Source organism: Pelodiscus sinensis, chromosome 32 (genome assembly GCF_049634645.1).
Source record: "Pelodiscus sinensis isolate JC-2024 chromosome 32, ASM4963464v1, whole genome shotgun sequence".
NCBI classification, from domain to species: Eukaryota; Metazoa; Chordata; order Testudines; family Trionychidae; genus Pelodiscus; species Pelodiscus sinensis.
In genome coordinates, this window is record NC_134742.1 from 2,818,151 (window position 1) to 2,879,922 (window position 61,772).

Here is a 61,772-nt window from a genome sequence, read left to right on the forward strand (position 1 = left end):
GGGCCATTGTGAATGTGCTGGCCTGGGCATCTTCCCTCAGTGAGTCACCCCCAAATTCCCATCTACATAGTGGTGCAGTGCCCAGGAACACTGAGACACAAACACAGGGTTACTACAGGACAATAGAAATCACATGCAACATAACAAAATGAACAGAGTGAATACAATCCTGACTTTGTCAAATTTCCTACCCCATTCTGCCCCAGAAGTCTATTGCTCTCAAGATGTCTGAATTACCACAGTCCTATGCAAGATGAGATGGAGCTCAGGAAATGTTCCTTGTGATACATACTCTGCCCAGACTCCATGTGCCTTCACTTTGCTTGATTTCATCCCTGTGCAGGATTCTCCATTCCCAAACCTGACCTGATTCCCTGGCTGGAACAAGGGGAAGAGTCATGGGCCCCAGATCTCCAGGCTGCCAAAGAAACAGAGATCCTGAGAGGTGAGGAGTCAGGGAAACTGACACACAGAAACCCTCTGAGTGCAGGAAAAAGTTAGGATTCCCCAAAGTGAATAGTGAGTGAGAGTCCTTACTTCTGCCCAGGTAGGGCTGCAGATGTTGTCCTGGCAAATACCTATCACAACTCCCTAGCCTTCTTGTTAGGAGTTTCTTCCCTACGTTTCCTTCCCTGAGAGTGTTTGGGTTGGGTGTGGAAGCAGAATCCAATGTCGCAGTCTCCCCAACTATTATTGTGTTGTGCTTTCTGTCTCTGCCATTGTTGGTCCTTTCTCTAGCACAGACAGTGGTGACTCCTTGGATTCTCTCTCTCAGCAGGTGCTAGGACGTTGAGGGAGAACAAGGAGGAGAATCTACAGCAAGAAGGGCCTGGAACCATAGAACCACAGAGAATATTTCTGGCAGGAGCTGAACAGGATTTTTTCCAGTCTGTGGAACAGGGGGAACCATGGGGAAATCGACATAGGGCAGACAGGCAGCTGGAGAACAATACAAGCAGGCAAGTGGAGGGATCCAAGGATATCAAGGAAACTCCACACCAGCAGACACATCACAATGGAAAGAGACCCTGTGAAGGCTCAGACTGTGGGAACAGATTGAGTGAGAAGTCAGGCCTTATTCTGCCCCGGAGAGGGCACACAGGAAAGAGACTCTGCACGTGCTGGGAATGTGGAAAAAGTTTGAGTGAACTGTCATCCCATCTTGAACATGAGAGTATCTCCATGGGAGATAAATCCCATAAATGCTTTGAGTGTGGGAAAAGTTTCACTTGGAGATCTCACCTTACTGGACATCAGCAAACCCACACGGGTGAGCGGCCGTATAGATGCTTGGAATGTGGGAAGAGCTTCAAGCAGAGGTCGAACCTTATTAAACACCAGAGAATCCATACGGGAGAGAGACCATATAAATGCCAAGAGTGTGGGAAAGGTTTCACAGAGCGATCAGACCTTATTAAACATGAGAGAACCCACACAGGAGAAAAACCATATAAGTGCTTCCATTGTGGGAAAAGCTTCAGTCTGAGTTCACATCTTTTCATCCACCAGAGAGTGCACACAGGAGAGAGGCCATATAAATGCCATGAGTGTGGGAAAGGTTTCACAGTACGATCAGCTCTTATTGTCCACGAGAGAACCCACACGGGAGAGAGACCATATAAATGCCAAGAGTGTGGGAAATGTTTCACTGACCGATCGGTCCTCATTAGACATGAGAGAACCCACACAGGAGAGAAACCATATAAATGCTTTGACTGTGGGAAAAGCTTCAGACAGAGGTCAAACCTTCTTATCCATCAGAGAGTGCACACAGGGGAGAGACCATATAGATGCCATGAGTGTGGGAAAGGTTTCACTGACCAATCAGCACTTACTGCCCATGAGAGAAGCCACACAAGAGAGAGACCCTATAAATGCCATGAGTGTGGGAAAGGTTTCACTGACCAATCAGCACTTACTGTCCACGAGAGAACCCACACAGGGGAGAGACCATATAAATGTCTTGACTGTGGGAAAGGCTTCAGACGCACCTCACACCTTAGTAGGCATCAGAGAATCCACACAACTCCTGCATCAGCAAATCCCCCAGGGAGGAAACCTTAGATTTCATTAGCTAGTATGTAAAACACTTTTATTAGAGCCTGGGCACCAGAGACTGCCTCCTGTTCCCCTTCCTTTCTGCCCCAGCTGGGATCCCCTTTCCATGGACATTATGAAAAGGACATTTGGGCCAGGCCCCACTTTCTCTCTAGACACCTGTCTCCACCCCCACCACATTCTATCACCCTTTGGCTGGGCTTCCCCACTATCCTGAAAGGGCATATGCAGAAAGGCTACTAAATCCTCCCCTCGCCAGATCCTACAGGAACGCTGGGACCCCCCGGTAGCATAGTGATTGCTAGTCCCTGAGTTTCCATGTGTGGTCGGATTGGCTTGTTCCCAGACATGCACACTCATGTGACTCTAGGCTGTGCTGAAAAGCATTTATTATTTGTCCATATCCTGCCTAATGAGCCAGAATTCACTAGATGCTAAAACAGTGGGGCAGTGAAACGTTCTTTTACAAGTAATTTCCCCGTGGTGTTCCACTCTTGATGATGGGTTACCCTGGAGCTGCAGATGTGAGCTTTTTTTACAGCAGTTGTCAGTTGGGCTGCACATGCAGGATAGGTGCCTGGCGCTGTTCACTCCTTGTGCACATATAGCCTGACACCCCTTCCCCTCCCCCGAGTTCCTCGCTTACCATCCTCGGTCACAGACAGAGCTCCACTCTCTCCTCCGTGTATTTACTTAGAATTTTCCTAGTTTGTATTGTAGTTATTCTTCATTAGTTATACCCCTTGTTCTGGTTACCAAGAAAAGAAAAAGGAAGCTTCTTTGTTTGAGAGGGTTGTAGGACAGCAGCAGCACTTGCCTGAGGCAAACCTCCTAGAATTTGTTACCTCCCTCCTCCATCCTGTTTCTCCATTCCCTGTTTTAAAACAAATACAAAAATTAAAACACATGGTAGGAAAGGATATAAGAAATGTGATGCAGGTGGAGATCCCATGCCTGACTCTAACGGACACTCATCATGCATTCACTGCTTAGGCAAAGCTCACTTACCAAAAAAAAATGAGCAGTGACGTAGCCTGAAAGGACAGGGAGCTTTGGCTCTGCATGATTTTGTTTGAAAAAGTTATGCAGCCTTTGGAAGACCCAGAGCCCTCCGGACCCCCTGTGGGGGCTACCAAGAAAAAGGTTACTTCATCACCACTCTAGAATCACTCGAAGAGAGCCTCCTGGGTGAGGACTCTTCCTCCTACACCATCTCCTAGGGTGAGCAATGGAGATGAACCCAGCACCTCTGGTACATCACTGTGGAGACCGTCCACCGGCAATGCCTCTGTTACCACCTGTACTGCCTCATTGCCAACTTGCTCATCCTCAGTACCAGAGAGACACCTCATAAACCTCCAGCACAAATGCTGGCATGAGACCTGGTGCTGATCAAGACCAAGGCAGTTAAACCGGTGCACTGCAAGCCATTGGTGCCAACTTCCATAGCATCAACATAGAGTCCCTCCCTTAGGAGTCTTGGCACTGGTGGAAGACATGCTGCATGATCACAGCCAGATCCCTTTTATGCCTCATTAGTGCAGGATGGGGCAGTGGATGACACACTTCTCTCCCTCCATCTAGAGAGCCATCTCCAGCATAATTTCCCCCTTGCACTCCCCACGTTGTGAGCTCTCCCATGCACTCCAGTCAGAGGAGTGTCTTCTCGTCCCAACATTCCTCTCCCAGTGCATCCCAGCACTATTGCTATCATCATGACAGATGTCACCCTTCATGGTTCTGGGACTGCCATGCCCTCCTTCACACTACCCACTCCATTGTCCACCATGGGAACACTGGTGCTCCTGCAAGTGCCTCTCCACAGCTCCTTCTACCCCTGCGAGGAGAGCTTCACCACCCTTGCTTCCCTTCCCCCTCACCCTCATCCCCGAACCCTCCTGACCACTGTCATTTCGGAGGAGGAGGCGGGTCGTATCCCAGATGAGCAGACTGACACAAGCTTCTGACAATTCATCATTGCTACTCTGTTATGCCAGAGAATATGTACCCAACGGACAACGTCAATTCCAAGAACTTTTGAAAAGAGTGGCCACCAGCCAAGAAATCCAACTACAGGAGGTAAAGGAAAAATACTGCTTCCTTAAAAATATCCATTCCACTTCTCAGGTAATGTCACACTATCTATCAATGAGGCTATTATGGAGGTGTCAGACAAGATATGGCAAACTGCAGCTTCCATCCAACTAACCTGTAAAAGAGCCATTAGGAAGTACTTAGTTCCTCCTAAGGATCTTAATTTCCTCTTCTTTCATCCGCAGCCCAACTCACTGGTAATGCAAGCCATCAATAACCTCTCCAAACTTCCACAATTCAGATCCACACCTATAGAAAGCACAAAAAAGTTAATGTTTGGTAGGAAAGTATACTCCTCTGCCACACTGCAGCTTAGAATTGCAAACTGTTCTGCACTCTTAGCGAACCATGATTTCGATTATTATTCCTGGACTCCAAGGCTACTTCTACACTGGCCCCTTTTTCGGAAGGGGCATGCTAATTTTCAACTTCAGAATAGGGAAATCCGTGGGGGATTTAAATATCCCCCGCGGGATTTAAATAAAGATGTCTGCCGCTTTTTTTCCGGCTTGGGGAAAAGCCGGAAAAAAGCGTCTAGACTGGCCCGATCCTCCGAAATAAAGCCCTAATCCGGAGGATCTCTTATTCCTACTTTAAGCCGTGGTGGCACTTTTATAGTTCTCTTACTGTGTTTTTTTTAATTTGAGGTAGGTCTCAATGACCTCCTGAGGTCTCTTCTAGCCCTATGATTCTCTGGTTCAAGTTGGGCCTCTATTACGGTGTCTTTGAAAAGTCTCCATGCAGCTGCAGGGATTTTACTTTTGGCATTGTACCTTTTAATTTCTGTTTAACTCATTTTTGTGTAGTTCCCCTTTCTGAAATTAAATGCCACAGTGTTGGGCTGCTGAAATATTTTTCCCATTACAGGGATGTTAAAATTGTATTATGGTTGCTATTTCCAAACAGAGCAGTTGTATTTGCCTCTTGGACCTGATCCTGTGCTCTGCTTAGGACTAAATTAAGAATTGCCTCTCCTTGTCTGTTCCAGAACCAACTGCTGCAAGAAGCAGTCACTTAAAGTTTCTTGATACCTTATCTCTGCATTGCATCCTGAGGTGGCAAATACCCAGTCAATATGGGGACAGTGGAAATCCTCCATTATTATTGAGGGTTTTTTTTAAATTTTTGTATCCTCTTTAATCTCCTTTAGTATTTCATAGTCACTATCACTATATTCTTCTTATTGCTGTCCATAGAGATTCTATGGGGCATGAGACAATGTGGAGATCACTGGATACATGGAGCATGAATGTCTGGATGAGGAAATCAAAATGGCCAAGAAGCAATGTTTAGCCCCCTGCATAATTTCAGTTTAAACATTCTGCTTTTCAGGGATGAAGAGTTATCACCTTCCCATAAAATCACAAGGAGGGAAGGGAGGCCTTGCTGGAGCCCTCAGCATAACACTGTTAACCAATGGCTGGGAACCAGAATAAACCATGCCTTAGCAGAATGGTAGCTCCCTAGATACCAGCTGACTGTCAGCACATTCTAGAGCAGGGGCGGCTAACCCGTTAGAGACGCAGAGCCAAAATAGCGGTGGATAGAGTGTGAAGAATGGCCGGGGGTGGGGGGGATTGTTGAGCAACAACAACAACCAAAAAAAACCACACCACGCTGGGGGAAAATAGCTGCTGGTACACCATCCTGGGGCATACCATCACAAAAAAAGCACTGGCAAGGGGTGAGAGTTGCAAACTCTGGGAGGGGATTTGGGTGCAGGAGGAAATAGAGAAGAGGATGCTGGCTCAGGGAGGGGGCTCCAGACTGGATAGTGTTGAGTTGCTGAGCAGGCTGCAGGTTTGTGGCTGTGAGGGTATAGGAGTTTGGGCTGGGGTGCATGAGGAGCTCAGGGCAGGGTGGCTGGGAACATGATGGGCTCAGGACACAGATTTGCAGTGTGTGGATAGTGCAGGACTGTTGTGGCAGAAGACTGGGGCTATGGGGATGCAGAAGTTTGGGGATGAGAGAGGCTCAGGACAGGGGGTTCCAGTATATGATAGGCTCAGATTTGAGGTTGGGGGAGGGGGATGCAGGAGTATTATGATTCTATGGCCAGATGGGGGCTCTTTGGCCAGGCTTCATTTTTAAATATATGTCAAACACAAAATGCTTCAGTGTTGTCTTTATGAGAGGGACAGGGAACCTGTTTTGAGTCGGAACACTGAACCACAGAAAAGTCAGTCAAGGTCACACAAGTGATGCAAAAAACCATCTGCTCCAAAATCCCCCAGGCCTCACTAATGTGGGCCCAACTGTGCTGGTGGGAGCAGGGGACTCGTGGGAGGGGAGGGGGGCTGACCAGGGGGAGGGAACAGACAACTGGGACCAGTACATAGGGATCCTGGGTCTCAGGAAGCGTGCTAGCTGTTCTTCCCCTCCACCAGGCACCCCCCCTCCTCCCCACTCTAACCCGATCCCCTTCCCCAGAGCCAGGCACACACCCCTAACCCAATCTCCTTCCCCAAAGCCAAGTGTGCGCACACGCGCACACACACCCAACTCAATGCCCCCTTCCAACCTAATTCTCATAGCATGGAGCTACTGCTACATCCATGTGCATCTCCCTCCAGCTGCTGGGGTGCATGCACTGAGCGGCCAGCCTTGAGACGTGCTGGGTGGGATGCCATGCACAGCACACCCCAACCCAATCCCCCTTCCCTTCCCCAGACTAGAGCCAGGCACACCTCCTGCCCAGCCCTGCTCCCACCTAATTCTTGAGTCCCAGAGCTGCTGCCGTTACAGCCACGCATCTCCCTCCAGGTGCTGGGGCACGTATGCAGAGTGGCTGGTATATTGTGTGCACCCCCCCCCAACCAATCCTCCTCCCCTCCTCTTCCCCACAGCCAGACACCTCCCCTCCCTCCCCCAACCTTATACTTGGGTCTCAGAGCCATGTTGCCGCCACTGCTACTGCCACGTGCATCCAGGAAGCCATGTGCCACCCCCCCCACACGCACCTGATCCCCCTCTTCTCCCCTCCCCTTCTCCAGAACCAGGCATCTCTGCCCCCCCAACCCAATTTCCCTCCCCCATTAACCTTATGGCCAGGTTCCAGAGCTGATGCTGGAGCCACTGCCGCACCCAGAGCCCTTGCCACTGCTGCTGCTTGTGTTCAGGAAACTGGATGCTAGCGCGCGTGACCTGGCCTGTGTATGCAGGATATGATGCAGTGCACTGGCGGTCATGAGCGGAACAGCGTGGGCTGTGAGCATACATGCACCTCACAGCAACCCAATCATGAGAGCAGCTGACCTGAGCAGTTCTGGGTTCTATCAGGAGCCCTGCTCTAGGTGCAGGGGATAGCAGGGTGGTAGGTTCTAATCCTGCACCCCCAACCATCACCTGTTGCCCCCAGGATGGATCTGGATCAGGCACTGGGAAGGCAGGCTAAGGGATGTCCTCAAGGTAGTGTGGTGGGGTGGGTTCTGCTGTGGCCTAGGGGCTCTGCCTGCGGAGTGCAGGGTGGTGGATTCAAATCCTGCACCCCTGCCAGCACCAGCCATACCAGGGATGGATCTGGCTTAGGCACTAGGACAGCAGGATAAGGGATGTCCTCAAGGTGGGATGGGTTCTGGAGTGGCCTAATCTAAAGGAGTGAGGAAAGCACACCCATCTCTGCATTAACTGCAAATATACTCCTGTGGGATGGCAGAGGAACATGCTGAGCCTCGTGCAAATCTGAGGGGATAATGGATATGGATGTTTTGTTACAATGTGCAAGTACAAGGATGAGAGGGTAGCAACACATGGAGTGCAATGTGCACCTTATTTGTGTCAGTGTATGAAAGGGGAAGTCACAAGAGGGGCATCTTGGTGCTCAGGGGCAGTGTTCCAGTAGCTGACTGAGCTGATACCATTGTTGAGGTGGGGCAAGTCTCACTGTACCTGTGCCCAGACAGCTGGGACACTAGCACCCTGCTCCTTCGACAATAAATCTGGCCAAGCGCCTTAGCCCCCAAATAGAGTCTATGTTTTTCTTTAGTGACAACTCTGAGATGTGTTGTTTGGGAAAGCCGCACACTGTCAGAAATCCAGAAAGAGCTGCCCTGAGCAGCCGTAATGACACACTGTGGTGCTATTAGCAATTCACAGAGCAGATGCTACAAGTAGCAAAAATTATGAGTCACAGCAGCACCTGGGATATCTAGTGTCAGTTAGGACCCCACTTGCTATCAGGGTGCTTAGATTTAGCTGAGCATCTCCCATATGTAATGTATTTATCCTTCCCTAGCCCCATGAAATGCCTTTTGCAGAGAGAGGGACTTGACAAAGAACACACAGGAAGCCTGTGTCAGGGCAGGAAATTGAACACAGGTCTCCTGACTTTGAAGCCAGACATTCCCATAGGAAGAAAAAGTCCCTGCCCAAAGATATTTTGCTCTAAAATGACAAGACAGATGAAGTGATTATTTCCATATTTCCATTGCACAGACAGGCAAGAGAGCCCCAGCAAGAACAAAGCCAAACTTGTCAAAGGAAACCCAGACCCTGTGCCTGCAATACAAGAACTCTCCTCACATTTATCTACTACCCCCACAGATCACTCGCAGTATCTGAACTGCCTCATCCATCCGCCCTCAGCCCCTATCACTGGCAGGAACCAGCATGTCACAGAGATCAGTTGCAGCCAGGAAAGGACTCTAGGAACACCACCATCCTTCCAGGGGCTCAGCACATGGGCACAAAGGGGACCCTACAGGCACTAACAGCAGCCACACCCATCATGGGCAAGACGGTGGGGTAGCACATTGAGACCTTGGGTGTGGGCTCTATGTGCAAGCAGTTGAGTCTGTTCGCTCAGTGTCTCTACCGAGAGCAACATGATGGGGCCGTAATTCTCCACAAGGAAGCGAGGCAGGGGAAGGTTGGCTTCACCAGCCAGATGCAGAAGACTCAGACACTTAAACCACTTTCTCATCTTCGATCCCTTCTAGGCACCTTTGAACTTTCTCAGAGCCACTGGCAGCGCCATCGATTTCTGGGACTCTGTCCCACAGTCTGCACCCCAACTTCCTCCCACACTCACATTCCCTTCCAGCGCTCAGCCCCGCCCCCTTCTGCCCCCAAACCCCTCCCAGCGCCTGCCCCCAGCCCCCTCCTACCCCCAAACCCCTCCCAGCGCCTGCCCCCAGCCCCCTCCTGCCCCCAAACCCCTCCCAGCGCCTGCCCCCAGCCGCCTCCTGCCCCCCCCATCTCTGCCCCTCTGGGGGGCTCAGGGCTGGTGCAGAACATAAGGGAGTCTCGGCCTGGGGCTCCGCCCATCCAGGCCTGCAAGCCCCGCCCCTGGCCCCGCCGCCAGCTGTGTGACCCGACCCCCTTTGTCCAGGGCGCGCTCCGCACGGGCAGCCAGCCGGGCTGGGGCGTGGCCAGGCAGCTCCCGGTCTGAGCTAAGCCCTGGCGCTGGCCAACAACCGGAGTCATTGACCCGCTGCGCACGCGCAGTCTGACCCTCCCCCCATTCCGTACCGTCCAGGCCGAGTTTTCAGTGCGTCTCCCTTCTCACCAGCCAGTCACTCCCCGCCCCCGCTCTGAGGCGGGAATTCTGACGGAGCCGTTGCTGCAGTTATTCGCCGCGCGCTTGCTTCCGCTTCCGGGCCGCGCCGAGAGCGGGGCAGGAGGACTCGTGGAGCTGAGGTGAGGGGCCGCCTGCCTCTCGGGGGGCAGCGGGGGGGGGCGATTCGGGGCAGATCAGTCGCTGGGGGGAGGGGGTCTGTCGGGGGTTGGGTTCATCCCGTTGCGCACCGCCCCCCCCCCGTACAAGTCGCTAGCGCGTGGGGGGGGGTCCCCCGCAGGTTAGGGCAGGAGGAACTAAAACGCGGGGCCGGTAGCGGGGGCCGGGGCCAGACTCGGACTCGCTCGTTTCCCGGGGAACCGGACACGCGGAGACTCGCTGCGGCGGGAATTGTCCGGGGCCGTCGCGGAGCCTGCTGGTGCCTCCGCCCCCCCCCCCCCCCCCCCCCCGCCTCTGCCCGGCTCCCGCCCGCTGCAGGGACCCCGCGGCTGCTCCCGCCCGCGGAGCGTGACCCCGCGCACACGGGCCGGGATCTGCCGCCTCCTCCTTATGGGGCAGGATACCCCCCCCCCACCCACACCCGCGATCCCGTCCAGCCCTGCGAGTTTGAGGGATTCGTACAACCGGTATTTCGTCTGCAGCGTTCTTGGCAAATTCTAACGGATAAACGTTCAGTGCGGGGCGCAAGGGCGGAAAGGGGACCAGAGGGGCGGGGGGGGGGGGGTGATGTTGCTTGTCCACAGCGCAGAGAAAGTCAGAATTTGGAACAGAAGGAAGAATTCGTGACTCTCGGGTTTATACTCCCCTTACTGGAGCACACCCCCATCTAGGTGCTGGAATATTTTCTTACTAAATTTTCGGCATTTGGTAGCATCTTGGCTGCTCGAGAGACCTTTTCAACAGATTTTTGGACCTCGCTGTTATACCAAGAAAAAGCGGTTGTGTTTCTGTTGCATCTATTCTCCTGTAAGTATTTACAAAAAGAAACACACACACAACACATTAAAAACAAAACAATCAGTGAAATGTATTTGTGAGCTTTACATGCTCCAATGAGAAGCCCAAAGATTTTTTTCTGGGGGAGGGGTGGTAAGGTGGAGAAATCTTGGGAGGAGTCTCCAAAATGCATGAAAATCTGAGTTATCTTGTGTTGATTGTGTAATGGCAGTAAAATAAAACAAAAATGCACTTATTTTTAAAGAAGTTGCTATGTAGACTCTTCTCTTACATGTCCTTATTTCCACACTTGTCATACAAGTCTTGTGGAAGAGGGGGTGACAAAGTCAGACTGAAAATAGAGCAGCGTCTTCAGCAAGAGTTTAACTAGAGCTGTGGCTAGAGTGGGCCCTGTGGTGTCTGCTGGAGTTGGAGCTCTGGCACATGGGCAGCACCTGTAACGTGGCCCCATCCCAGTAGCTTCGGGGCAGCCAGCACAGGTGAGAGAGCAGGGATGGGACATGTCTGTGCAGTGGCAAAATGGACCATAGGAGCGGATCAAACAGCTGGCTGCAGGGCCAGGAGAGGGGCCAAGGGGCAAAATGAGGGCAGGCAGAGAGGGTTTAGAACAGGATCCAGGCCCTTCCAGCCAGTGGCAGAGGGAAAATCCCAGGATAGCAAGGACAAATGGGATGGCAGTGAAGGGGGCGAGGACAGGTGCCCTCTACAGTGCTTGCAAAAATGAAGTGTGGGGACAGATGTGGTATGTTTCCCATTTCCAGGATGGGGCTTCTCAGGGCCACTTCCCACAGCTGAGATCTCAACATCTTTCAGGGACTGGACAAGATAGCTCTTCCCTACCTGATAAGATGTAGTTTCCTACTAAATGGGACTCATTACAGTGAAATATTTTAGATACAGCCCCTTCCACGCACTATAATGGTCAGGCCTGGCCTTGGGTTCTAAAAGAGTCCTTGATTGTTTTCTGTGTGGGCTTTAAAGCAGAGGTGGGGAATCATTTTTGTGTTGGGGACTGCTGATCCGCAGAAAAATCTGTCGGGGCTGCACACAAATGAGAAGCAAAAAACCAAGCAAACAAACCCTCTGTGACGTAGCCCCCAGTTGAGAAGGAGAAAGATAACTCCCCATATCCTCTGCACACAGCAGATCTTTGGGGGGTACAGACTAGTAGATTTTGTGTGTTCCAGCCCCAGGAGGAGATGGGGTAGGGTGAGCTGGGCTGGGCTAAAGCACTATTGCGGTCTTCCCAGTACTGGGAGGGAGCCATGAAGCTTGGGGGCCAGATCCAGCCTCCACGCCTGAGGTTCCCCATCTCTGGCTTAGAGCTTCAAAGGAGTTTGCAAATGTGTTCCACTTGGGGGTTGTAGGAGAATAGCTACTTTAAAATCCATTACTGAATGTCCCGGAGTAACATGCACAAACCCATTAGGGAATATTTTAACCTCCCTGGACATTCAATAATGGATTTATAAGTAGCCGTCCTTCTACAAAAGAATTTTATCACCGGATTACAGAGGGAAACAGCTGAATTGGAGTTTGTTTACAAGTTCAATACTATAACCAGGGCTCGCCGAACCGCAGCGAGCCCCGCTTGCTAGCCGTGCTGTCCAGTGATCTGCGCATGCGCAGATCGCCCAAACCTAGCTCTTCCAGCTTGCAATCTACTCGCCGAGTCCTGACTATAACCCTGTCTCTGATATGGCATTAAAGATTGTTAATAATATCAGAGCTCTGATAATGATTGTGGCCTAACCATACTATTTTGCTAGTGTGGGCATTTGCATCTGAATGTCTGCAGTCCCTCCCCCGTATATGTAGCTATTATGGAAGAAGAGTTAAAACATTTCACACTAAAGGAATTAACAGGTTTTTTTACCCCCATTTTCAATGATTCCATTACCTTATGAAAGGCTTGTCTCCATGACATGATGCTAAAGTTTTGAAATTAAAGCTCAGAAGCTACAGCATCTTAAATCTGAGAGATTTCAATGTACACACTCAGTTCAGATTAAATATACTGTTTTGTTTTTGTTTTCATTTTTTTTTAATAGCTGAAAGGCTGAAAGTTGACTGGCTTCCACTGTACAAGTCTTTCCATTGAGAGAAACTGCTAAATTCCTGAGGGCTCTTCAGTCTAGTGGATATGACTCAGTGAGAACCAATAGCTGAAAGCTGAAGCCAAATTCAAGCAAGAAAGGAGGCACAACTGTTTGACAAGGAAGCCTTTGAATGCAATGACTGAAGAACTAGTGGATTCTCCATGTCTTGATATTTTCAAATGAAAACTTGATGACTTTCTAGAAAAAAATGCTTTGGGGAAATAAAGGTTTGTCCTGGGATAACGGGATTAAATACAACAACTTGTGACAGATGAGAGAATAATATGTCATCTAATCCTGTGACTATAAATCTTAGAATCTTATCCTGTAAACATTAGAAAGGTGTATTTTAAGATATCTGAATGGTTCCCTTGACTTCAGTTAATCTCTGCTCTGAAGTGGATTTATGTGTTTATCCTGATAAGGGCCTAGGTCTGTGCTACAGATGTACTGAGGAAGACCAGGGCTTGAAATACAGGAGCCTAAATTTAGACACATCCATATTCGGACAGGTGAACGTGTGTCCTGTTTATCAGAAACACTGTGCACTCAGAACAGAGTCCCATTGTTGCAGGCGCAGTAATGTTGTTACTCAAGTCAGGTATTGAGAGAAATGAATACGGATTTGGGATCTAACTTGTATGTACTGTTCATGGAATATCTAGATTCAAGCCTTTGCCCAAAGGAAAAGAATCTATGGAGATATGGAAAGGATTAAAGCTCCTTCTGAAATGTCTCCAATTCCCCCTCTTATCCTGACAGGCTGCAGAACACCAATGTCTTATTCCAGCTCGGCCCATGGCCTACAAAGCCAGAGAAAGGAAATGGCTGTGGTGGAGCCGGTGACATTTGCAGAAGTGGCTGTGTATTTCTCTGTGGAGGAGTGGGTTCTACTGGACCCGGGCCAGAGAGCCCTCTACTGGGATGTGATGCAGGAGAATTATGAGGCTGTGAGCTGGCTGGGTAAGGATTCCTGTCCCCTCAGATATCTGAATCTGGTTGGGCTCTAGAGGAGCTGGGTTGGGTTTGGTTCAGCATCCCTGTTTGCTCCCTCAGCCCAATCAGTCTCAGTAATCCCTGCTCTTGTGTGAGAGACTGTCCCCTCCATGCCCACTCCCAGGGGAAGTAGGTCCGGGGACATAATGGTTCTGCTCTTCCCACAGCCAAGATCTCAGTGTGCTTCCCCACCATGTTTTGCCTTGGCCAGAGGTGTCAGTGGAAGAGCCCAGACAGTATCAGTACCTGCATAGTAGCCTTTATGCCAGGGTGCTGAACTGCTAGAACAAGGGTATGGTTTCGAGAGTCCTTTCCTGCCTGTGGCTGATGCTGATTTCTGCTAGTGAGAATGAGGCAGTTCATGCTCTGAGTATTCTGTGGGGGGTGGCTGCACAGTACATAAATGTGAGGAGAGCTCTTCTTGCATTCCAAGTGTAGTGCTTGAAATGCCCGTGTTCAATACCCTGCCCTGACACAGTCTTCCAGTGAGACCTTGGGCAAGTCACTTATGTTAATCCAAACATTTGGACCCAAGGTTCTCTAGTAGTTGCTTGTCTATAAATTGATTATCAGTGTAGCTGGTGCACATGATGAGTAAAAGGTGATGGTTCATCCTATAGGGATTGCCCAGATCATTCCAGAGGGTTGTCTCTGACTAAACACATAAATAACATAAATACAACAAAGTGAATTATGAGACACAGGATACATGTAACTGCAATAGATGATAAACAGAGATCTTTCATCTGCTTTATATTTGAGAGACTTTGTCTGTGTGCCTGTCGGTCTGTCCAAGAACTTTTAAACTAGGTAAGAGCTAGGAACACCTAATTTGATATGCAGCTTCCTTTTAACTACCTTAAAGCAAGGTCAGGCTTTAGTTGTGCCAGGGAAATGGGATGTGCCTGGACCGTGATTGTATCTCGGCAAACAATACAGAAAAAGAGACAGTCATGAAGCGGGTGAAGGGAGCTGGCATGAGTCAGGAGCATAGGTTGGGTGTGCTACCAGGGATTCCTCTAGCTCAGGGATGGGCAGAGCTTGACAATCTATGTAATTTACTTGCCCGTGGTGAGTAGATTACAACCCGGAAGAGCCGGGTTTGGGTGATCTGTGCATGTTCAGATCGCCGGACTGCACGGCTGGCGAGCAGGGCTCGGTGAGCCCTGGGGAGGGGAACCTAAAACCAGGGGCCTGGATGCTCCCAGCATTGAGGTACCTGCACTGGCACTCCCATTTCCTGCTGGAGCACACGAAATCTAATAGCTTGGTCACTCCAGGCTCTGGTGTGTTTGGTGTGTCAGGGGCCACATCCATGAGGATTTGGTTGATTGGTTTTTGTTTTTTTGCATCTCATTGTGTGGCCCTGACTGATTTTTCTGAGTCATTGCTCCCCAGCCTAAAAAGGTTCCCCACCCCACCCTAGCTGCTCAGACAACTTCCTTTTCCTGCAGATTCAAGTAGAGCATCTGAGCCCAAGAACAGGGGGAGTTGAGCCTGCCAGCCAGGAGCTTTGTGGACACAGCTATCGGGGAGCTAGAGCTTTCCTGGGTCCTTTCTCTCCCAAGTCCTAATGACCTGCTAAGTGGCAGTTGCAATCTGAGCCCTGCCTGTGGGCCTTGGTGTCAAACCTGGAAGCCCTTACTAGAGCTTAGCTTCTGAGCACTGTGCTCTGTCTTGCCCTGGGATGAGGGGATGGAACAGATCATGAGGGAGACTTAGTTCCCTAGAGAGTGCAGCAGAACACTCAGCTACCCCAGAGAATAAAATGGGCCATTCCAAAGTCAGGGGGGATGCACCTTTACTGCAGGTGAGTGTGTCCTGGGATCTTGTACCAGCCACAGCCCAGTCTGTGAAAGGTGGGGAAGGATCCTCTTTGGATGGGTCTGGAAACAGTAATGGCATGGACCTTAATGAACAAGATCAGCATTTGGTTAATTGCTTCTCGAACAGGATTTCAAGTCTCCAAAGTTCATATCTCCTGGGAGGAGCTGCAGATCCCAGATCTCCAGGGCTCTAAGGAAGGAGAGATCATCCATGATACACACTCAGGTGAACAATCAACACAACAAGCTCAAAACCAATTTCTGTGTCTTCATAGCAAATGTTACTGGTGCATTTTCATCAAGTCTGACTAACACTTCATCCTGTGTTCAACTCCAGTCAGAGGGTGGGAGGAAAAGTTGCTCTGGGGAATGGTTGTGAGGAAGGAGGATGAACTCAGCTTATCCTACTTTTCCAGCCATTAGCTGAGTGTGTTTCCCCTTTTTCTATTCCCCTTTCAGAGTATTCCTTTCAGCTCAGCACAGAGACTAACTCTTTTGTGGACTCTCTCTCTCTGTCCCAGCAGGCGATGGGATGACGAGCGAGAATGAGAAAAGTCTTCACCAAGAAGGACTGAAGCAAGTGGCTCCACGTGACATGTTTTTGGGAAGATGTGAATGGCATGTTCCCCAGAGTCCTGAGCAGAGAGAGACCTGTGCAAGTCAGAGTAACCCAGAAAGGCATCAAGGAAACCATTCAGTGGAGGGACAGGTTAAATCCAGTCACAGGAGCAGAGGAGTGAAAAGAAATAAAGAAACTGTTCAACAGAAAATCCCCCATCAAGAGGCAATCTACACTTGCAGGAAAATATTCCAACGGCGAAAGAGCCTAAATGTACCCCAAAGAACCCACAGAAGGGATAAATCCTTCAGCTGCTCTGAGTGTGGGAAAAACTTCAGTCATAGGTCAGATCTTGTTAAACATAGGAGAACCCACACAGGGGAGAAACCCTTTCACTGCTCAGACTGTGGGAAAAGCTTTCGTGTGAGCTCACACCTTGTTGTACATAGGAGAACCCATACAGGGGAGAAACCATTTGGTTGCCCTCACTGTGGGAAAAGCTTCAGTCAGAGCATAGACCTTGTTAGACATAGGAGAATCCACACAGGGGAGAAACCTTTCTACTGCTCTGACTGTGGGAAAAGCTTCAGTCATCGCTCAAGTCTTATTATTCATCAGAGAATCCACACAGGAGAAAAACCCTTTTACTGCTGTGATTGTGGGAAAAGCTTTAATCAGAACATGCAACTTACTCAACACAAGAGAATCCACACAGGAGAGAAACCCTTCAGTTGCTCTGACTGTGGGAAAAGCTTCAGTCAGAGCTCAGACCTTGTTAGACATAGGAGAATCCATACAGGAGAGAAACCTTTTAACTGCTCTGACTGTGGGAAAATGTTCAATAGGCGATCAAATCTTATTACACATCAGCAAACTCACACAGGAGAGAAACCCTTCAACTGTTCTGAGTGTGGGAAAAACTTCAGTCGTAGCCCAGATCTTGTTAGACATAGGAGAATCCACACAGGAGAGAGACCCTTCAGCTGCTCTGACTGTGGGAAAAGCTTCAGTCAGAGCTCAGACCTTGTTACACATAGGAGAATCCATACAGGAGAGAAACCTTTTAACTGCTCTGACTGTGGGAAAATGTTCAGTCAGCGATCAAGTCTCATTACACATCAGAAAACCCATGGAGGAGAGAAACCCATGAGTGAGTATGGGAAAAGCTTCAAGTGACATTCAAGTCTTATTATACATTATAGAACCCACATAGTAGAGAAACGGTTGAACTGTTCTGTAGAGAAAGCTTCAGTCTGTGCTCAAGCCTTAAACATCAGAGAATACATGTAAGAGAAACACCATATAACTACTCTGACGGTCAGTGCAGTCCTTGTTAGATATAGGAAAATCGCCTTCAGAAAAAACCTTCAACTGCTCTGACTTGCAAAAGCTTCAGTTAGAACACAAACCTCATTGAATACTGAAGATTCAACAGAGGCAACAAACCTTATAACCTAAGTCCCCTTTAAGTTGCATGGCCCTGTGACTGTGCAGCAATCTATTAAGTGCCATGCAAGTGTTTAGGGCTGTGATGGGTAGAGATGCCTCTACCCACTGGTCTCAGTCCTGGCCCAGATCTATTGTGTGTCTGTGGGGGGGGAAGGGAGGGCAGTTGGCTATCCCAAGGCTCTGGCCCCAGAGCCGCTATGGCAAAGAGAGGTGCTTCTCTCCCTTTTTTAGAACAGCACCTGAACTTGGGGAGAGCTGGTGGGAGTCTTCTCTCCCCATTATAGCCCTTCAGTAGACTGCACCTCAAACCCCTCATCCTTGGAGCACTACAAAATCCACCCTCCCAGCTGGAGCCCTCACACCCCTGCTCTCCCATTCTTTCTCAGTCCTGCACCCCCTTTCCAGAATCCAACCACATGAATGTTTGGTCTGTGCACCGATATGATGTGTAATTCTTTCCCTTCATTCTGGTGTCCATAACAAATTCATTCTGCACATGTGTGGGGAAAAAATTAGATGGAACAGTTTATAACTGCCCTGAGTGTGAGAGAAGTGGCGGTGAACACTCACACTCTATTGCACATCAGACATTTCACACAAGACAACCTCTATAACTGCTCTTACTGTAAGCAGAGATTCAATTAGAGGTCATACCTCCTTGAACATCTGGCAGGAGAGAAGTGTGATGTGTAAACAGAAAAGCTTGAGTAGTATTCATATGTTCTATCACATTAGAGAAACCAAAGATGATAGAGACTATTGTAATATAACGTGGCTTCTGGGGGTACTGGTGAGAGTGTCAAATCAGAGACCCTCTTAGAGATGGGTCTACTTCTAGCCCAAGACTGGGGCCCTCCAGTATAAGGCACCAAACCAGACAGCAATTCTGTGTGCCACACTGACCACTAAGAAGATGCACAAGAGATTCCCTTAGAAATGCCAGGTTTTCCTGTGCCATAAGCAGCACCATATCTTACACAGAGCAGAGGTTATGAAAACTAATCTCTCCAAATCCAGACGTGTTCTTCGGACCCCAAAGGAGCAGCCCTGTTCCTGTGTCAATTTAGTTCTTACCCAAAATGGCAAACTGCCAGTCCTTTTAGACACTAAAATCTAAAGGTTCATTAATGAAAGAAAGGAAGGGTTTAGGTTTAGAATAAAATTTTTAAAGGAAGCAAATTACATACACCAATTACAATGTTTTTGATGCAGACTTGTAGCAGAGATTAAATAAACTGCTATCTTAAGTCTGTGGAACACATCCTGTATTAGGGTGGGTCATCAGTTTCTTTGAGGCTCAATTCATAACAAAGATGTTCCTGAAGTGGGTGGGTGGATACCTAAATCTTACTCTGCCTAAGGCGCTGCTTCCAACTCCAGGGCTGTGTCTACACTAGCCACCTATTCCGGAAAATCAGCCGCTTTTCCGGAATAACTTGCCAGCTGTCTACATTGGCCCCTTGAATTTCCGGAAAAGTACTGACGATCTAATGTAAAATCATCACTGCTTTTCTGGAAAAACTATGCTGTTCCCGTTTGGGCAAAAGTCCTTTTCTGGAAAACTGTTCTGGAAAAGGGCCAGTGTAGACAGCACAGTAGTCTTTTCCGCAAAAAAGTCCCGATTGTGAAAATGACGATCAGGGCTTTTTTTGCAGAAAAGCGCGTCTAGATTGGCCACAGACGCTTTTCCGCAAAAAGTGCTTTTCCGGAAAAGCATCCTGCCTATAGACGCGCTTTTTCCGAAAATGCTTATAACGGAAAAGTTTTCTGTTATAAGCATTTCTGGAAAATCATGCCAGTGTAGACGTAGCCCAGCTGTTACTCCAAAGACCCACCTCACCTCTTCCAACCCCCATACTCCTCTCCTCCACCACACACCTCTAAGTTGGGAAACATGCAGTTGAGTCCTGAAACATTCAAAACTAGTGCCATTGAAATATGGTAATGTAGGCTTTTGTGGGATTGATGATCCAATTGATCACCTAGAAAAAGAGAAGGGACTAAAAGGATATAAAGAAAACTTAGTCTGATACCTTTGTCCAGCAGGGACCCTCTTACCAATAGTTGGGATTATGCGATTCTAATGTATACCTAATTTTGCTGGGTGCAAACTAATTAAGGTGGTGGGACAGAAATGATTAGATAATTGTACATCAGTATCTTAGGGTTTGCTAATTAAATGGCAATAGAATGATTAGTTAAGATATAGCTGAGAATAGCACTACAGGCAACCACTGTACTTATGACCTAATTGCTTCCTGGAGAACCATCATAAATTAAGCCATTGTAAGTTGGACCCTTAATTCCCATAGGCACAGTGTTATAAATAGTGGTTCTGTTCCTGGAAATCCATTTTATACCCTAAAAATACCAAAATTGACTACGGAAATGGAGGAAAACTAAACTAAATAGTTCAAATAATGCATAAACATAACTAAAAAATGAAGACCGATATGGTGGAGACGCCTGCAGTTTAAGCAGCAGCTGCAAACTGACAAGTCTGACTGACTACGTTTCCTGTTTTGGGATGATGCGGGTAGTCTGCATTATACACTGTCATAAATGCGAGCTGCAGACGTAAATTGGTGGTTTTTAGGAGCTATCTTGCATTTAAAAAATGGTTATAAATGCGGGGGGTTGTACATCAGGTGGTTGTAAGTCAGAGGATGCCTGTACATACATTGGGGCAAACAGGAAGTGGAGGGGGGGAAAACTGGATTGATGCTTGCTGGAAGTTAACCTCAATAAACATCAAAGTGTTTGCATCTCTGGACTTCAGGTGTTGCTGTTTTCCGCTCATATGAGAAGGACCAGGGAAGTGGGGGAGTGAAGGGAAAAGCCCTCTGACAGATTCCTTGGGACTCAATCCCTATCTTGTTATCTCTTAATAAAGGAGCAAAGGTGCCCCTATTGCAGGTGTTCTCTCCTCACTGGATGCTTCCCTGAGCCACTGGATTTCTCAAGAACAATCATATGAAACCAACCTCACATCCAACAGGGTAAGAAGTCCTGTGGACAGAGGAGAAGTGGTAGACGTGGTATATCTAGATTTAAGGTGTTATACCTCAGTGTTCTGTACCTCAGTACCTTCGGTGGTCTGAACTGTCAGTGTCAGCATCAGCGTCGTATGGTCAGGGTCGTCCCGGTGTGCTCCTGACAGGATCTGTACTCCGTCGGGGATGTTAAACAGGAAGGCTGTGTCTAGACTGCATCCCTTTTCCATAAAAGGGATGCAAATTAGACATCGCAATTGCAAATGAAGCAGGGATTTAAACCCCCCCCCCCCCGCTTCATTAGCATAAAAATGGTGGCTTCTTTTTTCCAGCTCGGAGCTTTGCCGGAAAAAAGCGCCAGTCTAGATGCGGATCTTTTGGAAAATAAAGCCTTTTCCAAAAGATCCCTTATCCCTCACCTTCTACTAGCCTCTGTTTTCCATTATTGATCGATAAGAACTGCAGCCCAGGACAGCATATGGAGACCCCCTGCTCTGCCTTTCTCAGGGGCTGCAGGGACATGCCAGCCACTTCCAGGAGCACAATTACCACAGGGATAATTGCTCTAGCCATGACAGGTTCAGAATTTTAGAACTCACTCCTCAAAGAATTCAATTTAAGCATATGAAAGAAATAAAAATTATGAAGTGCACAGACCAGTCAAAACCAAAAATAACCCACTTTACAAGCAGTAAAAGTAGAAACAGCTCCTCCCCATATGTATGTGTTGGGTCAGGAGATGAGAGGGAAGGACAGTGTGGCTATAGCTAGACCACACTTTTTTCAAAAGATTTTTTTGAAAGATTTTTTTTGAAAAAGCTTTCGAAAAACATCTAGCTTGCATTATGCGGACAGAAAAAAAAAGGCACCCGGGACCACTTCTGGCAGGGCATGGGGGAAGCATTTACTTCCTGGTGCTGCTGCATGCCCTTTGCAGAGATGTGTGCTTAAAGGGACCTCCCTTCCCCCCGGACAGCTGTTTCTCTACTGCTGCTTCTAGAGCAGTGGTCTCCAACCTTTTTACACTCAAGATCACTTTTTAAATCTCAGAACAGGTGAAGATCTACCATTCCGCCCCTTCCTTGAAGCCCCACCCATTCCTTGAAGCCCTGCCCTCACTATTCTCCTGTCCATCACTTGCTATCCCCAGCCCTTATTTACACACTGATAAACAGTTTATTTTTAAATTATGCGATATATAAAATTAAAATAATGTGTTTATAGTTATGAAATAAATGGTCTGGTTTTTTATTCATGCTATTTAAATCTAAAATGAAGCATTTATAATTATACATTTTGTGGGGACAGTTCTGCGGCTGGAGGCAGGGGAGAGGGAACAGGGTGCCAGTGGGGACAGAGTTCAGGGAGTGGGGACGGGAGTGGGGACAGAGTTCTGTAGCTGGGGACAGGGAAGTGGGGACAGAGTTTGCGGAATGGGGACAGAGTTCTGTAGCTGGGGACAGGGGAGTGGAGTCTGGGAAGCGGGGAGTGCGGACAGGAGACGGGGTGCCAGTGGCAGCAGTAAGTCCCTTCCTCCTTCCAGGATTCCCCTCCCCCCCGAGGGAAGCCAGCACGTGCTTCCTCCAGGCCCGATTTCCCCCCCCCCCCCGCCCCGCGGTGCAGGGAACCCCCGTGCGTGCCTGCCCCGGGGCCAAATCCCCCTCCCACAGCGCAGCGTGGCCTGGCCAACCCCCGCAGGTGCCTTCCCCGGGGCCAAACCCCCCTCCTACTGTGTGGACAAACCCCCACGGGAGCCTCCTCAGGCCAAACCCCAGGGCCGACCCCTGCTCCCGCAGCACAGGGAAATCCCTGCACTTAACTCACCCCTCCCAGGGAAGCCACCAGACTCCTCCCCTAGAGCCAACGCCCCCTCCCCCAGCACATGACAGAGTTGTGGGAGGGGAGCAGCCTGTGCACTTCTGGAGCCCCTCCTCTCAGGGTACGGCTACTCTACTGCTTTTTTTCAATCCTTCTGTTGGAAGAAATTTTTCTGATATTTGGCCCATCTACACTGGGCCAACTGTTGGAAACCCCCCTTCTTTTGGACATCTCCTCATTCCTTGTGGAACGAGGAATATAGGGGCTGCCAAAAAAGTGTGTTTGCAGGAAAAACTCCTGGGGTGCATCTAGACTGGTAAGATTTTGCACAAAAGCAGCTGATTACACTGGCTGCTTGACTTTGTGCAAGAGCACTGACTTTGTAACATACAAAATCAGTGCTTCTTGCGCAAATACTTTCACGCTGCGGCTCGGGAAAAAGCCCTTTTGCACAAGAATACTTGCTCAGGAGGGCCAATATAGCCAGGGAAGAATTGTTTTGCACAAAAAAGCCCCGATGGCTAAAATGGCGATCGGTGCTTTCTTGCGCAAAATCGTGTCTAGACTGGCCACGGATGCTTTTGCGCAAAGGCACTTTTTTCCATTAAAAGTATTTCTGCAAAATCATGCCAGTCTAGATGCAGCCCTGCAGTCTAGCCACACCTTCACTGGGTTGAGACAGGTGGTGTGGGCTTTGGGGTGGGAATGAGGGATTTACGTGTAGGAAAGGGTGAGTGGTGCAAGCTCTGGAAGGGAATTGGGATGCAGGAGGAGGTGGAGAAGGGAATGCTGGATTGGGAAAGGGGCTCCAGGCTGCAGAGTGCTGGGGTCAGGTGGAAGGTTGGGGTGCTGAACAAGCCAGTCTTGTGGATGTGAAGGTGCAGGAGTTTGGATTGGAGTGTGAGGGGCTCAGAGCAGGGAGGTTGGGCGTATGACGGGCTCAGAGCACAGAGATTTGCATGGGCACCATACCACAGAGTGTGAATGGTGCAAGAGCGTTGTGGCAGAAGACTGAGGATGTGGGGGTACAGGAGTTTGGGGATGAGAGGCTCAGGATAGGGGGTTCCAGTGTATGATAGGCTCAGATTTGGGGTTGGGGTGCAGGGTACAGGAATGCTGTGGGGTGAGGGTTTGGCCTGTCCACAACCTGACAATTGTAGACAGACCAAGCTGAACAGCTCACTAGTCCCTTGATGGCTCCAAAGGCTGTCAAAGGAGCCACCAAAGAGTCTCTTGCTGATTGCTTGCTACAGACTTCCACTCAGCCTTCAAAGCAATCAAGGGACTAGTGGTCTGTTCAGCTTGGCCTGTCCACAACTGTCAGGGTATGTGTCATCCAAGTGGTTGGCATCCCAGAGGAGGAGCAGAAGAATCCACCAGCACAGTGGGTATGCTTTGCATGCAAATGGACCTCTGATTAAAATGGGCAGAAATGTGGCATTTTGCTCTTTGTGGCTCCCCTTTCTGCCCTGGTAGGGGCTCCTCCTTTTGCCATTGGCATATACCTGACATTCCCTTTATCCCCCAGCATGACAGAATGCCCACTGGAGTAAGCCTGGGCAAACTGGAGGTTTCAGGCCTGTCACCTCATGAGGCTCGTGCCTTGGCCTCCTCTGCCCTTGGAGGCCAGCTCTTCCAGCTTCCTGTGTGCTGTTTGGCAAAGGAAGGAGTAAGGCAGGAATGGGGGGAAAGAAGCAAGTTACGCTGAGGCAGTCATCTCAGGCTTAAGCCCCAGCTCCAGCACAAAACCTTCAGCCAGTCACGTGCCTCCCACCGCACAAGCTCAAAGGGAGAAACATTCCCATGTTCCATCCCCCAACCCAGAGGCCAATGAAATGCTGCTAGGTGGTCTCAGGAATAAATCAAAGGACTGATAAAACAAGAGATTTTTTTTTTAAATTAAATTTTAAGGAAACACACACACGACTCAGTGATGCCTAGTAGATCACCATAGGAACTGGTAGTAGGTCACTAATTCAGTTTGTTTTAGAAATTATTTTTATCAATAAATCATTTTAGTTATAAGAACGTTTAGGCAGTGTCTAGACTGGCTAGTTTTTCCGCAAAATCAGCTGCTTTTGTGGAAAAACTTGCCAGCTGTCTACACTGGCCGCTTGAATTTCCGCAAGAACACTGACGATCTCATGTAAGATCGTCAAGTGTTTTTGTGGAAATACTATGCTGCTCCCATTTAGGCAAAAGTCCGTTTGTGCAAAAGGGCCAGTGTAGACAGCCCAGATTTGTTTTCCGCAAAAAAGCCCGGATCACGAAAGTGATTTTGCGGAAAAGCGTCTATGCCAATCTAGATGCTCTTTTCCGAAAATGCTTTTAACAGAAAACTTTTTTGTTAAAATCATTTCTGGAAAATCATGCCAGTCTAGACGTAGCCTTATACATTAGAGACACTTAAAACCAAGGTGAGCTGTCTAAACATTCTTATGGTATATTAATGTTTTGCTCCATTGTGATTAGCAAAACTGGAAAAATGTAGTTATTTGGCCAAAATAAGTCTGCTTCAGAGATAAAATGTGCTATTTATTATGTATTTTGATGTGCTGAATTCAAATATGACAATTAAAACAACTGATTGGCTACTGTTTCAAAGATATTTAAGTTTTTACATTTTATGTCTATGTATATTGTGTAGATAGAGTTTTAATCATAAATTGTAAACCTAGGTCTTTTCATGTGTTTATGGTTGCTTTACATGATAATATTTCACCCGGCCTGTTTATGTAGCACTTTAAAAATCAGCAAAAGGGTTATATAAATAAAATTTATTATGAAACAAAAGGCAAAAAACTATTATGTACATAGTTTAGTCCTATTCAGCGTCTACTCGGCACTTCTCGGCTTGTCTCTTGTATTCATTAAATGGAGCATCTCTTGTTACTGTCCAGCAATAGTCTGCAAGCATTGATGGGCTCCATTTGCCCTGATAGCGTTTCTCCATTGTTGCAATGTCCTGGTGAAATCGCTTGCCGTGCTCGTCGCTCACTGCTCCGCAGTTCGGTGGAAAAAAATCTAGATGAGAGTGCAAAAAATGTATCTTCAGTGACATGTTGCAACCAAGGCTTTTATATGCCTTGAGGAGGTTTTCCACCAACAACCTGTAGTTGTCTGCCCTGTTGTTTCCGAGAAAATGTATTGCCACTAACTGGAAGGCTTTCCATGCTGTCTTTTCCTTGCCACGCAGCACATGGTCAAATGCATCATCTTGGAGAAGTTCACGAATCTGAGGACCAACAAAGACACGTTCCTTTATCTCAGCTTCGCTTAACCTTGGAAATTTTCCATGGAGGTACTTGAAAGCTGCTTGTGTTTTGTCCATGGCCTTGACAAAGTTCTTCATCAGACCCAGCTTGATGTGTAAGGGTGGTAACAAAATCTTCCTTGATTCAACAAGTGGTGGATGCTGAACACTTTTCCTCCCAGGCTCCAATGACTGTCGGAGTGGCCAATCTATCTTGATGTAGTGGGAATCTCTTGCACGACTATCCCATTCATAGAGAAAACAGCAGTACTTTGTGTATCCAGTCTGCAGACCAACCAAGAGAGCAACAACCTTCAAATCGCCACAAAGCTGCCACTGATGTTGGTCATAGTTAATGCACCTCAAAAGTTGTTTCATGTTGTCATAGGTTTCTTTCATATGGACTGCATGACCAACTGGAATTGATGGCAAAACATTGCCATTATGCAGCAAAACAGCTTTAAGACTCGTCTTCGGTGAATCAATGAACAGTCTCCACTCATCTAGATCGTGAACGACGTTGCGGGCTGCCATCACACCATCGACGTTGTTGCAGGCTACAACATCACCTTCCAAGAAGAAGAATAGGACAAGATCCTTTTGACGGTCACAGAACATGGAAACCCTAACATCTCCTGCTAGGAGATTCCACTGCTGTAGTCTGGAGCCCAACAGCTCTGCCTTACTCTTGGGTAGTTCAAAATCCCTGACAAGGTCATTCAGTTCACCTTGTGTTATGAGGTGTGGTTCAGAGGAAGCGGATGGGAGAAAATGTGGGTCCTGTGACATTGATGGTTCAGGACCAGAAGTTTCATCCTCTTCCTTGTCTGACTCAAGTGAGAATGATTCTGGTGCATCAGGAACCAGTAGTCCTTCTCCATGGGGTACTGGGCGTATAGCTGATGGAATGTTTGAACAATGCACAGTCCACTTTTTCTTCTTTGACACCTTTCCCAACTGGAGGCACCATGCAGAAGTAACAATTGCTGGTATGATCTGTTGGCTCTCTCCAAATCATTGGCACTGCAAAAAGCATAGATTTCCTTTTCCTGTTCAACCACTGGCGAAGATTTGTTGCACAAGTGTTGCAGCATATGTGTGGGGCCCACCTCTTGTCCTGATCTCCAATTTTGCAGCCAAAATAAAGGTGATAGGCTTTCTTAACCATAGTGGTTATATTGCTCTTTTGTGATGCAAAAGTCACTTCACCACAAACATAGAAGTTATCTGTACTGTTCACACAAGTACGAGGCATCTCTGCTCACTTTGGCTAAACAGAAACGTGTCCCTTTGCAAAATCAAACACTGACAAATAAGAGAGCACGACACTGTATGATTTCTAGAGCTGATATAGGGCAATTTGTTCAGCAGAGTGATGTAAGCTTCATTATGATTGCATGATCCATGACTTCTAGGAATAACATGATGCAATTCATATCATGTATGATGAAATACCAGCTTCAGATTGCATCATTCATTGTTTTGCCTAAAAAGCAAGTACTGTCCAAACCCAGTCATAGATTTATTCATAGATCCAGTCAAAGATGTATTTTAGTCATTTCTGGTTTAAATTGAAATCCCTTCCCTTTATAACTCACTTATCCTCCACCATTCGCAAGTCAAGGCTTATATATACTGACCCAATTGCATATCTTGAAAACTAGAGCCAATCAACAATTTTAAGCATCATTTTCGTTCTCAGTGACCCAGAATTAGTAAAGTTTGACTACATTTATTTCAGAAGCATTTTGGCTGTAGCGCAGTGATATTAGTCCTAGCTATGCAATATTTGGCTTTCAGCTACCAATGGCCGGAGATATAAAATAGCTAACTGAAGCAATGTCAGGTTTAATTCTCCCACACAACCATGACAGCTTCCATTGCTTAACAGCCTTTAGTGAGAGACCTTGTCAAAAGCTTTTTTATTTGGTCAACGAAAATGTTCCCAGGGGTTGCACGGGGAAAAAGGTTGTGCACCACTGCACTGGATCATAGTTGTCCATATTTATTGCCACCCCGTGCTCAAAGAATCTTAATAGATTGTTGAGCCATGATTTCTCATTAGAGAGCATTGTTGATTTCTCTAAAAAAAAGTGCATCTCTGTGTGTGGTAATTTTGTACTTCATTATGGTTTCAACCCATTTCCCTGGTATTGAAGGTAGACTTCCCCCCCCCCCCCAGGTAATGCTTGGGATCACCCCTGGATTCTTTTTAAAACATGTTTGCTATCCTCTAGTCAGCTGTTGCAGAAACTTAAAGGACAGGCTCCATACTACACTCAGGAGGGCACTGTAGGCACCCAGGCCCTTGGCTGTCCCCCAAACCCCACTGCAATTCATAAGCCACAGGAAGGCAGGCAGGGGACAATCTGGCAGGCCTGACCAGAGGCTGCTTCCCACTACACAAAACAGCCTGGGAGCGGGTGGAAGGAGATGGTTCCCTCCCAGCTTTGAGCCCGGGGGCTTGGGTGCTTACCCAGGCTACGGAAGCAGGCAGTTTAAAATCAGCACCCAGGCAGTTTTTGTTACAATGGAGTCACATGCAAACCCCATCACCCATTCCAGCTTGTGTTTAGAAGAATTTTCCCCAACTTGCAGCAGTTGGAAAGCTGCATTACACTTCCCAGTTCTAGCACTTTTTGGAATAAAGGCCTTTTTCATCATTGAATATTAGAACTGGAAGGAACCTCAAAAGGTCAAGTCTCGTCTCCTGCCCTTATGGCAGGAACAAGCACCATCTAGATCAAGGGTGGGGAACCTTTTTTGCCTCGGGGGGCCACTAACCCACAGATATATCAGTTGGGAGCCACATAAAAGTGAGAAAAAAAATTTTCACATGCGTGCACACAGAAAAATCCCACAAACCCCCCTCAATGTTTTTTTTTTTAAATTTTTAATTCTTTTTACTTAGAATTTTAGTGTGATGGATAAGTTTGCTTTTCCTTGCCCAGCTGTGGCCACCCCGTCCTCCCTAAAGGCATCCCAAGCACGGAAGGGGGTTTCCCTTCCCTCTCACTACTGTGATTCTCCTTCTCCCAAAGCCTCCCTAATTGTTAAGAGGGCACTATTGGCAGTGTGTAATCACCCTATGCACGGAACAGACTGGTAGGGGTGGGAGGGAGTTGGCTCCACTGTGGCCTCCTCCATGCAGGGAAGGGACTTGGGAGCTTCCCTTCCCTCTGACTCTGGGGATGGATTTCACCCTCCCCCTTCCCTCCGGGCCCCCACATGCTGTTAGGGTAAAATCCTAAATAGTTAAATGTTTGGTTTGTAATGTTTGATATTATAGGATATCTCTGTTAAAATCAAAATGGAGGAACCATCATCCATTTTGTAAAACAAAATGAAAGACAAGCCCCATGCCCTGGGTCTGTCAGACATGATTTTCCCACCTTTGACAGAAAACAGGTAAACAAGCTCTAGTTTGAACTAGATTTACCTCAGAAGTATATCATACAGGGTCTCCCTAGCAGGGGCAGACACTGCAGGATCTCCCACCTTAGAGGGCATAAAAGGCCAATAGCTAGTCAGTTCGGGGCTGCTCATCCTAGAGGCAGAGTGCACGACGTTTTCCTTACAGATCAGACTCCACAACAAGGCAGCTGCTGCAGCCATACAGAAGAGTTCACTGAAGACCATTGCTAGCCACCCTGACAACTATTTACCATTGGCAGGGAAGAGGACTATGAGGGCTCTCCTCAGTGTTCCTCTCTAAGCTCTCGGTGAGCTGTGAGATTTGAGGTTCTGAGCGACTGTCTGCAAACTATCAAGGTTGCTATAAACTTTTGTTATTATACTTACCATACTAATTGGACTCGGCCAAAATTTTGCTTTTCCTTGTGGGTTTTGGGGAATTGATTACTGTACATTTATTGTTAACCATATTTGAATACTCCCTGAATCCCCAATTTTGTAAATTTACCCTTAATAAATCAGTCATTTGTTCGGTTTACTTAAACTGGGTCCTTTGATTAATTAAAACGTGACACCAGATGATAGACGCTGGCTGTCACAGGACTTGAACAGAGGGCTTAGTATTGTTAGGGGACCCCTCTGCTGCCTTATTATTTCTCCCACCTAACAATGCCTCCTTAACAGCTCCAGCCTCTTGGAGCTGGGTGGGGGGGCCACGGGAAGGAAGGATTGCAGCAAGCACAGAAACTCCAGAGCTTCTGCTTACTCAGGAGCCAGCACATGGAGCTTTCCCTTCCTCTTCGAGTGGTCCCCGTGGGTGCTCCACTCATGGTGTCGGGGTCATCCCGCACCGCAGCTCGGATGCTTTGGATAGCTGTTTCCAGCCAGGTGCACATGCGCAGGGTGCAGCTTGCACTGTGCGCTCTTTGATCTTTGCGTGCACCTGGCTTCCCTGTCAGTTCCTCTTAACTGTCCCTGAACGCAGAAGGAGCTTCTGATCTCTCTCCTCACAGTAGTTCTCCTTCCCTCAGGGAACCTGTAGTTAGTTAATTAATTGTATATAGTTAGAGTTCTTTTGTTGTCGTTTGATCTTATCTACTACAAAAAAAAAAGAGAAAAAAGCAAGCCTCAACACCTTGTTAAAGCCCTGGCTTACAGTGGCTCCCTGCTGTTACCAACTGCGGATAAGGTTTTTTTTTTTTTTTTAAATAAAAACACACCTCTCAGAAGGAAGCTGACACACAACCATGCCTGGATCTCCAGGCTTTAAGAAATGTAGCCTCTGCAGTGAGCCAATGCCTACTTCAGATGGGCATTCGCTCTGTATACGTTGCCTGGGAGAGCGCCAGGCTGCAGGCCATGACGGCAGTTGACCTGAGCGGTTGCAGGTTCCATTCCAGTTCCATCAGGAGCGGCAATTTTTTCTTCATGAGCCGCAGGCAGGTCGCTAGCCGTGGGTTGCCTGCTGCTGCTCTAAGGAGACCAGTATCATAGGGCTGTCATTCTCCACGTGGGAATTGAGGCAGGGGAAGGTTGGCTTCAGAGGCCAGATTCAATAGTCTCAGATATTTAAACCATTTTCCCTTCACCCATCCCTTCTAGGTACCTTTGAACTCCCTCAGAGTCTCTGACAGCGCAATCATTTTCTGAGAGAAACCCCTGACTTGTTCTTTCAGTTCAAGAGAAATCTCTTCTGGCAGCTGGAACTTCCCTGTCTCACACCTTTACAGAAACAATTTCATGTGACTGTATTTAATTGACTGATGATAAGTTCTTGCTAGTGAGTCTCAGCTCTAACAGGCATGCAGTTACAATTTCTCCATTTCTCCCAGCCTGAGAACAGGGGCCACAGAGTTCCTGCCTATGCAATGTTCCCCTGAAAGGTCCCATTACTGTTCTTCACCTCTGGTCCAGAGACACCGGCTGGTGGATGAAAGGGGAATTGAGTTTCCACAGCCAACTCACTCCTTGGCCTCCAGGCGCTGAGGGACAGGAGGTTCCCAGGTGAAGGGCTGTAGGAATCTGCCCAATAGGAACTAGACTAAGACACCAACTGCCCTCTCCCCAGCTCATTCTACACAGGTCTCCAAACATCCATTGGGTGGGACAGTCTCTTATTCCCTGCTGCCCTGGTTTGAATGGCGCCCAGGAGTGACAGGCCCATGTTCCATCCCCACAGTCCTGAGGCAGCCAGTCCCCAGGGAGGTTACAGCTCCAGGAAACACTTGAGGTCAGACTGTGTCTCTGAATGGAGAATTCCAGAGTCTTCTGTGCAAGGGTGAGACCCTCAGAATTAAATGACTCAGATTTGTATCCAACATCTGGCTGCAGAGCCCTCGGGAGATGTGATGCCAATGTCAGCTCCAAGTTCTTTCCCTGCGCTGTGCAGTAGGAGGGTGAGTGAGAGCCACATACCTGCTCAAGGTCCTTCTGACATCCTAGAGGGGAGAGCGAAAAAAGAATCTCAGTCCCATCGCACACACACAGGGGACAGGGAAGGGATTTTGCAAACATGGGGCTTTCCATCTTGGATATCTCTGTTCCTGTAACTCTGCAAAGCACAACAGTCACTCACATGTCAGCAATGCACACACCGAGTTACACCCAAATCTCACTGCTGGACCCAGTGCTTGTGATCAGGACTGTAACAAAGGTGGGGCAAGCAAGGTACTCGCCTCATGCACATCATAAATTGGCGCGCAAAGACACAGGAAGTAAAAATAATAAGCCACAAAAGTAAAAAAGGCCAACGGGTGCTAACCTAAGGAGACCAGGGCGCATAAATAATATTTTGCCCCAGGCACAAAAATACCTAGTTCAGGCACTGCTTGTGATTCAGGAGCCTCCCTTCCCCACGTGGGGAGCTGAAACTGAAATGGCAGCTAAGGGGTTGTCTACACATGGATCTAACCCAGCAATTCATGGTCATGGAGCAACTCACTATCCCACCTCCCAAGGCCACACAGGAGCCTGCCTCCAAACAGCCGTCCCACTGCTAGTCCATGCCGATTGATAGCCACAGGCACCTACCAGATACTCCTGGCTTCTCGTCTCTTCCGTTGCTTTCCCTCCCAGCATCTTTTCTCTCTCTTCCCTCAGAGTCTTCAAATGAGCCTGAATTTTTCCCTGAAGAAATAGAAATGAATTGAGAGGTTTTACTTTCAGGGCTGAAAGGGGTGTTGATCAGGGCCTTTTTCCACCAACAAACAAGACTGATTCTAATCACTGTGACATCAGGGCCTTTGAGATGAAATCTTATTAATGGAGAGTGGGTGTGTGTTGGAATCTGACATGTTACTAATTCAGGTTCACGTACTTTAGTGATTCCAGAGAGATTTCAACCATCACCAAACTTCACTTGGTATTTGCGAATGGATTAACGGGGCTGTGCACAACAGGACACTGGAGTCACAAGGGGGTGAATCAATAAACCCGTGCTGCAGAAGGTTTAAAAAAATGACAAATTCCAGAGGCCACGAGGGTGTAAATATGGGCTGGGATTTCAGCCCTGAAGCCCTGGGGGCTGCACTGGTTGGACAGAGCTGGTTTCAGCACCAAGGCAAACCCCATTAACATTAGAAGCCCATTTGTGCGGTTTGAACTGCACAGTCCCAGTTTGGGCTCTGTCCCTGCCCTCTAGGGAGATCTGGTCATGGCTTTCTCTGGTGAAAAAGAGACAGGAGGAGACTGAGGCTGCAGCAAGACACCTGTGAGGGTGGGGGGCAGGAGGGGGCGGCACCTCCACCCCGAAGGATGTAGATGGGGATGGTCTGACAAAGGCAGGGACAGGCCCACAGAGGCCGACCAATACAGGTGCGAGAAGGCCTCGGCAGGCAGATGTGGGGGTATCCTGTGTTCTGGGGATGGGTCAGTGACCCCCTTCATTAGACATGCAGATTTGTATAAGGAATGATGGGAGGTTGCCCAGCACTGTCCTAACCCCTGTCAGTGATGACACCCTCTGGGCAGGTACCCACTGCCCCAGTCCCAGATACAGCTCCCGGAAGCAGTGCACTGTGCAGGGCAGGGTTTGTCCCTAGCAGTGGTCTCTGCAGGGTCCCTAAGGGCTACTGTGATGCAAAGAAAAATAATCAATTCTATGAAACACTCTTCCATTAAAAACAAGAGACTGTAATTTCCCCATCTCCAGTCACACAGACCAGCCTGCAATTCTTGTGATTACACCTCATTGATTGTTAGCACCTTCCCTTGTGTAACAAGTTCCCTCATTTCCCCAGTGGGGGCTGCATTTGAAAAGGGTTCAGAATCTCAGAGAAAACTTGCCCACATCCAGTATTTTTAAAGACTTGATATTTTGCCTCTCTTGCCGCCTGGGCAGAGCATGTAATGTGTTACATTATTTCCCATACCATGAATGCTGTACAGAGCTGACTGATGAGTCACACCTGTGCTAGGTAACAGTCAGTGAAATTAGCCTTAATTAAAATCCAAAATTATTACCCAGTAGACAGGGCAGCAGTTCCCTACCTTGTACTGCTGGATAGCTTCCTGTATGGGAAGCACCCTATGCATGCGGTGTACCTGGGACCTGTCACACAACACACACATGGGGGCTTGATCCTCCTCACAAAACAACTTCAGCGTCTTCTGGTGCTTCTCGCACACCCTACTTCCTCCTGCTCCTTTTGCTGCTTGCAAACTCAGCTGCTTGGCTAGTTCTACCACCATTGTCAGCTGCCTGCTGGGCTGGAGGGGTCCCTGCATTGCAGGCAGGAGGTGGCTGGGCTAGGTCCTTCCCAGCACCGGCTGATGCAGGTCTGGCAGAAATTGTGTCCACAGTCTGTGATCACCGGGTCCTTAAAATACTCCAAGCAGACGGGAGGTGTTGCTTCCTTCTGGAGACTTTCCATGGGGCTCTCTGTGACCATGGCTCCCTCTGGGCTGGGGAACAAGGGTGAGTTTCGATTTCCTGGCCCGCCTCCAGCAACAACTGGCTGTTCCCCTTCCAGGAGCTGACTAGGTCCGTTTGCTAGATTGGAAAATAATAAGAGGACACATTTCAGCCCTGGAGGCTTTGGAGAAAAATTAATATTAGAGTATTTGATATGTATCCAGTTACACACTCCCAGTTGCACATTTTTTATGGTTTTCAACTTTCACAGTTGTGGGAAATTAAAGGGGGAAAGTCAGGCAATATTTGGACCAAACAATAATTATTCAATGACAGTAGACAGAGATATTCAACACTAAGAAGTTCTCAAACAGGCTCGTTCTCTCTGTGCCTGTGTGTAACTTTCAGTTATTACGAATGGAAATATTTTTTTCAGCAGTTTGAGTGTACAGTGAAATTGCGATTTGTCTACTAATAAAAGTCTGCTCCCTCCAAATCCAGTGAGATTAAATTCACAGGCCAAAAACTTATTGCAGCTGGAATCGATGTTTCAAAGGCCTGATGCTGACGTGCTCTTTCTAAAGTAGCCTGAGCATCAAAAGCCTTGCCAACATTAATGACTGTTCCAGTCTCATGAATATAGGAATGGCCAGGCTGGGTCAGACTAAAGGTCCATTTAGCCCAGTATCCTGCCTGCCAACAGTTGCCAATACCAGGTGCCTGAGAATGAACAGAACAGGGAATCAAGAGATCCCTCTTCTGTTGCCCATTCCCAGCTTCTGGCAAACAGAGGCCTGGGACACTTTGCAGGATATTTGGGGTGTCTGTTAAAGCACCCATGTGATAGAGAGATATAGGCAGGTTCGTAGGGGTTGCCTGCCTAGGGCAATGAGCTGGTGCCTCCCCAAGCACATGCAGCATCTGTCTGATAAACAGCGGTAAGAAGTTCTATGAGCCCCTGGGGCCCACGCTCCAGGAAAACGCCTGGGCTGGGGCCCTGTTCCAGCCAAGTTCAGGGCTGGGTCTCTCCCTCGAGCCCCACCTGCTGCACCCTCCCCCTCTCATCTGCAGCTGTCACCCCCAGGTGAGTTACAATGGCCCAGCAACTCCAGCCATCGCCAGCCGCTCAGCAGGGCTAGAAAAGCTTCTGCAGCCCCATGGAGGGGAGGTTTCTTCTCACACGAACCCCCCCCCCCACCCCCCAGGTGCTCTGTGGCCACTATGAGCTGCAGGGGTTGTGCCTGCAGGCAGCTGCACATGGAAACACCCCCCCCCCACACACACACCGGCAAACTGCTGCCAGGGGAGATGAGAACCAGGTAGCACCACACCCCCCACCCCCTCCTGCCCCCGCCCCTCATCCCCTCCTGACCCCCCGCAGCGCCCCCCCCTCACGGGACGGAGGCTGCAGCCGCGGGGGGGGGGAGGGGGACGGCTCAGCGTGGTGCTGCCGCTGCCCGGCCCTTCCCCCAGGGCGCGCCCCGCACCTGCAGCCTGGCACTGGCCGCTCACCGGAGTCACTGACCCGTTGCGCACGCGCAGTCTGACACTCCCCCCCCCCCCCGCCCCGGGCGGGTTTCCAGCGCGTCCCCATCCACCCGCCAGTCGCTCCCTGCGCGCGGGCAGAGGGAGCCAGGGACACACCCAGCCCCTCCCGCCGCCGTGACCGTGAATTCGGAGGCAGCCGTTGGCGCCGTTACTGGCCGCGCGGCTGCTTCCGCTTCCGGGGCCGCGGGCCGGAAGCCTCGGAGGAGCCGGGATGAGGCGGCGCAGCGCCTGCGCGAGGGGGCGGGCAGGCGCGGGCGAGGCAGGTGAGGTCTCGCGAGGGGCGGGGGGTGTCTGTGGTGGGGGGGGGGGATTCAGGGCAGAGAATTGCTGGGGGGCTGGGTTCTTCCACGTGCGCTTGTGCACCACGATTGTGCACCTCTGGGTGCCCCCCCCCCCCGTGCACTAGTTCCTGACAAGTCGCACAAGTCCGAGTGCCCATCAGTGGTGCAGTGTCGGGCTTCACAGACTCATTTCCGCACTTGTCATACAGGTGTGTGTCTCACCCCCCCCCCCCCCCCCGCACTAGCCAGGAGCTCAGCCTGCAAACGTCAGGCAGGAGTGTGTTAAACTATCCGAATGGTTCCCTTGACTTCAGCTGATCTCTGCTCTGTTGCTTCATCCTGATGAGAGGGCCTTGGTCTGTGCTACAAATACATTGAGGAAGTTCCGGGCTTGAAATACAGGAGCTTCATTTTAGACACCTTACGTCCATATTCAGGCAGGTGAACATGCGCTTGGTTTATCAGAAATGTTGTGCACTCAGAGCAGAGTCCCACGATTGCAGGCGCAGTACTTTTGTTACTCAAGCCAGGTATTGAGAGAAATTAGTATGGATTTGGGATCTAACTTGTATGTACTGTTCATGGAATATCTAGATGAGAGTTTCCCATAGGTCAGGACCCAAATATGGGTCACCATTACATTTCAAAAGGGTCACCAAGTGTCTCCCCAGGTGGCTCTGCCTCTCCCCCTCCCCGTTTTTGAATGGCCTTGGGTCACCTAGTCTTCCTGAATTGTCAAAATGAGTCCCCATCTGGAAAAAGTTGGGAACTGCTGATCTGGATTCAAGCATTTGCCCAAAATGGCAGTGTTTAGCATGTGTGTGCACAGGAAAAGTGTCTGGGGAGAATGGGAGCGTGGAAAGAATTAAAGCCCCTTCTGAAATCTCTCCAATTCCCCCTCTTATCCCAACAGGTTGCAGACCACCCATGTCTTACTCCAGCTTGGCCCATGGCCTGCAAAGCCAGGGAAAGGAAATGGCTGTGGCAGAGCCGGTGACATTCTCGGAGGTAGCTGTATATTTCTCTGAGGAGGAATGGGCTCTGCTGGACCCGGGTCAGAGAGCCCTCTACTGGGATGTGATGCAGGAGAATTATGAAGCTGTGAGCTGGCTAGGTAAGGATTCCTGTCTCCATGGGTATCAGAAACTGGGTGGGCGCTGGAGCAGTTGGGTTGGGTTTGGTTCAGGGTCCCTCATTGCCCCCTGCACTCCCAATGTCAGGTGTATCAGTCCCAATAATCCCTGCTTCTGTGTGAGCATGCCCCCTCCCAAGGGATGCAGGTCCAGGGACATAATGGTGCTGCTCTTCCCACAGCCAGGCTCTCAATGTCCATCTTGCCCATGTTGTTCCCTGGCCAGAGGTGTCAGTGAAAGGGCCCTGACAGGAACAGCAGTCACCAGAGATCTAGGGCTGGGTGCAGCTGCTGTTAGTGCCTGCAGAGTAGCCTTTATGCCATTGTGCTGAATCCCTGGAAGGAGGGTGTGGTTCTCAGAGTCCTTTCCTGCCTGTGACTGATGCTGATCTCTGCCAGTGAGAGGGGTTGGGTGCTGGAAGGGTATAAACTGTTCAGGAAGAACAAAGGCAGGGGAGACAAAGAGGAGGAGTTGTATTGTATGTAAGAGAGCAGTATGATTGCTCAGAGCTCCAGTTTATAGAGGGAGAAAAGCCTATTGAGAGTTTATGGGTTAAGTTTAGAGGTGGAAGCAACAGGTGATGTTGTGGTTGGTGTCTGCTGTAGACCGGCGGATCAGATGTGTGAGGTAAACGAGGCTTTCTTCAGACAGCTAAGAGAAGCTTCCAGATCATAGGCCCTGGTTTTCATGGGGGACTTTAATCATCCTGACATCTGTTGGGAGACCAATACAGCAGTACACAGCCAATCCAAGAAGCTTTTGGAGAATGTTGGGGAAAACTTCTTCGTACAAGTGCTGAAGTGCACGCAGGGGCCATGCACAGCTTAACGTGCTGCTCACAAGCAGGGAGGAACTAGTATGGGAAGTAGAGGAGGGTTACAACCTTGGAAGCAATGATCATGAGGTGTTAGATTTCAGGATCCTGACCAAAGGAAGACAGGAGAGCAGCAAAATACACACCCTGAACTTCAGAAAAGCAGACTTTGACTCCCTCAGAGAACTGTTGGGCAGGATTCCCTGGGTTGCTTACATGAAGGGGAAAGGAGTCCAGGAGAGCTGACAGTATTTTAAAGAAGCCTTATTGAAGGCACAGGAAGAAACCATCCCAATGTGCAGCAAGAAAATCAAATATGGTAGGCGACCAGATTGGCTTACAGGGGAAATCCTTGGTAAACTTAAACACAAAAGGAAGCTTACCATAAATGGAAAATTGGACAGATGACTAGGGAAGAATATAAATATATTGCTTGAGAATGCAGGGGAGTTATCAGGAAGGCAAAAGCGCAGTTGGAATTGTAGCTAGCAAGGGATGTGAATGGTAACAAGAAAGGTTTTTACAGGTATGTTAGCAATAAGAGGGTGATCAGAGAGAGCGTGGGGCCCTTACTGGATGAGGGAGGTAACCTAGAGACAGGTGATGTGGGAAAAGCTGAAGTACTCAATGCTTTCTTTGCTTTTGTCTCCACAGACAAAGTTAGCTCCCAGACTAATACAGTAGACAATGCAGTAGAGGAAGAAGGTGGACAGCCCTCGGTGGGGAAAGAACAAGTTAGGCACTATTTAAAAAAGCTAGACATACACAAATCCATGGGTCCGGATTTAATGCACCCAAGGGTACTGAGGGAGTTGGCAAATGTCATTGTGAAGCCTTTGGCCATTATCTTTGAAAACTCGTGAAGATTGGGAGAGATCTCAGGTGATTGGGAAAAGGCAAATGTAGTGCCCATCTTCAAAAAAGGGAAGAAGGACAGTCAAGGGAACTACAGACCAGTCATCCTTATCTCAGTCCCCAGAAAAATCATGGAGGGAATCCTCAAAGAATCCATTTTGAGGCACTTGGAAGAGGGGAAAGTGATCAGGAATAGTCGTCATGGATTCTCCAGGGGCAAGTTGTGCCTGACCAATCTGATTAGCTTCTATGATGAGGTAACTGGCTCTGTGGATATGGGAAAGTCAGTGGATGTGATATACCTTGACTAGCCAAGTTTTTTATATGGTCTCCCACAATATTCTTCCCAGCAAGTTAAGGGAGTGCGGATTGGATAAATGGACTGTAAGATGGATAGAAAGCTGGCTATAATGTCGGGCCCAACAGGTAGTGATCAACAGCTCGATGTCAGGTTGGCAGTTGGTTTCTACCGGCGTACCCAGGGATCTGTTCTAGGACCAGTTTTGCTCAACATTTTTATTAATGACTTGGATGAGGAGATGGACTGCATTGTCAGCAAATTTGTGGATCACGTTAAGCTAGGGGGAGAGGTAGATATGCTGGAGGGCAAGGAGAGGGTCCAGAGTGACCTAGACAGATTAGAGGATTGGGCCAAAAGAAATCTGAGGAGGTTCAACAAAGACAAGTGCACTTGGGATTAAAGAATTCAAAGCATGGTTACAGGCTGGGGACCGAATCGCTAAGTAGCAGTTTTGCGGCAAAGGACCTGTGGATTATGATCGATGAGTCAACAGTGTGCCCTTGTAGCCAAAAAGGCTAATGGCATATTAGAATGCATTAGGAGGAGCATTGCCAGTAGATCTAGAGAAGTGATTATTCCCCTTTATTTGGCTCTGGTGAGGCCACACCTGAAACATTGTGTCCATTTCTTATAACGGGCTCCCCCTGCCCCACTATAGAAAGGATGTGGGCGCATTGGAGAGGGTCCAGTGGAGGGTGACCAAAATGATTAGGAGGCTGGAGTGTATGACCTATGAGGAGATACAGAAGGATTTGGATTTGTTTAGTCTGCAGAAGAGAAGAGTGAGGGGGGATTTGTTAGCAGCCTTCCATTTCCTGAAGGGAGGTTCCAAAGAGGATGGAGAGAGGCTGTTCACAGTAGTGACGGATGGCAGAATAAGCAGCAATGGTCTCAAGTTACAGTGGGAGAGGTCTAGGTTGAACATTAGGAAAAGCTATTTCACTAGGAGGGTGGCAAAGTACTGGAATGCGTTACCTAGGGAGGTGGTGGAATCTCCATCCCTAGAGGTTTTTAAGTCTTGGCTTGACAAAGCCCTGGCTGGGTTGAATTAGTTAGGATTGTTCCTGCCTTGGGCAAGAGGTTATACTTGATGACCTACTGAGATCTCTTCCAGCTCTGTGATTCTATGATTCTGGGCTGAGGGAGAGGGATGAGGCAGTTCACACTTTTTGAGTGTTCTGTGCAGGGTAGCTGCATAGTAGATATATGTGAGGAGAGCTCTTCTTGTATTTCAAGCACTACACTAGGGATACGTGTGTTCAATACCCTGCCCTGACACAGCCTTCCAGTGTGACTTTGGGCAAGTCAGTTATGTTAACTCAAACATTTGGACCCAACGATCTCCAATAGTTGCCAGTGTATAACTATAAATTGATTATCAGCGTCACTGGCACACATGAGTAATAGGTGATGGCTCATTCTATGGGGATTGCCCTGATATTTCCAGAGGGTTGTCTTTGACTAAAGAACATTAACAACCTAAATACAGCAAAGTGAATTATGAGACACAGGATACATATAGTTACAATAGATGATACACAGAGGGTATGTTTACACTACCCCCCTAGTTCGAACTAGGGGGGGTAATGTAGTCATACGGAGTTGCAAATGAAGCCCGGGATTTGAATTTCCCGGGCTTCATTTGCATAAAGCAGGCCGGCGCCATTTTTAAATGCCGGCTAGTTCGGACCCCGTGCCGCTCTACTACACGTGGCACGGACTAGCTAGTTCGGATTAGGCTTCCTAATCCGAACTAGCTGTACGCCTCGTGGAACGAGGTGTACAGCTAGTTCGGATTAGGAAGCTTAATCCGAACTAGCTAGTCCGTGCCGCGTGTAGTCGCGCGGCACGGGGTCCGAACTAGCCGGCATTTAAAAATGGCGCCGGCCTGCTTTATGCAAATGAAGCCCGGGAAATTTGCAACTCCGTATGACTACATTACCCCCCCCCCCCAGTTCGAACTAGGGGGGTAGTGTAGACATACCCAGAGATCTTTCATCTGCTGTATATGTGAAAGAGTTTGTCTGTCTGTGTGCTGTCTGTATGTCCAAGAACTCCTCTTAAAGTAGGTTAGAGCTAGGAACACCAAGTTTGATATGCAGCTTCCTTTTAACTAACTTAAAGCGAGGTCAGAATTTGGTTGTGCCAGGGAAATGGAATGTGTCTGGAACGGGATTGCGTCTCAGCAGAAAAGAGACAGAGTCATGAAGCAGGTGGAGGGGGCTGGAAGGAGTCTGAAGCATATTCTGGGTGTGATATAGCTACCAGGAATTCCTCTAGCTTAGGGATGTGTGGCCTCCAGGTTGCCTACATCTGGTCCCTGAGGCTCAATGCCCCCAGCATTGGGGAGCCTGCACTGGCACTCGAGATGCCCCCTCACCCCATTACCCTTGGGCCTGGAGCACACAAAATCTAATAGTTTGGGTCCCCCTAGTCCAGCCACGGCCAACCCACGGCTTGTGAGCTGCATGCTGCTCTCCCCTCCCCTCTCCCAGGTGCGGCTTGTGAAGCCCCCCCTCGTGGCTTGTAAAGCCGCCCCCATGCCCCTGAAAATGGCCTTCTCCTCCCCAGCTCCCTGTGCTCACCGGGACAGGGGAGCTGTCTGGCGCGGCCATTAAAGATGGAGGATAAAAGATGGCATTGGCCGGCAGGACCAAACACGATCGGGGGCTTCTTTTAAAGGGGCAGTCTTTTGTTTGTTTGGTTTGGTTTGGTTCGACAAGTTTGTCCTAGCTCTTCATGCTGGAGCCACTGATATCTTGGCTCTTTGCCCAGAATGGGTTGGCCACCCCTGAAAAAGTGCATTTGGGCCAAAGAGCTGGGGAGGCTGAGCCTGCCAGCCAGGAGCTTTGTGGACACAATCCTTGGGGAGCTTGAGCTTTGCTGGGTCCTTTGTCTCCAACTTCTAGTGACCTGTTATGTGGCAGCTGCAATCTGAGCCATTCCTGTGGACCTTGGTATCAGACCTGCAAGTGCTCACTAGAGCTCACTTTCTCAGCAGTGTATTCTATCTTGCCCTGGGATGAGGGGATGGAACAGGTAGTGAGGGAGACATAGTTGTTCCCTAGAGAGTGCAGCAGAGCACTCAGCTCCACCAGAGAATATGCTGGGTCATTCCAGAATAAGGGGGGGGATGCACCTTTGCTGCAGGTGAGTATGTCCTGGGATCTTGTACCATCCAGAGCCTAGTCCCTGCAAGGTAGGGAAGGATTCTCCTCTTTGGGTGAGTGAATCAGATCCTGGCTCTGGAAGCAGTAATGGCATGGACCTTAAAGAACAAGACTGACAGTGGCTTAATTGCTTCTTGAGCAGGATTTCCAGTCTCCAAAGCTCATGTGATCTCTTGGGTAGAGCAAGGGGAGGAGCTGCAGATCCCAGATCTCCAGGGCTCTAAGGAAGGGGAGATCATCCATGATATCCACACAGGTGAACAATCAGCTAAACTGACTCAGAAACCAATTTCTGTGTCTTCATAGCAAATCTCACTTGTGCATTTTCAGCAAGTCTAACTGACACTTCATCCTGTGTTCAACTCCAGGCAGAGGGTGGGGGGAAAAGTTGGGTTCTCTGCTCTGTGGAAGGGATATGAGGAAGGACAATGAACTCAGTGCATGGTTATCTTACTTTTCAAGCCATTAGCTGGGTGTGTTTCCCCTTTTCTGTTTTCCTTTCACAGTTTTCCTTTCAGCTCTACACAGAGAATGACTCCTGTCTCTCTGTCCCAGCAGGTGATGGGATGGTGTGTGAGAACGAGGAAAGTCTTCAGCAGGAAGGACTGGAGCAAGTGGCTCCACATGGGATGTTATTGGGAAGATGTGATGGGCATGTTTCCCAAAGTTCTGAGCAAGGAGAGACCTGTGAGAGTCAAGGTAGCCCAGAAAGGCAGCAAGGAAACCATTCAGATGAAGGACAGAGTAAATCCAGTCACAGGAGCAGAGGAGTGGAAAGAAACAAAGAAACTGTTAATCAGAAATTTCCCTATCAAGAGGCACCATACACTTGTCGTGACTGTGGGAAAATCTTCCAACGGAGAGAAGGCCTAATTGTACACCAGAGAACCCACACAGGGGAGAAACCCTTCAACTGCTCAGACTGTGGGAAAAGCTTCAGTGAGAGTCCAAACCTTGCTAGACATATGAGAACCCACACAGGGGAGAAACCCTTCAACTGCTCAGACTGTGGGAAAAGCTTTCGTGTGAGCTCACACCTTGTTACACATAGGAGAACCCATACAGGAGAGAAACCATTTGGCTGCTCTCTCTGTGGAAAAAGCTTCAGTCGGCGGTCAAATCTTAATAGTCATCAAAGAACTCACACTGGAGAGAGACCCTTTAACTGCTCAGTGTGTGAGAAAAGCTTCTGTGGGCACTCAGCCCTGATTAATCATCAGAGAACACACACAGGGGAGATGCCCTTCAACTGCTCTGACTGTGGGAAAAGCTTCAGTCATCGCTCAAGTCTTCTTATTCATCAGAGAATCCACACAAGAGAGAAACCCTTTTACTGCTCTGACTGTGGGAAAAGCTTTAGTCAGAACATACACCTTATTCAGCATCAGAGAATCCACACAGGAGAGAAACCCTTTAGCTGCTCTGACTGTGGGAAAAGCTTCAGTCAGAGCTCAGACCTTGTTAGACATACGAGAATCCACACAGGGGAGAAACCTTTTGGCTGCTCTGAATGTGGGAAAAGCTTCAGTCGGAGATCAAATCTTATTACGCATCAGAAAACCCATGCAGGAGAAAAACCCTTCAACTGCTCTGAGTGTGGGAAAACCTTCAGTCGGCGCTCAAATCTTATTTTACATCAGAGAACTCACACAGTAGAGAAACCCTTCAACTGTTGTGAATGTGGGAAAAGGTTTTGTCGGCGTGCAAATCTTATTATACATCAGAGAACCCATACGGTAGAGAAACCCTTCAGCTGCTCTGACTGTGGGAAAAGCTTCAGTCAGCACTCAAGCCTTATTAAACATCAGATAACACATGTAAGAGAGACACCCAATAACTGCTCTGACTGGCAAAACCTGCTGTCAGTGCAGATCTTGTTACACAAAGGAAAATCCACACCAGGAAAATCCACACCAGAAAGAAACCTTCAGCTGCTCTGATTTGCAAAACCTTCTGTCAGAACACAAACCTCACTGAATATTGAAGACTCACCAGAAACAAGAAACACTATGACCAAATCCCCTTTAAGCTGTGTAGCAGTCTGTTAAGTTCCATGCAAGTGTTTAGGGCTGTGATGGGTAGAGATGCCTCTACCCACTGGTCTCAGTCCTGGCCCAGACCTATCGGCTACATCTACACTGGCATGATTTTCCGAAAATGCTTTTAACGGAAACGTTTTCCGTTAAAAGCATTTTCGGAAAAATTGCGTCTAAATTGGCAGGATGCTTTTCCGCAAAAGCACTTTTTGCGGAAAAGCGTCCGTGGCCAATCTAGATGCGGTTTTCCGCAAAAAAGCCCCAATAGCCATTTTCACGATCGGGGCTTTTTTGCGGAAAACAGTACTATGCTGTCTACACTGGCCCTTTTGTGCAAAAGTCTTTCAGGAAAAAGACTTTTGCCCAAACAGGAGCAGCATAGTATTTCTGGAAAAGCACTGGTGATTTTACAGGAGATTGTCAGTGCTTTTCCGGAAATTCAAGTGGCCAATGTAGACAGCTGGCAAGTTTTTCCGCAAAGTCATATGATTTTGCGGAAAAATTTGCCAGTCTAGACACAGCCCTAATGTCTGGGGGACAGTTGTTTATCCCTTGGCCCTGGCCCCCGAGCTACTATGGCAGGGAGAGGTGCCTCTCTCCCTTTTTCAGAACAGCACCTGAGCTTGGGGAGAGCTGGTGGGAGTCTTCTCTCCCCATTATAGCCCTTCAGTAGACTGCACCTCAAACTCCTCATCTTTGGAGCACCACAAAACCAACACTTACAGTTGGAGCCTTCATACCCCTTGCTCTCCCATTCTGTCCCTAGCTCTACACCCCCTTCCTACAATTCAACCATATGAATGTTTGTTCTGTGCAGCAGTATGATGTGTAATGCTTTCTCTTTATTTTGGTGTCTGTAACATTCATTCTTTGTTGACGTGGGAAAAATTGGATGGTACACTATGTATAACGGCCCAGAATGTGAGAGAAGCTTGAGTGAACATTTACACCCTATTGCACATCAGACATTTCACACACGATTGAATCCCTATAACTGCTCTGACAGTAAGCAAAGATTCAATTGGAGCTGATACCTCATTGAACATCTGGCAGGAGAGAAGTGTGAGTGATGTGTGAACAGAAATAGCCTGTATAGTGTTCATATGTCCTATCACATTAGAGAACCCAAAGATGAGAGAGACTATTGTAATATAACAGGGTTTCTGGGAGCACTGGTGAGAAACTGGATTTATGCTTGCTAGAGGCTAACCTCAATAAACATCAAAGTATTTGCATCTCTGGACTTACAGATGTTGCTGTTCTCTGCTCACATGAGAAGGATCAGGGAATGGGAGAGTCAAGGGAAAAGCCCTCTGACCAATTCCTGAGGACTCAATTCCTACCTTGTCATCATTTACGAAAGGTTCAAGGGTGTTCTCGTCTCACTGGATGCTTCCCTGACCCACTGGATTTGTCAAGAACAATAACGTGAAACCAACCTGACATCTTGCTTTGGCAGGGTAACAAGTCTTGTGGACAGGGGAGAAGCAGTAGATGTGGTTTATCTAGATTATAGGAAGGCATTTGATAGTCTTCCCTGACCACCTCATTAACAATCTAGACAAATACAACCTAAATCAGTGGTTCTCAAACTTTTGGTTCATAGCCCACCTTACCCAATGCAAACCTCTCCATCGACCATCAGCCAAGAACTCATGATGACAAAATATCTTCGCTTATCTCTAAATATCTTAAATACTACATTATTCATATTAGGGTACAAGAGTAAAAAACATAAATATGTGGCTATAAAGGGTATATATAACTGGTAAGAAAGGAAATATTATTAATCAGATCATTTAAACAGATTAAGTGCTTTAACTTTCACATGTTAGTTTATGAAACTATTTTAAATGAAGTAAAATATTAATTTATATCCAAAACAAAAGATTTCAACGTTGTCTTTATGGCATGGATGGGGAACCCTTATTGGGAGAGAGGCCACTGACCCCACAGAAAAATCTGTCTGCAGCCATGCAAAAGTTAGAAGAAAAAAAGCCTAATAAAAACCCCTCAACAATGTGGACCTTGACTAAGATACTTCACTCCCCTCATGCTTGAGCCCCACGCGGGAGAGGGAAGGGAGGAAAGAGATTCAGGGCTTCTCACAGGCCAGATTAACTCTTTTGGGGTCCCAGAATTAGTAGAATTTGAGGGGCCCCCCTAGGATCTGAGGTGGGACCAAAAATGAAGAGTTCAATGTGCAGAAGTGGGCTGCTGGTAAGTCGGCTAGGTATTGGGGTGCAGGGTCTGGGGCAGGTGGTTGTGTACAGGAGCAGAGTGAGGGTGGAGGTCTGGGTGGGAGGTAGAGTGCAGGAGTGGTTGGATGGAAATTTGTGTGCAGAAGTGGGCTGGGAATGTGTGTTTGAATGGGCGGTATAGCACAGGAATCATAGAACTGGAAGAGACCTCAGAAGGTCATCAAGTCCAACCCCCTGTTCTAGGCAGGACCAATCCCAACTAAATCAACCCAGCCAGGGCTTTGTCAAGCCGTGACTTTGTAAACTTTCTTTTTGTGCTTAAGTTCACCAAGGATTTCCCCTGTAAGCCAATCCGGTCTCCTACCATGTTTGCCTCTCTTGCTACGTGTTGGGATGGTTTCTTTCTGTGCCTTCAATAAGGCTTCTTTAAAATACTGCCAGCTGTCCTGGACTCCTTTCCCCTTCATGTTAACATCCCAGGGGATTCTGCCCATCAGGTCTCTGAGGGAGTCAAAATCTGCTTTTTTGAAGTCCAAGGTGTGTATTTTACTACTCTCTTTTCTTCCTTTGGTCAGGATCCTGAAATCTACCATCTCATGATCACTGCTTCCCAGGTTGTAACCCACCTCTACTTCCCCTATTAGAGGAATGGACTGAAGTGGGGGTGTGATGGCGCATTGGGGAACTCCCCACCCTGCACCCCCGTCCACAGCCAGATATGACTCCACCAGCCAATAGAATGGAGAGGGTTTATTGCTGCTCCAAGATACAGCACAGCATAGGACTGATGCAGGCATAAGAGGATAGGCTGACAGCCCTAGTTCCCTAGGGGGAAAGGGTTACAGGCCCCTGAACCTCCCCTACACTGGTTAGTCTGCTTTCTCCATGCTTCCCCACACTCACACTGCCCCCTCTCCAAGCCACACCCTTCCTTTGTTCAAGCCCCTTCCTGGTCAGATGAGAACTGGCTGGGTCATTGTCTGTGACATGAGGGCCCTCAAGGTGACCCCCTGCTGGGCAGTGCTTACAGACAGGCCAGTAGGAGTCATCCACAGCCCAAGCATAGCGACCAGTGAGTGCCCAACCAGAGTGATCCTAGGGCTACTAGAGTAGACAGCCCTCCAACTACATCACATTGGGCATAAGCATCCAGTAGCCAAGTGGGGGAAGGCTTTGCCTTCAAACTACCTGGCATGGCCCCACACACACCACACCCTCAGAATGCCTGTTGTAGCAGTGTGTAGCTGCCTCCAGTGCCTGCCACTCCCAATGCTCCAACAGCTGGAGAGGCTGGAGCTGTATAGCCTCCTTCCTCCCCAGTGCTCCAGGACTGGGGTTGCACTGTGCGCCCTCCTCTTTCCCCTGATGCTCTGGGCCTGGGTCCATGCCCTATGCCCTCCTCCTGCTCCAGGGCTGGGAAAGTTGGGGACATGCTAACATGCACCCTTTCTTTCCCAGTGCTCCAGGGCTGGATCAAGCATTTGCCCACCCACTCTCCTCCCTGTAGTGGGGAGCACGAGTGTGTGGTGCACTGCCCGGCCTGTACATGCAGGTCGGGAAGAGGAAGGGCCTGAGCAGAAGGGGAAGAGATAGAGGTGGGACTGGGGGTTTGCCTCCCCCAGCCCTATCTTCACCACAGCCAATGGGTAGGGGTCTGGGCAGAAGGTGGGGTACAGCTGTAGGTGTGAGCTCTGGGGCTGCAGCAGGCAAGGAGTCTGGCAGAAGATTCCATTGGGTTGCTGGCTGGGCACCACCTATTTAAGCACCTCCCAGCCAGAGCCTTCCCACCCCTAGTCTAGGCCAAGATTCACTTATGTGGTCTGTTTTTTGTGAGATAAATTGTGTGATCATAAATTGGTTGTGCAGATACAGTGTTAGATAAACTTTTTGGGAAAGTGAACAGCACAGGTAACAGGCTAATCCAAGATTCAAACTGTTTGTTATTTGTGGATCTGCACCTCCTGCACCCCTAGGCTCCATCTACGCTCTGAGAAGCAGTACAGACATGGAACCTCTTCAGGTCCAAGGTGAGTGCAGTTTTAGGCCCAGCTCCACTCCTAAATAGGATCAATCCCCTCTCCCCAGTGAATTACCTGTGTAAGCTCCCTTTTAGCCTTAATAGGGAGAATTTATACACTGGTTGCCCTCCAGCTAACAATTATTTTCTATAAAACCCAGTGTAAATAGAAGCAATTTTATTAAGTACACGCAGTAGGATTTAAGAGGCAGTAAGTGAGCACTGGCAGAGCAAAGTAGATTAGAAATCAAAAGAAACAAAAGTGCTTAGCTAATTCTACACTGAAAGCTCAGAACAAACTTTTTCAAACTCACCCTAAACAAAATACTCTTTTCCAGCTGCCCCTCCAAACCAGGGCTATCTCCCCACTCTGGGGTCTTTGGCTCCTTCCTTCGGGTGCAGCCCAGCCAAAAGACCAAGGCCCTTGCTATCCTGTATTTTTTTTCAAGAATTGAGGCCACTCCCTACCAACCACTGCTCAGACTTAAGGACAAAAGAGATTCTTTAACAGTTGCTCATCAAGACAGCGAGAGTAACACCCTCAATGACTCTCATTTACACATTTAAAACTCACAAAGTATTCCCCGCTCCATGTGCCTAATTTTACACATAAAATACAAACTAAACACAACCAGCAGATCATGGCATGAAGATTGATAGGTTACTTGAGCAAATTATTTCATAGGACTTTTGAGTTATGTATATTCATGTCCATAAATCCATTTCATAAAGCATAAGGGAGGGAGTCCATCACACCAGGATCACCTAATTCCAGGCAGGGCTGGCCTTAGCCATTTTGGCACCCCGGGCGTGTGGTGCCACCCCTGGGCGCAAGGCACATGTGTGGGCCTGCCCCCACCCCCAGGGTACGTGAGCCCGCCCCTAGCGTGCATGGCGCATGCGCAGCCCGGCCTTGGCTGCTGGCGCACAGCCTGGGACCCGTCCCTGGGGCACACGGCACATGCGCTGCCCAGCCCAGCCTGGTCACCGCTGCTGATGCATGCTGGGCATGCAGGGCCCCACGGCCATCACGGGGAAGGCGCTGCTGGGCCGGTGCTGCGGGAGCCGGGCACGTGGTGCCTCATGGCAACTATAAGGGACGCCGCATGCCCCTTACAGCTGCCGTCAAGACGCCCCCCAGCGGTTGGTGCCCCGGGCAGCTGGGGAACATGGGCATCAATCCCACTGCCTCTCACATGCAAAGCAAACGCTCTGCTACTTGAGTTAATTCTCCTGCCTGTACCAAGCTGTCCTGACCCACCCATCTCATTCCAGGGGCAACAGCTCAGGTGCGGGTTGTGTCCCACAGCTCTGGCTTGGGTTTCCATGGGGCTCAGGGAAGAATCCGACAGCCTTGTGCTCTGGCCTAAAATGGCCCAACTGTTCTCAGTCCCTGCAGCATGAGGTGAGAACCTTTCCCTGGATGTGCCTGCAGTTTGGTTCCCTGTTGAGTTGAATGGGTCCCTGGGTGGGGGCAAGACAACACCCATGGAAAAGCAGGGTGGGTGTGAGCTTTGCTGGGTGGGTTTTGTCTCCTTCTAAGGCAGGAAAACTAGAGATGCTCTTGCAGCGTTTGCGCTGATTGTCTAGTGAGCGAAAACATGTTCTTGGTGCCCTTTGATTGCCTGTTCTGCAAAAGGCAAATGGCTGAGGGGCTGTCTGCTGAGAAAAGCCCCCAAAAGGCGCAGGCTGGGTTCTGTAGTGCAGTGGGTGTCACATTTACCTCACATGCAACAGGTCCTTGGCTAAAAGCCAGGCAGGCAAAGTGGAGACTATAACATGTAGAGGCGGGGATTAGCCTGACTGGGGAGATAAGGAACAGACCAGCACTTGGGGGCTTGGCTGGCAGCTGCTTAGCACATCTGGACACAGAAGAATCCCATGCCTTGGTTCTGCCAGCCTATGAAAAACAGCTGGGCATTCAGTGCACCTGGACTGCTGCGTGCCAGCTCGTTTGCCAAGAGAAAGTTACCTTGCCTGGGGTTTGACAGGCTTGGGAGGGGGAGAGAGAGAAGTGCAGTAAACAGTGATAACCTGGAATAAAGCAAAATGCAGGACTATGTAGCATTTTAAAGACTAACAAGATGGTTTATTAGATGATGAGCTTTCGTGGGCCAGACCCACTTCCTCAGATCAAAAAGTGGAAGAAAATAGTCACAACCATATATACCAAAGGATACAATTAAAAAAATGAACACATATGAAAAGGACAAATCACATTTCAGAACAGGAGGGGGATGCGGGGGAGGGGGGGAAGGAAGGAAGGAAGTTAAGTGTCTGTGAATTAATGATATTAGAGGTGGGGAGAGTTAGATGTCTGTGAGCTAATGGTATTAGAGGTGATAATTGGGGAAGCTATCTTGGTAATGGGTAAGATAGTTTGAGTCTTTGTTAACACAAAGTTAGCCTTTGTTAACAAAGACTCAAACTATCTTACCCATTACCAAGATAGCTTCCCCAATTATCACCTCTAATACCATTAGCTCACAGACATCTAACTCTCCCCACCTCTAATATCATTAATTCACAGACACTTAACTTCCTTCCTTTCCCCTCCCCCCCGCATCCCCCTCCTGTTCTGAAATGTGATTTGTCCTTTTCATATGTGTTCATTTTTTTAATTGTATCCTTTGGTATATACGGTTGTGACTATTTTCTTCCACTATTTGATCTGAGGAAGTGGGTCTGGCCCACGAAAGCTCATCATCTAATAAACCATCTTGTTAGTCTTTAAAGTGCTACATAGTCCTGCATTTTGCTTTAGCTACCCCAGACTAACATGGCTACATTTCTATTACTATAACCTGGAATGTGAGGCTCTTAGTCTCTGGCTGGGTTTGGGCTTGAGCCTCAGGTGGGGTCCCTGCCTGCTTTAGTCTTGTCTCTTTCTGAGGACACAGAATTGGCAGAGCAGCCTGGTTGGGAGGCAGCTAAAGCCAAGAGCCCGGTTCCATCATGTTAGCCTCCTGTCAGTGTTTTTCCTGCCAGGGCCTCTTGGCCCCTGTGGGGCATGAATGAGGGGCACCACAGGGCCAAGCTGGCAGCAGGCTCTGGGTTGGAAGTGGAGCAGGGAAGTAACCAGGCACATCTGCAGGTAGGTGCAGGTTGGGACTGAGGGGCACCGTTGGGCTGGGAGGGATCCAGGAAAGTAGTAGGGGGATGTAGCTCAAGAGTGAGGGGTGGCACAGGGCTGGGACAGCAGGGGTCCCTGAGTCAGGAGTGAGGGGCACCCTACTGTACCTGGGTATGTCCTGGGCTGTGTAAAGCTTTGTGTGAGTGCATTCCGCCAGTATGGGAGCAGCCCAGCCCCATGGTGCTAGGAAAGAATTCCCACCTGCAGAGGGTGCTGCCTGGCGGAGCTGCAGGGCTGGCTGGGGAGGTGCAGAGAGGGCTGCAATGTGGTAAATGGAAGCAGAGGAGGCTTGTTCTTCTGGAGTTTCCCTGGTGCGGTGCTTGTGGTGCCGCTGACTGGCTCTGAAGCAGGGTTGGAGTTTGTGTCAGTGCGTGTGGCTGGGCTCAGGCTGTGACATGGAGCAAAAGGTGGGGGTGGGGGGGTCGCTTTCTGTCACAGCAAGCACTGCCTGAGCACAGGGCTGTTGTGCATGTGTGTGTGATACAGACTCACAAGAGTGGCCTTAGGCTCAATTTCCTTCCTGTCGCTTTCTGTTCCTGTCCCCTCTGGGCAATAGAAAATGGACCAGCCTCCTCCCTTGCCCAGCAAGCCCAGTGTGGGCAGGAAACACTGACTGTCACCCACCTGCTGGCCTCCTGGTTAGGGCCAGGAGCTGCTATTGCTGAGCTCGGGTCTGATGCTCCATCAGAGAGTGAAACTTCTCAGCAAAGCTTTGTCCTGTGTCTCTCCCCTGCCAGGCAACAGGAATTCTGGGGGCTTTCTCCACCCCTGCTCTTTCTTCCTGATGCTGGGAAGGGCCTTGGGCAGCCTGTGCAAACTAGCCCTTCCCAGGGCCTCCCAGCAGAAGGTGGCATGTGCCTGCTGGCAAACTTCTATTCCAATGGGTCTGCCCAAATCATTGAGGGTATCTCTACACTGAGGCACTGCTTTGGGATACAGCCAGGTTAACTGCAAATGTGGGGGTGCTGCAGCCACTCCTCCTGTTCCTGCATCTACGCCTCCTTGCCCTGCTCCTGCCCCCAAATCTATCAGCGCAGCCTCCCTGTAAGGCAACACCTCCCCCGGCGTAGGGCACCATACATCTGAATGACCAAGCCCTGCTCCCACAATCCACTGGGCATGGAGATAGAAGCCAGAGACACTGGGGGAGAAAACTTAGGTTTTACAAGAGCAGGTAACTATCCCCCCCACCTCAGAGCCAGGATAACACCCCAGGGTGCAGGTTCTCAACTGCTTAGCAAGACCTACAGAACTACATTCCTTGTTCATAGCTGCAAATATACCCTTCCTGCACTAGTATTTTTACATACTGGGATGCTCCCCTGTAGAGCCTTCCTCAGTTTGCTGAATTTCCTGCTGCTGCATGTTACATTAAGAGTTAATCTCTCTCCGCTCAAGTCTTCCCACATTCCTAGGCTGCTCCTCACCCTTCCCCACCCCCACTTTCTTCCCCTCTCTCTTTGTTGTCCTCACTTTGATACATTGTTGGAAGTTGCAGTTTTCACAGAAACCTCCAAAAGCTAAGACAGTTGAAAACAGAAGGAAACAAGGAACAAAGAGAAAACAAGGTAACAACTCTTCTTTAAATAAATCTAGTAACTTAATAACAATCATTTGAACCCTCAGGATTGCAACAGCTGGAGTTACAAGCAACAGAAAAACCTGCATTGCTTCTAACCCTAAGCACTAATTTACTAGTATTTGAAACTGGGGCTTTTCATAGTACCAGACAGCAGAGCTTTAAAACCGAGTTTATATGAAGAAATGGAAATGCCAAACATTATTAAATTAATGCAAGAAATTTGGCAAGCATCAATATGATTTTTTATCAGTTTTTATTAAATGTTTAAATAAAGAATTAACATTTAAACGTTTAACCCTTTTTATTTGTTTATTTTTGTTTTTCTTATTTGGAATAGTCATAAATAGAATTCTGGCCCCATGTGTTTTTAATTGTAATATGTCCTAGAGTTTCTATGTTATGTGTCATGCGACTGTTTTTTATTATTTTTATTTTGTTGCAACAAACGTCACCGTTCTATGGTTTCTTTAAAAAATATATGGCACCACGTTATTTTAACAGCATGGTTAGGCTATAATCATAATGTTATCAATACAATTTTTTAAAAAAAGTTTTAGGTGATCACTGTTATAAATATTGTACATATATTTCTGTCTCAACAAATAATGTTGCAAACAAAAACCAATCTTTTTGGTTAGTTCTAGTTTTGTTGTTTGTTTCCATTTTTTTAATTCAAAGACCTCACCATTAAGGTAAAAGGAATATGAACATAATGTCAATTGCTTGTAAATCGCTGACTTGTAGCTACACCAGAGCACTGCTAATCAGTTGCCCTCAAGTGACTGAGTTTCTCTGCAGGGATTCTGAGCCTTGGCCAAGCTGATTTCTTGCCTCGATGGAGTTTCTGGGGGAGGGCCTTTTGGCCCCCTGACTGGAAGGCTCCACTTTTCTCAGGTTGGCAGGAGCTTGACCCTCTGGGAAATGCCCTGCAATGGCAGCCAGGCTTGCTTTGTGCCTTGGCTAGAGCTTTTGGGGCTCCCTGACCTGGTTTCAGGCGGGAGGAAGGTCTCTGACGCTGCAGCTGCCATTTCCCACTGAGAGTGGCGTGTGGCAGCTTCCCACGGGTCTGGCTGTGTCTGCCCCTCATGCAGGTGTCACTTCCCTGCCCTGCCTCCATGCATAGGCAGACAGGCTCAGGGGAGGCATAAGCCTGGCCAGTGGTTTGTACATGTAAGGGGACTGTTACCCCTTACTAAAATTCTGTGGGAGTTTTTTGGTTTGCCAGGAAAGTTCCCCACAATAGCGCGATCATTCCCCCGCTTACATACAGACCGGCTCAGTGCCACGGTTGTTGATCCATCCTGGAACATACTTGGTGTGGTGCCCCAGTGGGGTGCGGGGTGTGTGTGTGTCTGTAAACCATCGTCCAGCCCTCTTCAATCACCAGTCCCTGGGCAATTGACCCCTCTGCCCCCCGGCACCTTTCAGCTGGCCTGGGGGTGGCGGTGCGATACAGAACAACACCAGCTAGCCACCTCCAGCCAGCCCCAGATACAACGCGGGCGTTAGGACCCGGGGGGCGCCGGGCGGAGCAGCCCCGCTCCTGCAGTCGGCGTAGGCAGGGACTTGCAGGGGCCAGGGCGCCCCTCGCTCCTTGCAGCCTCGGACCCCTCCCTCCCCCAGGCAGCTACCAGCAACCTGTGTGAGCGACCTGTCCTGGGCAGAGGGAAGCTGCTGCAGCCGCAGGGCTTGCAGGGGGCAGGGAAGCGGGAGCAGAGAGGCAGGGGGAGGAGCCATGGGGCTGTGGGGTGCTGGAGGGGGGAACACACAGGAATCGGGGCTGGTGAGAGAGACACTGGTAGCTCTCCCAGGCTGTGGGGTCAAGAGGGGGAGGGGCTGCTCCCCTCAGCAGTGGGGAAGGGGGGATCTGTTTCCCTAAAACTGCTCGCACAAGCATTGTGGGGAGGGATGCTCAGGGAAGTTCCCTCTAAGGCAGGGGTGGGGAACACTGACTTGCCTGCAGCCGACCCCCCCCCCCAAGGCTAAGGGGTCCTCCCCACACATTGGGGAGCCCACGCTGGCACACTAGCCCCCTGCCATCCACCCTGAGGGCTGGAGCACACAAAATCTACTAGCCTGGGCTCCCCAAGGCTCTGGTGTGCGAGGGGATTGTGAGGAGTGCCTTTTTCCCAGGCGGGAGCGTCTCGCTTGTGTGTGGCCCCCCACTGATTTATCTGTGGGTCATCGCCCCCCACCCAAAAAAGGTTCCCCACTTCTGTTCTAAGGGCTCAGCATTTACATGTCAACTATCCCTGGGCAGCCCCTCCTCCACCCTTACCCACCCTTCTCCACTACATGGCTCCCAAAGTTCAGGTCTGCATTTTAAGCAATCTGTGCATTTGTGGGACCTGAGTCGACAGGCCTGGGTGGTTGCTTCTGATTTCTGCCCAGGATTCCATGTCAGACCATAGTCACTGCAAAGCACAGCCATGAAACTGGGACTCCCCAGTTAGTTCAGATTCACTGAGTGAGTAAAGAGGGAAAATGATGGTTCAAGTCTTGTTCAGACTCAGTTAAAAATCCTGATTCTCTGGGTCTGGTTCAGCTCTGGTGAGTCCAGCTGGTGAATGGAATCTGCATCTGCTGAGCTGTCCCTGGGGGCTGTGGGGCAGTCCAGGGGCTCAGGAATGTGGGGAGGTCATGGCACAGACAGAGGAGGCTGGTGTCTGTCTCTGCTTAGGACACAGAGCCCTACAGCTGGTTGAGTTTCAGATTGATGCTGCTACCTCCGACATCATGATCTGGGGACCCAGGCTGAGCAGTGGGTCTATAGCAGGGAGGGATGTTCACTGCAGCCCCTCTGTGCCCACCCTGGGTGGGGATGTTCCCCGGTGCCTGTGACTTGCCCCTTGGGGCAGCCCCAGGCTGTGCTGGCATAGCTCCAGGTGACGGGGAGAGAACTGGGGGACAAAGCTTGGGAGGGGCAGGAACATGATTCAACCTGAAACCAGTCTCTTTCAACCTGAGTTTGTGCTGGTGGGGAGGGGGGGCCCTGTGTGCCTGTGGGTCCCAGAGCTGCTGCCTTCAGTGACACAGCCAGACTCCCGCTGGAGAGCAAATGCCCATGGGCACAGGGCAGGCACCAGTGCTCCCAGCAGAGGGGAGAGGGCAGGAGGCAGGAAGGGGGATGGTGAGACCAGCAGGGGCAGCAGGAGCAGGACATAGAGAGATTCCCAGCCTCCAAACCTGCCCAGACCCATTCACTGCCTCACTCGGGCAGATTGACTGTCCTGGCAGCAAGGGGCAAGGAGAGAAAAGCCAGTTCCTGCCCCTCCCAGCCCCCATGTGATGAGGGAGGGGGATGCTGCCCTCAGGGACAGTGTTGGGGAATCCCCCAGAGTGGCAGATTTGGAACGTCTGTGTCAGAGACTCTGTCCTGGGGAGGGTGTAAAAGTGCCTCGTGGGCTCAGCCCTGGGGGAGGGGCCAGGCCTGTGTTGTAACCACACAACTGAGTGTTTCCCATTGTGGTGGAACCTAGAGCATCTGTCTGCAGGGAGAGAGCCTGGGGGAGGTGGGATGTGAAATGGACCAAACCCCCTTTGGAAACCGTCACCCCTCTCACCCTGACAGGCTGAAGAATCACGTCCCCACTTTGCTCCAGATTGTCCCATCCTTCAGGTGACAGGGCAAGGAAATGGCTGTGGTGGAGTCTGCTCGGGTAAGGGATTTTGTGGGGAGCTGCAGGGGGGTTATTGTAGAGGGTGAGGGCAGGAAATACACAGAGGCTACGTCTACACTGGCATGATTTTCCGGAAATGCTTTTAATGGAAAAGTTTTCCGTTAAAAGCATTTTTGGAAAAGCACGTCTAGATTGGCAGGATGCTTTTCTGCAAAAGCGTCCGTGGCCAATCTAGACCCGGTTTTCCGCAAAAAAGCCCCGATCGCCATTTTCGCAGCATAGTATTTCCAGAAAAGCACTGATGATTTTACATGAGATCGTCAGTGCTTTTCCAGTAATTCAAGTGGCCAGTGTAGACAGCTGGCAAATTTTTCCGCAAAATCATATGATTTTGTGGAAAAACTTGCCAGTCTAGACACAGCCAGAGTGAGGCAGGGAAGGGGCAGGGTAGGATAAACCTGCTTGGAGTTGCTCAGTCTAGGGCCTGATTATCTGAACAGGCCCATTGGGAGGGAGAGGGGTGAATGTTCTCCCTTTTCTGAAAGAGGAAACACCCCGTGGACAGAGCTGAGAAAACTGAGCAGAGTCTCCATTGGTCCATCAATGGCTATTAGCCAGGATGGGCCGGTAGGGTGTCCTGAGCCTCTGTTTGCCAGAAACTAGGAATAGGCGACAGGGGATGGATCACTTGGTGATTCCCTGTTTTGTTCTTTCTCTCTGGGACACCTGCATTGGCCACTGTGTGCAGACAGGACACTGGGCTAGATGGGCCTTTGGTCTGACCCAGCCTGGCTCATCCTATTGTTGATGAGTGAAGTTGTGGCTGGGGTGGCAGGCGTTGAGTGGGGGTCCCTGTTGTTTCAGATGCCGGTGACCTTCGAGGAGGTGGCTGTGTATTTTACCACGGGGCAGGGGGCGCTGCTGGACCCCGCTCAGAGAGCCCTCTACAGGGACGTCATGCAGGAGAACTACGAGACTGTGGCCTCGCTGGGTAAGGATTCCTGTCCCCACAGCTAGCAAAGCCCCGGGGCTGACATTTCTGCATGTGATCAGTTCGATTAGAGGGGAGTGGGGCCCACAGCCCCTTTGTGGGAGACACTTTCATCACCGTGATCCCTTCTGGGGAACAGGGGAGTCAGACACCTAAGGGGCATGCTAATTCATCCCCATCCCTCCAGCTTTCAGGGGGCCAGAACCAGGGCACTGTCCTGCCTACATTATTTCTCCTACACACACTGTTCACCTGCCTTCTTGGGACTGACTCCATCCGTGGGGAGAGCTCTAGATTCCTCAGGCTTGGAATTAGGCAGGTGTTTACCCCCAGAGCTGTGTGTGCCCCCAGAGCTGTGTGTGTGTCAGCAATCCCCAGAGCCTGCAGATCATTAAAACTCCTGGTGCAGACGTAACACCCTCTGTCACTGAGGGGTGGGGAGTCACCAGGCCCTGCACCCCCCATCCACAGCCAGACGTGACACTCAGCTGGCAGGTAGAACAGACTTGTTAGCACAGGAACCAGGAGCACTCAATACAATCCATCTTGGGGAGAAAGGGGCCCAGAGCCAAGGGCCCTGCCCTCTGAGCCAGCAAGACTCACTTCCACCCCCCACAGCTCATCTCTAGCTGCAGCGAGCCCCGTGTCCAACCTATGTCCAACTTCCCAGGCAGAAGGTGTCATCTGGTCACACACCCGTCTCAGGCTCAGATTGCCATGAACCTGGGCCATTGTGAATGTGCTGGCCTGGGCATCCTCCCTTAGTGAGTCACCCCCAAATTCCTGTCACCATCTAGATAGTGCTGCAGTGCCCAGGGAAAATGAGGTTACTACAGGACAGTAGAAATCATCATAACAAAGCAAGCAGAGTGAATAAAATCCCAACTTAAACACATTTCCTACACCATTCTGCCCCAGAAATCTGTTGCTCTCAAAATGTCTGAGTTACCACAATCCTATACAGGATTAGATTGAGCTCAGGGCGTGTTTCTTGTGACACATACTCTGCCCAAAGTCCATGTGCCTTCACTTTGCCTGATTTCATCCCTTGCAGGATTCCCTATTCCCAAACCTGACCTGATTGTCTGGCTGGAACGAGGGGAAGAGCCGTGGGTCCCAGATCTCCAGCCCTCCAAAGAAATGGAAACCCTGAGAGGCACCCACATAGGTGAGGAGTCAAGGAAACGAAAACAGAATATTTGCGGTGAGTGCAGGAAAAAGCGGAGACTCCCTAAAATGAGCAGTGAGAGCTCTAAATTTCACCCCGTGTCTCCAAGGTAGGGCTGCAGGTGTCATCCTGGCAAATACCTGTCACAACTCCCCAGCCATCCTGTTGCTGTCAGGAGTTTCTTCCCTATGTTTCTATCCCTGGGAGTGTTTGGGGGGGATGTGGAGGCACAATCTAATGTCTCAGTTTCCCGAACAATTATTGTGTTGTGCTTTCTGTCTTTGCCATTACCCTGTTGGCCGTTTCTCTCCAGCACAGACAGTGACTCCTGCCTGGATTCTCTCTTTCCCAGCAGGTGCTAGGACAGTGAGGGAGAGCAAGGAGGAGAATCGACAGGAGGAAGGGCCTGGATCCGTAGTATCACAGGGAACATTTGTGGAAGGAGCTGAAGGGGATTTTTCCCAGTGTGTGGAACAGGGGAAATTCTGGGGGAATGGACACAGGGCAGAGAGGCAGCTGGAGAGCAATGCAAGCAGTAAAGTGGAAGAATCCATTGAATGTGGCGGAGGATCCAAGGATCCCAAGGAAACTCCAGCCCAGCAGACAAATTGCAATGGAAAAAAACCCTGTGAATGCTCAGACTGTGGGAAAAGATGGAGTGAGAAGTCAGGCCTTATTCTGCCCCAGAGAGGACACACAGGAGAGAGACTCTGCAAATGCCTTGAGTGTGGGAAAGGTTTCACTCAGCGATCAGCTCTTACTAGACACGAGAGAACCCACGTGGGAGAGAGACCATATAAATGCCTTGATTGTGGAAAAGGTTTCATTATACAATCAGCTCTTACTCTCCATACGTTTACCCACATAGGAGAGAAACCATATAAATGCCATGAATGTGGGAAGAGTTTCGCTCAGCGATCAGACCTGACTGTCCATGGGAGGACCCACACAGGAGAGAGACCATACCAATGCCATGAGTGTGGGAAATGTTTCACTCAGCAATCAGCCCTCATCAGACATATGAGAACCCACACAGGAGAGAAACTATACAAGTGCTTTGACTGCGGGGAAAGTGTCATTGGTTGCTCACACCATATTATCCATCAGAGAATGCACACAAACAAGAGCCCATATAAATGCCATGAGTGTGGGAAAGATTTCATTATGCTATCAGCTCTTACTGTCCATAAGAGAACCCACACAGGAGAGAGACCCTATAAATGCCATGAGTGTGGGAAAGGTTTCATTAATCAGTCAGCCCTTACTGTCCATAAGAGGACCCACACGGGAGAGAGACCATATACATGCCATGAGTGTGGGAAAGGTTTCACTCAGCGATCAGACCTTACTGTCCATGAGAGAACCCACACAGGAGAGAAACCATATAAATGCCATGAGTGTGGGAAAGGTTTCACTCAGCGATCAGCCCTCATTAGACATGAGAGAACCCACACAGGAGAGAGACCATATCAGTGCCATGAGTGTGGAAAAGTTTTCAGGGAGCAATCAGCCCTCATTGGACATGAGCGAACCCACACAGGAGAGAAACCGTATAAGTGCTTTGACTGTGGGGAAAGCTTCAGTCAGAGTTCACACCTTATTATCCATCAAAGATTGCACACAGGAAAGAGACCATACACATGTCTTGACTGTGGAAAAAGCTTCAGGCAAACCTCAAATCTTATGAGACATCAGAGAGTACATGCAAGGAAGAGAGACCCTGTAAATGCCATGAGTGTGGGAAAGGTTTCACTCAGCGATCAGCCCTCACTACCCATGAGAGAACCCACAAATGAGAGAGACCATATAACTGCCTTGACTGTAGGAAAAGCGTTGGGTACAACTCACACCTCACTAGACATCAGAGATTCCACACAGGTCATGCATCAGCCCATCCCCCAGGAGGAAACCTCTCAGATTTCATTTGTTAGTGCAGTGGTTCTTAACATGGGGGTAATTATCCCTCAAGGCACAGTTTGGAATATTTCAGATGATAATACCTTTAAAATACAATAGTAGTTCAATTTTTTTCAACATCATGCATGAGATAACAAAATACAATGAAAATGATTAATCGGAATTTTCTTTTTGTCTATTGCCATTTTAAAAAGGAGGAGGGGTAATTTTGGCTTATTGGTTAAGCTTAAGGGGTAACAGTGCCAAAGAGGTGAAGAACCACTGCGTTAATGTGTAAAGCACCAGTCCGTGGAACAGTGCTGGGCCATGAACCGCTGGCTGCAGGGCTGCAGCAGCTGCGAAACCTAAAGCTGTCTGTCTCTGGCAGTTCTGTGGGCTGGGGCTTTACCTTGGCCACATGAGCTGCCGCACAGCAGCCGGCTTCAAATCCTGCAGCCATGGCGGCTGATTTTGCCCAGTGGCAGCTCTGGGGCTGAGGTGATGGCAAGAGGAGGAGGCATCTCCCGCTCACCTCCCTCCCACCCAGGTAAGATGGTGGCCCGGCTGAGGTCCCATACTCCCCCACCACCACCCTGCCTCTACCCATGGGAGACACTTGGGGAGGAAAGAGGTGCAAAGGAGGAAGAAGTGGGCACACTGCCAACAGCCACTCCCCCTGCCCACATATCAGTAACCGCCACTCTTCCTATAGGGGACAACCTTACTCTGGGGAGTGTAGGGGTGGGGGAGAGTGTAGTGGGGTTGGGGTAAGAGAGTGTTGGCGTGGGCTGTAGGGGTCATAGGTGAAACGGTCAAAGGGCATAGGGTGGGCATCAAAAGGTGTTAGATGCTGGGGAGCAAGGGTCAGTGGTTATGAAAGCATGTTCAGTGCAGCTCATGCTTCTGTCAGGGGGCAGCAGATCTCAGGGTGTCTGAGCAGGGCAGGGGGCCTCAGAGCTTGTGGAACAGGCAGGTGCAGGGTCAGTGGGGCAGGATCAGGATTTGGCACAACAGGCAGTCATGGAGTTTGTGGAGCAAGGGGCAGTGGGGAAGGATCAGGGGGTACTGGGCGTGGTGGGACAGGATCTGGGGAAATGGGAAGTTGTCAGTTTAATTCATATGTTGCTGCGACTTGGTCTACAA

At 49.2% G+C, this 61,772-nt stretch overlaps 5 protein-coding genes across 11 annotated transcripts in view; 4 read left to right on the plus strand and 1 right to left on the minus strand.

The window, feature by feature from the left end:
• LOC102452558 (uncharacterized) overlaps nt 1-4,993 on the plus strand; it is a 26,668-nt gene extending 21,675 nt beyond the window's left edge. The window contains exons 7-8 of the mRNA XM_075913359.1: nt 344-445; nt 776-4,993. Coding sequence (XP_075769474.1) covers nt 344-445; nt 776-2,064 — 1,391 coding nt within the window. The 3' untranslated portion in view covers nt 2,065-4,993. The remainder of the gene's footprint in view (nt 1-343; nt 446-775) is intronic.
• A 4,312-nt stretch (nt 4,994-9,305) lies between these two features.
• LOC142818216 (uncharacterized) lies at nt 9,306-20,326 on the plus strand. The gene is made up of 5 exons (XM_075913638.1): nt 9,306-9,789; nt 10,539-10,633; nt 12,676-13,686; nt 15,673-15,771; nt 16,067-20,326. The coding sequence occupies exons 3-5, from the start codon at nt 13,428-13,430 to the stop codon at nt 17,278-17,280; spliced, it is 1,572 nt and encodes a 523-aa protein (XP_075769753.1). The 5' UTR covers nt 9,306-9,789; nt 10,539-10,633; nt 12,676-13,427; the 3' UTR covers nt 17,281-20,326.
• Nucleotides 20,327-22,147: 1,821 nt separating this feature from the next.
• Nucleotides 22,148-35,615, minus strand: LOC102451021 (uncharacterized). Of its 5 annotated transcripts, XM_075913703.1 has the most exons (5): nt 35,396-35,542; nt 33,520-34,021; nt 32,062-32,157; nt 30,252-31,469; nt 22,148-30,067 (listed from the first exon to the last, which is right to left on the minus strand). In XM_075913703.1, the coding sequence occupies exon 5, from the start codon at nt 26,404-26,406 to the stop codon at nt 25,189-25,191; it is 1,218 nt and encodes a 405-aa protein (XP_075769818.1). In that variant the 5' UTR covers nt 26,407-30,067; nt 30,252-31,469; nt 32,062-32,157; nt 33,520-34,021; nt 35,396-35,542; the 3' UTR covers nt 22,148-25,188. The 5 variants fall into 5 exon arrangements, with proteins under 5 accessions (XP_075769818.1, XP_075769819.1, XP_075769816.1 ...); XM_075913704.1 differs by having other exon boundaries at nt 22,148-31,469; nt 35,528-35,615; XM_075913701.1 differs by having other exon boundaries at nt 22,148-31,469; nt 35,409-35,550.
• Nucleotides 35,580-48,188, plus strand: LOC106731903 (uncharacterized). Of its 3 annotated transcripts, none has more exons than XM_075913620.1 (3): nt 35,580-35,694; nt 36,626-36,826; nt 42,541-48,188. In XM_075913620.1, exons 1-3 carry the CDS (start codon nt 35,643-35,645, stop codon nt 43,923-43,925), a joined length of 1,638 nt encoding a protein of 545 aa, XP_075769735.1. In that variant the 5' UTR covers nt 35,580-35,642; the 3' UTR covers nt 43,926-48,188. The 3 variants fall into 3 exon arrangements, with proteins under 3 accessions (XP_075769735.1, XP_075769736.1, XP_075769737.1); XM_075913621.1 differs by having other exon boundaries at nt 42,544-48,188; XM_075913622.1 differs by lacking the exon at nt 35,580-35,694 and having other exon boundaries at nt 36,691-36,826; nt 42,492-48,188.
• Nucleotides 48,189-48,314: 126 nt separating this feature from the next.
• Nucleotides 48,315-60,681, plus strand: LOC106731302 (uncharacterized). Its single transcript, XM_075913588.1, is given in 6 exon segments — nt 48,315-49,644; nt 52,871-52,940; nt 57,439-57,565; nt 58,620-58,769; nt 59,086-60,440; nt 60,443-60,681. Coding segments are annotated over 6 exon segments (1,794 nt in total). The 5' UTR covers nt 48,315-49,639; the 3' UTR covers nt 60,530-60,681.
• The last annotated feature ends 1,091 nt before the right edge of the window (nt 60,682-61,772 follow it).

Excerpts from the sequence above, each read along its gene's own strand:
- LOC102451021 (XM_075913704.1), bottom strand. The coding sequence starts at position 26,406 with ATGTCACAGGACCCACATTTTCTCCCATCCGCTTCCTCTGAACCACAC.
- LOC142818216 (XM_075913638.1), top strand. The coding sequence starts at position 13,428 with ATGGAAAGGATTAAAGCTCCTTCTGAAATGTCTCCAATTCCCCCTCTT. Across the intron at positions 13,687-15,672 it reads TGAGGCTGTGAGCTGGCTGG|GATTTCAAGTCTCCAAAGTT; the intron begins GTAAGGATTCCT and ends CTTCTCGAACAG. Across the intron at positions 15,772-16,066 it reads CATCCATGATACACACTCAG|CAGGCGATGGGATGACGAGC; the intron begins GTGAACAATCAA and ends TCTCTGTCCCAG.
- LOC106731903 (XM_075913620.1), top strand. The coding sequence starts at position 35,643 with ATGAGGCGGCGCAGCGCCTGCGCGAGGGGGCGGGCAGGCGCGGGCGAG. Across the intron at positions 35,695-36,625 it reads GGCAGGCGCGGGCGAGGCAG|GTTGCAGACCACCCATGTCT; the intron begins GTGAGGTCTCGC and ends TTATCCCAACAG. Across the intron at positions 36,827-42,540 it reads TGAAGCTGTGAGCTGGCTAG|CAGGTGATGGGATGGTGTGT; the intron begins GTAAGGATTCCT and ends TCTCTGTCCCAG.